General features: G+C 41.9%; 2 protein-coding genes and 1 long non-coding RNA gene across 7 annotated transcripts; all 3 read right to left on the bottom strand.

The window, feature by feature from the left end:
- Positions 1-7,825: 7,825 nt before the first annotated feature.
- LOC140582394 (uncharacterized) lies at positions 7,826-13,374 on the bottom strand. Of its 2 annotated transcripts, none has more exons than XR_011985345.1 (3): positions 12,929-13,374; positions 9,114-10,504; positions 7,826-8,577 (listed from the first exon to the last, which is right to left on the bottom strand). It is a non-coding gene; the product is annotated as an uncharacterized lncRNA (long non-coding RNA). The 2 variants fall into 2 exon arrangements; XR_011985344.1 differs by having other exon boundaries at positions 13,125-13,374.
- Positions 13,375-29,236: 15,862 nt separating this feature from the next.
- nsg2 (neuronal vesicle trafficking associated 2) lies at positions 29,237-49,450 on the bottom strand. The gene is made up of 5 exons (XM_023796910.2): positions 48,966-49,450; positions 48,453-48,613; positions 44,873-44,992; positions 30,816-30,926; positions 29,237-30,509 (listed from the first exon to the last, which is right to left on the bottom strand). The coding sequence occupies exons 2-5, from the start codon at positions 48,579-48,581 to the stop codon at positions 30,321-30,323; spliced, it is 549 nt and encodes a 182-aa protein (XP_023652678.1). The 5' UTR covers positions 48,582-48,613; positions 48,966-49,450; the 3' UTR covers positions 29,237-30,320.
- A 956-nt stretch (positions 49,451-50,406) lies between these two features.
- cpeb4b (cytoplasmic polyadenylation element binding protein 4b) lies at positions 50,407-68,791 on the bottom strand. 4 transcript variants are annotated; one of them, XM_023796911.2, is made up of 11 exons: positions 68,330-68,791; positions 66,483-67,645; positions 63,240-63,333; positions 60,162-60,212; positions 59,243-59,266; positions 56,783-56,953; positions 55,910-55,999; positions 55,681-55,799; positions 55,460-55,574; positions 54,868-55,049; positions 50,407-54,184 (listed from the first exon to the last, which is right to left on the bottom strand). In XM_023796911.2, exons 2-11 carry the CDS (start codon positions 67,587-67,589, stop codon positions 53,957-53,959), a joined length of 2,181 nt encoding a protein of 726 aa, XP_023652679.1. In that variant the 5' UTR covers positions 67,590-67,645; positions 68,330-68,791; the 3' UTR covers positions 50,407-53,956. The 4 variants fall into 4 exon arrangements, with proteins under 4 accessions (XP_023652679.1, XP_023652681.1, XP_023652680.1 ...); XM_023796913.2 differs by having other exon boundaries at positions 68,541-68,791; XM_023796912.2 differs by having other exon boundaries at positions 68,696-68,791.
- Between the last annotated feature and the right edge of the window lie 3,298 nt (positions 68,792-72,089).

The following is a 72,089-nucleotide window of genomic DNA, read 5'->3' as shown; positions in this document are numbered from 1 at the left end:
GGTATGACACAGGTAGATCCATTTCAGTGGTATGAGCCAGGTACTGTAGATCCATTTCAGTGGTATGACACAGGTAGTGCCATTTCAGTGGTGAGCCAGGTAGCGCCCTTTCAGTGGTATGACACAGGTAGTGCCATTTCAGTGGTATGACACAGGTAGTGCCATTTCAGTGGTGAGCCAGGCAGTGCCATTTCAGTGGTATGACACAGGTAGATCCATTTCAGTGGTGAGCCAGGTAGCGCCCTTTCAGTGGTATGACACAGGTAGTGCCATTTCAGTGGTATGACACAGGTAGTGCCATTTCAGTGGTGAGCCAGGCAGTGCCATTTCAGTGGTATGACACAGGTAGATCCATTTCAGTGGTATACTCAGCCAATCAGTCACTCCTTCCAAAGTGCCCTGCAGACGGTTTCCCCTGTTTCCAGCTCGCAGCCTGGCCTAGATGCACTTTTACTGGGGCACAGAAAGCAGCCAGACAGGGAAGAGAGGAGACGTCAGACCCCACAATTACAAAAGCTAAAGGCCTTGTCCTTCATCCAAAGTATTGTCAGGGAAATCTAATATACTGTATTCTTCAAATATAATATGTTCTATAATATATTCTCAATGCGACATGCAGTTGTCTACTCGACAGGTTTTTGCATTGACCGCTACAGAGTTATATTTGAAGAATTATCCCAGGTCAATATTGGAATATGACCTTTTTTTCTGAAAATATACAGCCTGGTCACTGTTAAAGGGGCTGTGGTGCAAAAGTGTCCCCTTTTTTTGTATTTTTAGTGATAACATGAATAAAAATGTGACTTGAGATACATATGAGAATTTGAAGTTGGTGGATGTGGAAGCAGGCAGAGTGTGTTTGGTGCCTGACATACGCTGGGCACTGGGCACAGGGCGCTGGGTACTGGGCACTGGGCGCTGGGCACTGGGCGCTGGGTACTGGGCACTGGGTGGTTAAGCCTGCCGGTGCAGAGGCTGAAGAGCCAGACGCAGGGAGAGGGCTTTTATTTGCCAATAAGCATGCAGACACTTGCTCACCCATTGTATAATTCGTAAAATCATGTGTGCATACAAATCGCGGTATTACCGCCAGCTGTCGCGGCCGCTCAAATCGGGCGTGCTTCCCCCACACCGTCCGGCACGCCGAGGGAATCTTTAGAGATACACTGTCGGGAACCCAAGTTGATTAAGATTCTTTGAATAAACTGGGGCTGTATCCACCCTGTGCCCCAGAGATCGGGCTCCAATTTGGCTCACAAGCCTAACCTGTTGGCAGCCCCTGTTCCTGTAGAAGATTGGGGTCCATGGGTTAGGCCTCTATAGCCATCATCAGGAGGTTGCTGGTTCCAATCCCAGGTGTGGGAAGTCCTACATTTTGAATCATACAGTATATTCTTACCAATATATAATTAAAAACGCCACTGTGACATCACAATGGGCACAATAGTTACATTGTGTATGTGATTTTAATATACTTTTAAAATAATAAAGATTTCATCCTTTAAAATAAGACTAACAATGTTTAGGGGGCAGTTTTACCAAAAAAATAACAAAAATAAATAACTGATCTATTTAATAAAATGAGTTTGTGTGATATAGGACTACAGTCTTCATTAGCTATACGTTTCATCCTCGCACTCTGCATACACAGCGAATTGGCCTTGGTTACTCACAGATTCACTGTAAAGGATAAAGAATGTACTCTTAATTAAAAAAATAATTAGTTCTATCTGTTGCATCTGTATCATGACAGAAACACGTTAAATAGCAAAAGGAGCCGTTGTGAACGGTTATCACCAAAATATTGTAATTCGATTTCTTCCAATATCGCTCAGACCTAAATCGATATCTGTTCTTGTTCATTTTTTGGGAAGAAAGAGGGGGTAAGAATCTGTCAGTACTGGGGGAGGACGTGTTCCACCCATCCCCCCCCCCCCCCCAATCCCCCCATTTCCGAAGTTCCTGGTTGCCACTGTAAGTAACTCCACACTCTTGTGTGTGTTTTTGTGTATTCCAGGTGACTAAAATTCAGTGAAGGTTGAAATTGAATTTCTACGCAGATTTATGGTTTCACAAGCATGACTGACACAAGGGTGAAGAGAGCAAAGCCTAACCGACTCCTGTGACAGATAGCATGGAATCTCATGAATTGAATCTAAACAAAGACCATCACTTTGGCTTAGATAAAACAATCAGTGCTGTTCGGACTAAATTCACAATTAAAAGTGACAAAGATGGTATTTGGCTGTTAAATGACATTAGATGTTCTTGGGCTCTCAGTTGACAAAGTCAAGACCAGTAATCTTCTTGTTGACAGGGCAAAAGGACCCTGGAAGAAGTAGGCAAATAAAGAGCTAAAGCAGGTTAGAGAGAGTGGATCTGCTCAGGAGGACAAACCCGGAGCAAATGAATCTGAAGCAGGCAGTGACTGTCAGCACTGTCACCAGTGACATCACCAGTGACATCACCAGTGACATCACCAAGACCGTGCCTATGTGGTCTCTGTACCCTGTGAGAGAGTTAGGCGACCTGAAGCGGTGACATTGAAATAACGCCACGTGAGAAACGCCAGGCTACCAAGACGAAGACAAACACACAGACACCGATGATTCAGATCATGAAACTCCGGTAAAGCTTCTTAACATTCATACAAAACATAATACAGTTCCTGATAAAAAGATAAAAAAAAAAAAAAACACAACATAAACTTGGTAGACAGTTCGACCATGAATTATTTCATAGTTTGACCATGAGTTTTTATAGTAAATTGGCACACTTTTCATAGTTCTACTGTGAAATGTACAGTCGAACTGTAAACTTTCTGACTCTTAAGTTCACCAGTTTACAGTTAAGCTATGAACAGGGTTCTACTGTGAACTACAAACTGTTAACTTCACAGTATCATGATTCATTTTTATCATCAGATTCACTATCAACTTTTCCTGTAACAGTGAAGTGTTGATTAGACCCTTCTGTACCATAACTTAAAACTGACTGTACAATATTACCATAAATCGGCAGTATTTGCAGGGTGGCTGGGATACATTACTTCACTCTGTCATTCCAAATCTAACTGGTCTCCAATTACATCATGTTTGCAGAAGCAAGGAATTGGCTGTTATGGATTTTTATGACGACTTTCAAGATATTTGAGTTCGACATGCTGGGCTTCCAGGTCTAAAAACAGTAGAACAAGTTCGTAGAAGCAACTACAGACCTCTAAAGACTGTCTCCGTTAATAATGTTGACCCTAAATCGAGACGGCTCTATAAAGCCACACATGTAGATTAGGAAGGAGAAGGTGCAACATGCACCAGAATAGCAGTTTATCTTGTCAGACTTGAGCTTGATATGGAATTGAAGCTGTGCAGGATACCATGATTCCATGGTAACCAGAAACAGCACCAACAATATAAGACTGTGCAGAAGAGTGAGTGTCACATTTGTGGCGTCATGGGACATTAGGCTGAAGACTGCAAAGCTTCTATCGCTAGCAAACATACTAACCCGACAGCTACAGTTGACAGTTGTTTCCCACACAATGATACCGACAGTCAGTTCTTTCAGCAGAGTGCTGAGCAAAGGAGAATGCGCCTTTCCTCTGTGAATGCACAGTCAGCAAAGTAGAACTCCCTCCCCCCTGACCCTGCAAGCGTCTATGGAACAATGATCAGACACCCTATATGTAAATGTGCTAATGAACCATGTTCATGAATTTGACATTCTGTTGGACGCAGGAGCCAAATTCATGATCACGCAAAAAAATAATGGCCAAAGGCTTATCCCTAGAATTTGATCATAACAAAAGAAGAGCCCGAGGACCTGCAGGAGAAGCTCTAATTCTGAGATGTACCAAACCACTCACCATGATGACTGGACATGCTGAATTCTGGAAATAAATGTAGGCAGGAGGCCCGATGTGTGTGTTGGGTCTATATGTCCTGCTGTACGCAAAGTCGTCGTCGCTTTTGACAACCGAAAGGTTACGTGGAATCTCGGAGCGATGAGAAAGTGAGACCTCAGCAACCTCCCCATCTGGTCGAGGAACCAAGCATGACGGTGGCTTGCTGGACATGGAACCAGTAACTTTGGGATGATGGCAGCCCCCATGTATTAAACAATGTCCCCTCACTGCCATTGTTGGTATTAAGATAATCATCCAACCGCTAAAAGCAAGAGGAATTCTGAAGTAAACACATCCACCGAACAGGTCAGTGTGGCCAGTGAAGAAAGTCAAGGGTTCATGGTGACTATATTTGAAGACTACACACTGCTTGTGTTTGATCCTTCCACCATCTTCAGTGCCCTGGGAAATGGACATGGGAAATGGATTTTGGTCTGTGCCATTAGCCGAAGATATCCAGAACTAGCTACCTTTTGCTGTGGAGGGACAGCAATACCAATGAATGAGGTTGCCCCAATGCCTTCACAACAGCCTGTCAGTCTATTATCAGGCCTTGTGGACTCAACCGATGTCCTCTGTTGCTCAGCCATTGACATCAATTATCATTCAGTACATTGACAATGTCATCAATGCTGCAGATGACATTCTGGATGATGGAGTGGGATCAGCATGTCAAAGAAATAACGCAGCAGAATCCTGACCTCATTCTGTATGCTGATGGCTCATCAATGGTGGTGGGTGGAGTAAGGAAAACTGGATGGAATGTCACAACAGACTGTGAAATTCTGGCTCAAGGTTCGTTGGCCCTTGACGTTTCCCAACAGGCAGAATTCAGGAAGCCACCACTGAAGCATGCAAGCTAGCAGCTGACAAAATGGCCAGTGCTCTGGGAGACAGCTGGTACCGTTGGGGCATCGCTCATGACTTTGGCCAAATCTGGAAGCAGTGTAACTTCCTGGCAGCTGTTGGAATGCCCATGAAAATAGAGAGTTGGCGAAGGAACCGTTGGCTGCCTTATAGTCGCCAAGGAAGTCGCCATATTGAAAGTCAAACCACACACACAAAAAAATTGTCACTGAAAACGCACAAGGAAATGCTCTTGCAAATGTGGCAGCAAAGGAAGCCGCAATAGGAGGGGAGATTCATCTAGCGGCATGTAAAACAATAGTGAGATTTGTCCCCATGACTTCAAAGAGATGCAATTTGGAGCTGACCAAGAATAAAAACGGTCTTGGATGGAAAACAGTGCTAAACTCCAAATTTCACATACCACAGGTCCTTCTAGTCACAAATGCTGCTGTTATGGTAGAAGGCAAACTTCCATGTTAGTCACTGTGAATTAGCACAAGCTCCAGAAGAGATCAGTTGATGGTGGGATGAAGAGGGGAGCCCTGAACTCAGAACCAGATCTTTAGATTTTGAGGGCCCAGGAATGGGTGAAGAGGCATTTTGGGATATCATGTCCCTGATGTTCCATTACGTCACACCTCTCTTACATCAATAGGGCTTGGAACAAGATTATCATTTGCTAGAAATGTGACTTTATGAACTATTTTCCCTGGCCTGTATGTCAGACCACAGGGAGCGCACGAAACAGGGAAGTAGGAGAATGAAATGGAGAATCGGGGAATGAGGGATTTATTGAGTGAAAAGCAAGGAACACGGGGCAAAAACATGTAATGACGTCAGACGTTAATGACAGAACTGGGGAAAGACTAACAGGGAAGCACTTAAATACACGATCTCAATTAGACAAGACTAGGAACAGCTGGTAACACGGGGATTCCACATGAGGTTAACGAAGGGCTGTGGCACACAGGAGGAACGGCACGATCGGGACGTGACACTGTATTTCTTTGTGTTTCATTTTCTTTTCTTTTCAGGTTCCTGAATGGTTGGAGGAACATTTTGGCAACCCATGACATAATGTAGTTTTGGCGGGAACAGCCTCACACTCCACTATGAACGGCAGATATAGGACTTGCTGTGGTGTTCATCTAGACCTTCAGACGATTTCGGAGGAACTGCTCAAGAATACAATCATGATGACATTTTCCTTTGTTATTAATGATTTTCCAGAATTACTATGAAGCCTATGGATTATCAGTTATCTCACAGTATAACACTTTTCTCAATATGTCTTTTACAGTGGAAGAAATTCACAACAATAGGTGTTACAAGAGCACATATGATCTCATTTCATTTTATTTAAACGCTTGGCACATGGACAAAAATATTAAGCTACAGATTTGGAATCTGTTAGTAGAAACTGTCTGAACTAGCCATTCATATGTTCATTTTGAAACATTTCTGATGGATTGCTTGTTTTGTAGATCATGTAATGTTAATTTTAATTGTATATTTTTAACAATGTGTTGCTGCACTACTTTTACATGTTTTGTACGGTACCTCTCTCCTTCACACGCTAAGAACACCTTATCTTTGTGGCAGGCCTCAGTCGGGTGCGGGACACTTAAACGAACACGTATACTTGTCACAAATCCAAGTGCCCATCTGTTCATTGTCCTTTGTTTCATCCTTCTACTGTTTTATCTATTATACATGAAAGTCAATCCCTACGGAACTCACCCATCTCCAGAGGTGGGCATTTCCGGCGAAATCCAATGATCGGTTATTGCTGAGGCGGAAGGAAGTCCTTGCTGATTCGTCTGCCTCTGATCCATCAATTACGTGTGAAAGTCGGTGAGTCACTATCCTTTATGCCATGAGGACTGATGTTACCAACTCTGCATATTACAAAAAAAACACAGGCTGACGTGACCCCCCCCTAGGCTCACTCTTACCTGTATATGTGTCTGTGTCGCATGGAAAGGAAGATGGGGTAACTGAAAAGACAGTTTCCCCATGGGGCTCAATAAAGTATCACTATTCAATTCTAAGGTGAAACCGATGAGTCTATTACTCTGTTCTCCATTAGTGCTTCATTCAAACAGAGATACATAGTAGCTCAGCTAGCAGTAATTACAGTCAGTGGGTATTGTTTTTAATATGTGAGGAGTGATTTATCATTTATTTCTCTGCTTTGTTCTTTGTCTGACAGCTGCCGTAAAGTCATTCTACACCAGCTGTCAACCTGTTGATCAAAATATTTGTTATACATCCAGTCACTGTTTTGTGTAGCTGTCACAGAAACTTCCTCAGAAAGTCAGTAACAGAACCTTCAAACACCGCAATACAAAAACAGGTAAGGATGCAAATACAAATTCTTGTAATTTCAGATAAAGAACTTTAACTAGAAGAGAATGGGATCTAATATATCTAGCACAAAAGCATATTATTAGGGACATAAAGGAGAAAAAATGCTTTGTTTGTAACTTACAACATATGAAGCTTTTTAAGTAATAAAGTGGTTATTTTCATGATTCATGATCCCAACATAGGCCATGATATGTACATGTAAAGTTCATGACAATCTCTGGAGGTCTTTGGCTATCATCTGAGCTGTGCTTAACTCTTCCACATCACTCAGTTAGAAAATGGAAATGCGTATAACACATTGTTTTCATTGAAAGAATAACATCCAGCCATAACTGATTATACTATTCAGGGTCACAGAAGCCTAAGGGAACAACTCAGGATGGGGCACAATCTAGTGTTGTAGTCAAGACCACCTTATCCGAGACCAAGACCTGACCAAGACCAGAGGGTGTCGAGACCGAGACAAGACCAAGACTCTGAAGGGCCGAGACCGAGTCGAGACCGAGACCAGGGCTGGCCGAGACCGAGTCGAGACCGAGACCAGGGCTGGGCGAGACCGAGTCGAGACCGAGACCAGGGCTGGGCGAGACCGAGTCGAGACCGGACCAATGCATGTTTTACACCACATGACAAATAAGTGGAACATGCAAAGCCTAAGCACCCCTCAAAAAGAGCTGAACGAAGCAAACAACATACACTATGCAACATTAAATATGTTTATACATTACTTCTCTCGACTATTCTCTTACATTTCAATAATCAGAAAACAGAACAAAGAATGTGAAAGTGAAAAAAACTTCTAAAGACCATACAATTTTGTTTTTAAAGCAACAAATGCAGGAGTTTCATTCATAAAATTACAAAATTGCTTCACTGGAAGCAGTTACCTAAAATTATAACATCATTTATTAATCCTCAACAAACCACTGTGGCAGAACACTCTTTAAGACCAAACTGACCCCAAAGATGAGGGGGTAACTGCTAAACACCACACAACATGGCCTGAAACACCACATAAATGAAAAATCACAGTAGAGTGTGGTTGCATTTCAGAAACATGAGGGATTGTAACATTCTTGGACCTAAACGTGCGCGATGGGGTCTCATTATAATGCCCCCTCTACTAAAAACCCTCTCCACTGGTGCTGAGGAGGCAGGGACTGACAGCACCTTCATTGCCAAATTGTGAAGCTGTGGAAATCTAACATGGTTTTTGGCCCAGAAGTCAAGTGCATCGCCAGCATCCCAGTCATGGACGGCATCAAAGTATTTGTTGATCTCTGTCATAATACTTGTATCATGATCTGAGCTGCACATCTTGTAGGCCTTGTAGCGAGACAGAAGACGAGGCCATTTAACTGGTGGTGAATCACCATGAGGATTCACAATAGACCCTGAATTAGTTGCATTTCCCTCACTCTCCATCATGTTCTCCACCTCTGAGATCAAAGTGTCTGAAAAATACACAAATGCAGAAACTGAGTTAGAATGAAATGGATAGATTGCTTGAATGTGCCAGAAAATTACTTTATTTTTGTTATTTATTATTTTAGGACCTTTATAAGGCAAATTGGAAGAATAATGAACACTGATGTTACTGAATATTTGGTCCAGTACAGTTTTAGGACAGGGTTTATGCAGTTGAATTTACTACCTTTTACTACCGCGCGGAAACCCTGTAGGAAGAAATATAGGTTATGTACATGGAAGCTTTAATAAGATGATGTTCTATGATCTATTATGTTATTTAGGGCTGAGGTGTTATTGTAAAACAACTGTTTGTCTATAATACGTACATTTGCAAGTTAAATATTAAAACAGTCGCAGGTACATTATACCAAGAGCATAACATATTTGTGGCAAAATAAACAGGTGATATAAAAAATCCTATGAATTAAACATTTACCCTGTTATTAACATACACTATTTTTTTTTTAAAAAAAGAAGATTGGTAGTTCACAAATGATCTTTTAAAAGAATTTAAAGATACCTATCAGTGTCTTCTTCAGATCATCTCTGAACTTCTTCACAGATGCTGCATTTCCCCCACTGGTAACATCCAGATCTACCCAACTTAATCCAAACTGTGGATCCAGAATGGTAGCCAAAAAGTACACATTGTGGTTAAACGGTTCCTCTTTTCCACTATCTTTGGTCATGTTTGTTTTTGTGAAGATTCCAGAAAATCTTTTCACCAGGGACTGATGGAGGGCCTTGACTAATGGTCGGCACTGCATTTGGGTCCCCTCCATCTTAAGGAGGTGTGTATTTAAGTCCAGGACAGTCGGAACCACCATGCTTATGGTAACTGATTTCTCTGCTTCTGTAAGGTCTGTTGCCTCTGAGAATGGTGCAAGAATTGAAGTCAGTTCTTTTAGCTGGTTCCACTCACGAGCACTAAAGACTACATTCTCATAGTCCTTGCTGCACATTTCATTTAGGGCTCTGTGATCCAGAGCTGTGAGTGCCTGTACTTGTTTGAAAGTGCTGTTCCAGCGGGTGTTGCTTGCTGCTGGAATAGTCTTAGTAGTGCCAAATGCAGCCTCAAACTTGTCTCTTAATTGTGAACTGCTATGTAACAGAGTTGTAAACCGTGATGTTTTGGCAATGGCGCGTGAGATGACCTTAACCTCCTTCAAGCCATCATTTACAACTAACTGTAGAGAATGAGCAAAGCAGGAAAGACGTTCACCTGATGACCAAGTTAATTCTTTGTCTTCCACTGAATTCATGTCCTCCCACAAGTTCTCATCATCTAGACTCTCTTCCTCACTCGCACTGTCATCAGACTGCTGTTGTGGCATGTGAACTTTAAAAGCACATTTCATATTTGAAGCATTGTCTGTAATGATATAGTTTATCTTGTGACGGATTCCATATTCCTCTGTGATCTCCTCAAAGGCAGAAGCAATTTTCTCACCAGTATGTCTACCTGTAAAATGCCTGCAGTCCAGCAAGTAGGATTCAAGTGCATAGGCAGCCTTTGATTTGCAGCACATATGGGCAGTCACTCCAAGGAAAGAGCGTAGTCTGCGATCAGACCAGATATCAGTCGTTAGTGAGACATATGTCTGTGTCGCCAGCTTCTCTAAAACTTTCTCCTTGACCTTCCTCACTAATGCTGGGATCTGTTTCTCAGAAATTGTTCTTCTGGAGATTGGTGTGTACTTACTGTCTAAAATCTCAAGAAAGTGTTTAAAATGTAAATTTTCCACAATTGACAGAGGCAGACAACACCCAATTACTAAATCTTGGACAATAGCTTCACTGATGGCTTGTTGTCTCTGAGAATGTTCGCTGTAGACCTGCCCTTTCTGGGTAAAGGAAGCTATAGTTGGCTGTGTGTCATCTTTCTTTTGGCCAGCCTTGTACTCCAAGAACCTAAAATTGAGGAAGGATAACACAGATATCTGATGAAATTAATTTTATTTATATAAAAAAAGTATTTAAAATTAATGTTGCAAGTTAAAGAGAAGCAAAGGTACCGAGACTGTATTAGAAAATCTTACATATTACACTATTACGGAAGCGTAATGCGTTCACTTGAGAAAAAATAATTCTGCTGTTTTTCTGAATTAATGACATAATTATCTCGGAATTTCTGAGATAAAGTTTTCATGTAAAATAAAAACTCTGTTTTTCTGAATTAACGAGATACGGTTTTCATGTAAAAAAAAATACGATGTTTTTCTGAATTGAGATACTGTTTTCATGTAATATATATATGCAGTGGTACCTCGGTTCTCGAACTCACTAGAACTCGAATTTCGCCTACTTTGGAGCTCAATTTCACTGCAACAATATCACAGCTTAGATTAATCCAGTTTTATTTTGGTCTGGGTTAGAAACACTGGGAAATACTGGCAGCTTTAAGTAACATAGATGGCATTGTTATTAGTTTGTCGACTTTGCGCAGGTTTTGCGGTTGTTCAGAGGGAAAGTTCATTCTGATCTGCAGAACATTGCAGTGTTTCTCCAGGGTCAGTTGGACCAGTATGGCATGCTTCACGGATACAAGATGATGCATCTGAAATGCATTCAGGCTGGTCATGTGGTGACTCAAGAGACAATCAGACCATGTAATGAAAACTGTATCTGTGTCTGCACCGTCTGACACGCCCCCATTCGCCATTTTGAGTGTGTCGCGAATGTAAACACATTTGGTTAACTTAATGTTTCATTTTCAGTGTTTTTTTTCTCTACAAAAATGTAACGTTTTATGGAACTTTATCAGTAATAAGTTACTGATTTTCATTACCAAAATTTTCATTACCAAAACACACCAGCCATTTAGGTGATTAAGAATGGAAAAAGAGTCAAGAACACCACAGTAATGTCATTGGACATAACTTTATTGGTAATGTTTAAAATAAAATATAAGCGGCAAGCAGGACACAGGCTCGGTATACAACGAGTTTATACAGATCCTTCCAGACATCATGTAAAACGTTAGAAACCGTACTTGCAAATGTTTCTGTACATAAACCATAGTTGAGCATTGGTTTTACAGGGCACAGCACACAGTGACAACCTTATCCAGCATTGCAGCTTATAATCCATGCACGCGAATATACATATACATGCACTGATACACGTGTCATTACAGTTTTCCTGTTTACTTATCTTTAAAAAGCATTCACTCTGTAACACCACTTTAACACAAGCATATTAATCTATTTCTGCTGCCCTCCGTAGTGAGGCTAGCTTGCTTGTGTAGATTAACCAATGTGAAAATACCAACTTTAGAAGACAAAAAAAATGCATATTCAATAATATTACTCAAAAAAAAACATCTTAGTTGCCTTTGTGAAAATACCGAGAGCAAACACGCATGAAGGGAGATATCGTGTTGAAAGTGATCTCCTTCCGTCTCATTGCTGCGACCCAGGCCACCCAACGCCTCTTTGTTACCTCCTCTAACTGGTGTCCATATCCTCTTTTCCAAGTGGGAAACCGAAAAAATCTCATGTTGTAGTCCACCTTTTTGCCATTTCTACCATGTGAATTAGTGTGACAGCCTTTCAGATAGTGTCCCATCTTACAAAAAATAATGCTGAACGCAAATGCTCACTCTTGCGTTGTATACATCCAAAATGGCGATTCGACCCACAATACACTGCGGCTATAGCGAGTGTGACGTCGACTAACGAAGACCAATTTAAAAAAAGGAGCGTTTTTTTACATGAAAACTGTATCTCGTTAATTCAGCAGAATTATTTTTTCTCAAGTGAAGGCATTACGCTTCCGTACATTATAGATATGTCCTAAACTAAAAATTAATGTGGAATATATGTCAAATCTATTTTTATCCACATTCTGATTTGTTTCCATTCCATTTTATAATCTATATATGTAGCTAATCAAATAATTGGCTTTCTAGGCTTAGGAACATATATATTAATATGGTATGTTCTATAATTTTTTCTCACACAAATGTGTGGATCGACACTACATAGTAGACAGCAAGGGCGTAAATGAAATATTTTTAAAATAGTTACACAAAGATGATGGATATGGTATGATATTGTTTTCCACATACTGTTATCACTGACTTATTGTAAGGTGATTAATGACCTTCAACCTATCGCAAATTAACATTGAATTAGCTAAACTACATATTAGCCAATTTAGCTAGTTTGCGCGCCTAATTTAGGTGCTAGTGAAATAGCTGGCAACACCAAATGAAACTAGCGTCAAAACAAGGAGTCATATATATATACTGTATATTTTGATATGATATATTGTAAAGAGATTTCACAAAGAAAGACTAATAACACTAGCTAGCACAACATAAACCTATTTTACCTTTCTTTGTGCTTCCTTTCTAAGTGGCGGTAAAAGTTTGACGTTGTCCCTGTCGTCTCTGTTATTGTCATACTGCAGAATTTACACACTGCGGTGTGTTTTCTTTTCCCCGTTGATATGAATTCTTTGTGGGATTGGTATCCAAATTTTATTACAAATGATTTTGCTGACATCTTGCAAATATCCACGACCTCACCTGTATACCTGGCCAGTGAGTGTGTGAAGGGGGCGGGTCGGGTAACCGCTGTCGGCACTAACATCATTGGTTGCACTTGAAGTAAGAAGTTATCCAATCCGTGGTCTCGGCTGGTCTCGAAATAAAATCCCGAGTCCTCTTTGTCCGAGTCCATGACGAGACCGAGTACAAATGCGGCCGAGTCTGAGACGAGACCGAGATCTTCAAAAACCGGTCTCGAGACCGGTCTCGAGAACGAGACCGATCTCGAGTACTACAACACTAGCACAATCACAGATGCACACCTACAGGCAATATGGCAGCGCCAATTAAGCTTAACATGTTTTTGCATGGGGGTGGACTAAGGATACCCCATGAGAATATGGGGAGAACATGCAAACTCCATGCATGTTGCCATGGCAGGGGGGGGGGGGGTATGAGACAGCAGTGCTAATCACTGTGCCACCATGACCACAAAAACATAACAGAAGCATATTCTGAAAAGAACGAGCAGGGGATGCAAACTTTGGACCACGAGGACAATATATATGCTGATTTTCAGAACGCATGGTCTGCAGTGTTGGCAGGCTTTCAAAATGGGATAATAATTGCGCCTTGATGAGATCCAGCATCTTCTGACGCACTATTCCTGCTCACGGTGCATCGTAAACAAAGCAGACAAAATAGAGGACCTCAGAAACAGCCCCAGTAAGCTCAGTCTGATTAACAACATAGCTAATGATGACAAATAACAAGGCTGCGATGTATCGTCTTGCCGTTGTCACATCATTCATTTGTCCATCTGGAATAATGTAAATATCATCCACCATTGGCCTTTTATATATGCATAGATTGATTGCACTGATTGAGGTTACGTGAGTTTCTCAAGGGCATAGAGGTTGTGATTTATTTAACGTTCTCTCCTTTTCAATCTGTTTCATTCAGCTCAACGTGGGATTGCAGATGTTGCAAACGTACATCCATAAATCGTCATATTGAACGCGTTTGCGCCGCTACTTTTGCCAGTCTTCTCATAATAAAATATATCGAAAGGTAGGTTTGAAAGATTATAGGAAGAATGACAAAAACAGGCCACGCTTTGCTTGATATTGTTTAATTAACTGAACGTCGCAGCGCAGACACGTTTCAGCTTGATGCCTTCCTCAGTCTGTTACTTTTGCCTATTTTATCATAGTAAAACATATTGAAAGGTAGGTTTGAAAGATTAACCATAGTTACAAGGATGGTTACATAAGCAGCCTGTTCACCATACTAAATTTTATTATTATGATTATTATTATTAATTTGTTCATTTTCCATTCCTGCTTGTCTTATGCAGGGTCTCGCAGGTCCAGACCCTGTTCCAGAAGCTATTGGTGCAAGACAGGGAATGACCCAGGATGGGGCGCGAACCCATCACAGGCTGTTATTATTATCTATAAAATGAAATTATTAAATAATATATAAAGATGAATATTTTGATAAGGCTCTGGACCCCCGCGACCCTGAATAGGACAAGTGGTTTCAGAACATGGATGGATGGATGGATGGATAGATTATTTTGATATATGTTCATTTACTGATATACAGAATATGCCAGTATATTTACAGTGGCTTTAGAAAGCATGCAGTATTTACTGATTTGAGCATTTATTGATGATAAAAACGAAATACTCCATTCTGAAGTCTACAACAAAAGAAAGTTTGCAAAGAGTGGAGGGGTCTTAATACTTTGTGACGGTACTATATATAGTGTATAAATTCAATAAATATTTAAAATTTAAAGAGTAAACTTCTATGGAGATGAGCAATTACAGCACATTACATCATATTTACAACAGGGGCTCCATTGTTGTCATGAGTCACATGGTTTCACAAAGTTTCACACTTGCCAATGAAAACGCAAATGAATCTGCGAGATCTCAGCGATGAAGTCTCAGCATGGGTCCGTAGAATAAAAATAAAAAAATCAAAATGGTAATACAGTCCAACACAAAAAAAATTACTAACACAAATTTCTGTATTTTCCCTGAACCCACAAATCCCCAGGAAAGTCATTTCATGGACATGAGAATCCCTGAAGCATTGAAATATGCGAGTCTCACAGGGGGAGGGAAAAAAAAAAAACGAGACTCAGCAGATATGAAGTTTCATGCATTGTAGGTTTTCACCTAATTATCTAGTCAATTTCAGATTCTGGGAAGCAGAATTTGCCCTTCTTTGGTATATGGTTCATCTCTGAAATGCAGCACAATCAAGTGCTATATCTATGTGCCAAGATGGTAACCTAAATGGCCACAACAGTGTATACAGTGTGTGTATATATATATATATATATATATATATATATATAGATTTGTAATTATATCTTTGTGGGGACTCTCCAATCATTTTTATGGGGAAAACTCTAAATCCAACATTAACCTTAAGTAACCAAATGTCACGTCAGATGCACGAACGGACATGAAGGCAGGCGTGGGGAGACCCAATAGGGGCATTTTCCAAAAAAAATGCCTACACACAGGGCAAAAAGAAATGGACCACAAGGGGTCAAAATGGGGTAGGGAGACCACAGGGGAGGCACATGCAGGCAACAACATCAATGACTGGACTGGGGAGCTCAACACAGGGAGGCACTATATACATCACTGACGGGGGAGAAGATGAGAGGCACCTGGGGTGATCCACACGAGGGCTGTAACGAGAGGCAGGATTAACAGGTGTGGCTCATTAGAGCCACACAACGGAGAGAATGAGGGGAAAGGAATTCAGGGTGTGACACCAAATGAAATAAAAGACTTTTGACATTTTTACTTTTTTGATTGCATTTATAAATCTTTGTGGGGACTAGAGAAATGAACATTTTTATCAGCTAGCAGCATTTCAAACTTTATCTTAAAAGTAAAATCTTAAAATTTTCTTCCTCTGCCATTACACAAAGATAAGGAATATTCAGTTAATTTAATTTCCAAGAGTAATCTTTAGCAATATTCAGTTCAGTGTAGCAAGTATTAAGCTCCATAAGCTGGTGCTTAGTTGATACAAGTAATTATTATTTCAGATGTATATTTTCAGCAGTTTTAGTTTAGATCAACATTTTCCAACCCGATCCTCGGGGACCTACAGACGGTCCACGTTTTTGCTTCACGAGATGGGAGGGAGCAAAAATGTGGACTGTCTGTGGGTCCCGAGGACTGGATTGGGAAACATTGCTCTAGATGGCAAACAGGAAAATGGAATGAATAGGTATTTTGGGAATAAGCCAAAATGGAATTAGCAGCAGGGCTGTGCAGAGACAATCCAAGGGGTGGGTGCCAAGTGGGGAGGGGGCGGGCGGGTGTGGGGAACCAAATTTGACAGGGTTGCAAACCAGTGATCGTCGATTATCAAAAAGGGGCGCACAGGACCTCATAGGAGAGGCGCTTTTCTCATTCGGGCCCTCAGCCCCCCCTGTTCCTTGTGGATATCGAGGAACAGGCCCAGAATAAAGGATCAGGGTGGTAATGGCGGCCTGAGCAAGATTACTGCCAAGGAGAAACCAAAAAAACCACCATTAATAACAGACATATATAGGGAAGTAAATGAAATGTGCAGTTGCCCCTCCCAGCTCAAAGAGAAGATGAGAGGAAAAACCTTAAATCAAGCAAACTAGTTACAGTCCAGACTGCAGTGTTGGAGACTAACTTTCCAGATAATATCAGAAGCCTAAGTAGAGAATCGGGTGGAAGTTTTCTCGAATCTGACTGGGTCATTTTTCACAGCACACAATTTTGTTAGCCAGGAATGAGCTGGGAGGTGATACGAGATTGCCGGCAACTTCTGTGAGCAATGGCTGGGGCTTTATTGCCCTTCCGCAAATGGCAGTCTGGCGCTCGGCTCATAAACAACCGAGAGCCGCCACGTGCGGCCGCCGTGACTAAGACGACAGAATGAACGGGAGGCGTTGGTGAAGCGTACACAAGGGCGGGGAGTTGGAGGGCACGTCCGTGGCTCTGTGGAAGTGCTCTCCTCGGGGAACAGTGTCCCGGGAAAAGGGGACTCACCTGGGATTTTCCTGAATGGAACAGATGACAACACATGAAAGTCAAATGAGGATTTGGAGAGAGGGAGAGGGCAACACACTGGTTTCAGGTCATTACCAGCATGCAGGACAGAGTGAGGCAGAGAAAACAGCAGTTTAGGTGCCAGTGTTTTACATTTATTTATCTAGCAGATGCGTTTATCCAAAGCAATGTATACAAGTGCAGGGTCAGACGATCCCTGGAGCAATTGGGGTTAAGGGCCTTTCTCAGGGGCCCATGGTGATATCAGGGGGTCAGAAATGGGATTTGAACCTTCTGTTTACAGGCACAGGGTGACACGCTGAGCCACACAATGCACCTTTTCTGCAATGGGTGCATGAGGCCGGAAATGGAACAGAGCAACATCCACTGCACTACATCTGCCATCACATGGCAAAAATAAGTGTCAGGAAGCGAACAAAAAAAAAATGCTTTTTTGCTTTCATTTATAATCAGGAAACAGATAAACATATTTTCAAGCTTATCAATTTGTTGCATGGATACGGTACAAGCAGGGGAACATTATGTACTACCAAAGACTGAGATCTAATTTAACATCAGGCAATCGTTTCACTAACCTCTACATCTAATTTGATTCATGGTAGAGTATTTCAACATGATTTTTCCCCTTGATAGAGTATTTGCTAGCCTGTCGTCTCTATTAGGTTTCCCATTTGTGCCTCTTTAAAGGATGTTTGCAATCTACAAGGTTTTTTTTTCCATGTCCGAAATGTAAACAAAAAACAAGCGAGCATCTCTGGAACCAAGTTATGCTGGGTGTCAGCAAAGGTCACAGAGTAAGAAAAGTCAGCCAACACTAGGGGGCCAACAGAACAGACCCAAACCAAGATACCGACCGAAGAGATTCAAAACATGAACGTCAGACCAGGAAAACCAGACACCAAGAATGAATGGCAACCAAATGAGAACCTAAGTCAGATACCAGAGTAAACCAGACAGACAGACAGATACATAGATAGATAGATGACTGATTGATTACCAGATGAAAGTTCGGACACACCAACCTGTCTACAAAAGAGTGATAGTGTCACATCACATGACCTGGTCACCTGACCTAAACACAGTGGAAATGGTTTTGGAGGGGTTTGACCAAAGAAAAAGGAAAAGCAGCCAATGAGTGCTCAGCATATGTGGGAGCTCCTTCAGGACGGCTGGAACAGCATCCCAGGAGGCCACCTCATGGAACTGGTGTAGAGGAGACAGCAGGGTCAGCCAATCCAATGATGGGATCACTCTGCCGATCAGAGGATTCGAACCAGCGACCCTCTGAGTCCCAACCCACAGACCTGCCCCCCCAACAAATTATTATTTATTGTTTAATATTTTTTTGTTCAGTGCATAATTCCACATGCGTTATTTTATAGTTTTTATATCTATATAATTATTCTAAAATAGAGAATATTAGGAATGTACCTTTCTATGGGTATGTGTGTCCAAACTTTTGACTGGTACTGTAGATAGATGAGTGGGATTGGGACCCGCATCTCACATCATGTTATGCTTGTTGGCAATAGTGTTCATTTAATTAAAATAAACAGGTCAGAGTGTAAATTAGTTCAAGATGTGTATCGATTGTCCCAGCACAACCACTCAGAAGTTTCTTACAATAATATCACTCGACAACTTGACACTTACATTCTCCATCCTACACCAGAAATGTTAACACGCTTATAACACTTGCCTCTCCCCCCGCTGGTTTCTGTGAGATTGCTCCATGCTCAGACAAAAGATAAGCAATAATATTTACTATAATTACATATTTTCTTTCTATCAGCACTGACTCTGGGGTTATACCATTCACAGAGTATATCTTTTTGAATTTTGCCAAAAAGATTCAATCGTCAAAATAATTGTTTTTTTTTTTTCTTATTCAAAAACACTGTATTGCCAACAAGAAAGCTTTGTAGAGCTCATTAAGTTCCCCGTAAACTCTTTGTTAAATGGACAGAATCCATTATGAGGATACCAGCACAATTAGGGTTTTATTGGTCTACCGTGTCATAATGGAGCATTCTGGGTAAATAAGGCGCTCTGGGTAATGTCAGGTTCTCAGCAGATGACATCAGTCCTGTTCTATCAGGCTGTATCTCAGCACAGCTTCCGTCAGCATCAGCACCCAAGTAAGTCCCAAGCAGCAATAACCTACTGGAAGCAAGTGCGGTCAAGTATGCAGATTCAGGAACACCCGAAATCTAGAAGTATCCTCTCCTCTTTAGTGCAGCCTCGAGGTGAAGGACGACCACGAGAAGAGTCAGTAACTACTGAAGGAACCAATAAGGAACCACTGAAGGAACCAGTAAGGAACTACTGAAGGAACCAGTAAGGAACTACTGAAGGAACAAGTCATGAACAACACAGGCAATATAATGATCTCATATTTGTTCACCATTAAGGAATCATAATGCATCATTTATCCCAAGTAGTTACTATATTTGTTACTATATGTTAATTCTAACACTAACAATAAATCTTAGTGAACTACTGAAGAAACTACTGAAGGAACCAAGAAGGGACAAGTAATGAATAACACAAGTGAAATACTTACCTCATGTTTGTGGTAAGTATTTATAATGAATCATGACACATCTGTCATCTTAAGTAGTGACTATATTTGTTCATGATTTGTACTGAGTTTCTACTAGGTATTTGTGTCCCCTCAAAGTGTTCCCCAAAAAGGTACACAAAGATTACTGGTTATTGTTATTTTTAATTTAATCTAATGTACATTTGCCATAATGTAAATTCACTGACATGTTTTTGTGAATCGGAACATTAATTTGCGTACTGTGAGAATCTGCAGCACAGGTAATCACAGTCACAACGTGACCGCAAATATCAAAACATGCGACAAACAGCCATTATCTCTGTGATAATCAGGTCGGCGTTTCTGCGCCGTTTTTGCTGGGGATGATAACAGGGATGGCGCAGGGGAAGGTGTCGGTGGGACATGTGGGTAGTCCGGAATGTTCTGCTGATGGGCTGCTATGGAAACAGCGCCAAGGTCACTGGGAGAGGTGATTGCTGTATGCACAAGAAAATCGTAACGCCAAAAGCTGACACGCCGTGTGGCATGAAGGGACGTATATCAGCAATGCAAAATCGCAAAGACTAACGACCATTTTTAAAGTGACAGGGCAATTTATATTTTACATTGGGCGCCAGTTTGTCAAAGAAATATTGCAGAATAGAAACTGCATGGCAATTGAACATTTTAATGAATATAATATACTGATGTAGCAGGATATGTTCCAATGAAAAACAAGCACATGGTGGGTATTTTACGCACACTCAACAACAAAGCGATTCTGGTTTAGGGTTACTGCTTTTATTAAAATACTATGTTTGTTTCCTCACTGGCTCAGAGCTCAACGTTTACCACTGGCAAACACACAGGATACTTGTCAAACTCGGTGGTGTACTGTGGTTCTGATTAGGAGCGCTATGCTGTTCGGGGTCGAGGGAAGACACTTCTGTCAAGGGTAAGCCAACTGAAATGACCAAAGTTACCTTTAAGGAGAAACGGTATTTGTTTAGGATGATACTGTATGTGACCCTTACATCAGGGGTTGGGAACCTGATCCGCAGAGGGCCGGTGTGGGTCCAGGTTTTCGGGATGGCCTCTCTTAAAGCAGTGGTTCTCAACACCAGTCCTGGAGACCCACTGTGATTGGCTGATGGAGAGGCCATCCCAAAAACCCGCACCGGCCCTCCATGGATCAGGTTCCCCAACCCCTGCCTTACATCAATGTAAATATTTAAAAAGAAAACTGGAAAATGTATGGAAGCCCATCTGGAGTAAAAATAAAAAACAAACAAAAAAAACTAACATTCATCTCAGAATTCTGACAATGGGCTTCCATAACAAAGTGAGGGTATGACACAGAATGGCATGATGGAATTTAAAGATGGTATCCACTTTCGATTGTTTTCTCTTTTTGCACTCAAACTGGATTTCTCTCCCTCCAGTGTCCCCGTCATCTGGCTGTTTTAACGTTAATATGTGGTGAAGATCACAGGCACATTACAGGGTGTTTTGTCTATAAAATGCAATGTCTACATTTTAATAATCAGTTTTTATGTATGTATTTTATGTATTTGGGAAAATATAAAAAGTAAATGACCAAAAACATACACCTGTGGGAACTTGAAAGATGTATATTTAATGGGTTTAAATGGAACGGGTTAGACGCTGAGAGGTTTTAGTCAGAACTGTGACATAAACCTGTCTTCCTATTTCGATGAAATGATTTCAGGCCAAAAAATATTTCCATTTCCATTCCCTGATTTGGGGTATTAAATGACTACGATGAAAGACATGATGTTAATAATCCCATCTCTGTTTCAGTACTTTAGGGCAAAGTTGAATGCCCCCCCCTTTCAAGTTACGTCAGTTTATTTGTGTGGCACATTTTAAAACAAAAGGAGTTTCACCCAATGCTTTCCAGTCGAGCAAATAAAGGATTAACAAGTGCTGCATACATAAAAAAAATATATAAATAAAATTGACATAAAAACCTGCATTCCCCCCCCCCCATTCATTCACGATTCTGCACAAAAAAAGCTGTAATAATTTTTGCGTATGCAAGGGGAAGACCGTATACAATGGAACCTGTCTTTGTGAGAAAAGCTGATTTCACTTCAAAACAAAATTCTGCATGAAGGACAGAAGGCATATTCCTATAGGCATTACTGGGGCTGGCACCCACCTTAAACTATAATAAGAATAAGCATTTTCTGCCGTCAGTGATTGTGAGAGTAAAGAAAAAAAAATGATGCTTAAGGTTAAAAACTAGAACTTATATATGCTTTAAGAATAATGGCAATAAAGGGTTAGGATTGTGCATTGAATGAATTAATGAATGAATGAATGACCTTCACACATGAGGAATGTCAGAATGGTTAGTAACTAACCAATAAAAATTAAGCAAAACAAACTGGGAGGATAAAGGAGACTGAAACTACCTTGCAAAAGCAGAAAAAGTCTTTTTTGGAGATTCTAGATGAAGGTGCATTTTCTGAAGGTGCTTCCTGATGACCTCGATTAATAAAGAAGTAGAACCTATCTCCAATTTAAGATGCGTGTCTTTTATCTCCCACACAATAGAAAAAGCTAATATTTCTAGTGTGGAAACAGCCTGACATCCATAACCCCTTTTAAATTATGTTAAGCTGAAACACACACATGAAATACTGCCAGTGATCTACATGATATCGATGTGGTTGTGGTTCTTTTTCTGTAGCCCATAGAACATCAATATTTGTAGATCATGGGAGTGGGCATTCATGATCATGGGCATTACTTACACAAAAATGTTCTGAGGGCAGAAGGAAAAATGATTGGTTCAGAGAGATAACCAATCACTCACATTGTAGAGGAGGGTGGTCTAAGCACCTACAGGAGACGGGACCAACCAATCAGATGTCTTGGTCCTGCCTCCTCTAGTTGCTTGGACCCACCTCCTCTGCGATCTGATTGTAACCAATCATTTATCCTTCTGCCCTCAGAACATTTTTGTGTAAATAAAACTCCCACAAGCACATTTATATGTATTATATAGCAGGTATAGACCAGAGACAAAAAGCTGAATAAGAAATGCATCTAATACAGAAAATCTACCTTCTGCATTGGCAGGGGAACCTTTCTCATAACTGGGCCTCTCATGCACATAACAAAAAAGACTTAAATTTAACAATAAACACCCATCATGGACTGTACAGATATTATCTACTTCCATTTGGACTCTTCAGCACGCCATTCATTTTCCACCCAATAATGCATCAAATTCTATGTTTCCAGATGACATTTCGATAACCACGGATCCTGCTGAGGAGCCTTCAAAGAGGATCGATAAAGTGTTCCCTCATCTGGAGAAATAATGAATTAAAAACTTAGAAGGTTCTCCATTTTGGGGAGGTGCATCTCCATATGGCTTAGAAGCTAAGAGGAAGTTTCACTAATGACCAAGTGGACTGAAATTTTCACTTGACAGGAAATCATCAGACCTCTTAAAGAAATTCTAGACCCCGAACAAGAAAGCTCTGCTATAGGAACATTAAGGAACTACTTCTGTGTGCTGTTCTTGATGGGTTATGACACTATATACAGGAAGACAAAAAAAAGCCAACATAGGTATTCTTCCAGAAGAAAAAGAAGGAGGCAATGCAGAAAAAGGCTTCTTTTTCACTCTTCTTGTGTGAATCAGCTACGAGTGCAACAGAAAGACATTAAACAAGGTGCAAGGAAGAATCAAGTACTATACACACTGCATTATAGAGGAAATTTAGACTTTTTTTTCAGCAGATAAAAATGACTTTCTGTTGAACAAAGATGTGTTTTGTGTGGGAAATCTGAGTCCAGTTATGTGTGTATGAAAGCATCACTTAGACATTGATGAGATGAGCTGCATCACTGGGAGGCCTGTCAGCCTGTGAGATGCTCTCTGTGATCTTGCTGCATTTCTGGAGTTGATCTGAGCTCACAGAATCATATGCTGCCAACCAATCAGAGTGCTCACAGTTAACCACACCAGTCAGCATGAGAAATTATTTAGCGTTAATGTTCATATTGACGTACGTCACCTTTATGCACGTATTGACCCATAGACATATGAATTCAGCAGAGAGCGCACAGTTATCACAGTTATGAATATGATTTTAAAAGAAAGAAATAGAGCATATAATGAAACGGTTGTTATTACTGAATAAAAAGGGATTCCTGAATAAAGCTATTATATAGCTAACTATTATATAAACCAATAAATGACATAAAAGCACAATACCATATAGAGGCCCTGTTCACGAACAAAAGAACCTCAGGAAAAAAAGAGCAGATACTTTATTGGACTATCTCTACAGTGCAATTTGAAAATTCCAAACAATCACAAAGGTCATATCATGTAAGAGTGGTTTATTTATAGAATGGCTTTAGGGTGCTTCTCCGTCCCGTAACAACAGTGTGCTCAGAAAGCTGAGCTGCACAGACAGCTCCCATTTAGCCAGGAACACGGAGATACTATTTCAGCGCATAGAACTGAGGGGTGAAAACAGCATCGTATCAAATATATAATGAGCCCTGACGAAATGACATAAAGGCATCCTCTCTTCCATTGAGGACAAAAGGAAAATATCATCTAACAGGGCAATTATTCCAAAAGAGAAACAAAAATGCTAGATAGGAAATTCTGCGGCTTTCCCTCTATTGTCTAAAGTAGCCATTTTCTCCCTGCAAAGCTGCCAGTGCTACCAGTATATCAATGTTTACCAACTTCAGCACCTGACAAGGGACAAACATGCAGTAATTGTGTGACTAGCATGGGATGCTGGATGAATTTGGGAAAAGCTCACGCATCAAACAGAGGACAGCATTAAAGGCTCAGAAACAGAGCTCAGGCCGTGACTGCGGGTCTCCGCTTCTCTCCCCGTCTCAGCGAAGACCAGCTCGTTAAAGTGCACCGCAGTCTCTCTTAACGAGCGCGGGACGTTCGCCGGTCTGCGCCAAGCAGCTGTGAAACACGGAGCCCAGAAATGTTGACGGCTTTTGGAGTCCTGGTTTATCTCCACATGCGAACGTGGCCTTAAGGATTTGTCACCGTCTTTTAAATTTTGAATTGAATTTCCGCATCGTTCAGAGTTCAGGGATGTATTTGTGGGGAGATGAATCCTGAAGTGTTAATCCTGGAAGTGAAGTCTATACCGCAAGTCAGCTCTGGATCATCGAGATGAATGTCATTTTCAGTTTCGCCGCGATTCTGAGTTACAGAGGTTACAAGGATTACAAGCCACTGAAAAGCTGGTCTGTTCTGATTTAATCCACATATTAATGGAGAATTTACAAGTATTACTAGCAAATAATTAATGCATAATAGTGCATATTTTGCTGATGAGTACTTTTGCACCTTCTTAATGCTTTTTAGTCTGTCCTCTAACAACTTCAAAATGTTTTTGCTGTTTCGTATTTATATTAAACTGGCAATATGCAGTTTATGCAGTTAATGATTAGTTACGGTCGACTTGCATATGGTCTGCTGAGCTATATGAGTGGTCTGAGGGTGAGACTGTTTACCAATAGGGACTATCCTCCAAGGAAGTATGCAAGGGCGGGGGCCAATAGGCACTGGTCTCAGCTGAAAGCTGATTGGCCGCCGGAGTGCTCCCTCCCCTGTCACTCACCGATTCAAAGCATATCATTGGCTAATAATAAGAGTGGCCTCTCTGTATGAATTTTGTGGCCCCTATTGTGGCCCCCCCCCCCACACCCCCCACCTTAAAAACTCCTAGAATCATCCCTGTTGTCCTCCCTCCATCATGAGTTGAGTCTCAGGGTTATGGATGGCTACCAGGATTTAGCTGCACAGTACTGCAAAACTGGATCCAAGACAGGCAATCTGGAAGAGAATCACTGGTTAAGGAGCCAGGGGTCGGGAACCGAGAAACACCGGAGGCTCAGTCACAGCATAAGAGGTGTAAACCATCTATTCCTGTACCTGCTTGTCCTATTCAGGGTTAGGCGGGCTCCAGAGCCTAAGGACACAAGGCAGAGAACAACCAAGGATGGAGCACCAACCCATCGCAGGGCACAGTCACACACCATTCACTCACACCCACACCTATGGGCAATCTGATGACTCCAGTTAACCTCAGCATGCTTTTGGACAGTGGGGGAAAACTGGAGGAAACCCCATGACGACACGGGGAGAACATGCAAACTCCACACACAGAGCCATGGCGGAGACTCGAACGCTGGTCCCAAAGGTACAAGGCAAGAGTGCTAACCAGTGTACCACTGTGCAAACTGGGAGACTGGAAGGAAGATAAAGCATCAGTTAAGAAACCAGGGATCAGGAACCAGGAAACAATCGACAGGAGCAAAGGTCAAAGAGAAGAATCCAGGTCTAGGAGACAAAAACCAGAAAAGGTCGAGCAGCCTGAGGACGTATATAAATAATCAGCTGAGCTTGTTACATCTCAGGACTTCCCGGTCGGGTCTCGGGTCGGAGAGCTCTTCTGTTTCTGTCACCAAGCCGATAAGCTTCTCCTGCAGTACAGATGGGCTCTTAACATTATCTATATAACAACCCAATGTTCCCCCTACTGCTTCTGATGGCTGTTGCTCTATTAACTAATCGGCAGGTGAAAATTGAAATACAGAAAGTGCACAATGGAAAACCAGTGCATTAGGTGGCCAGCGAGTTTAGGAAAGTAATGGCAGACTGCTTGACATTTTAATCACTCCTATCTAGACCATTTATCCTTAGATTAGTAATCACCGGACATTATTCTCAGTATTTAGATTTAAATTTATGTGCCTATTCACAATTATAATGTGCGTTGTCGGCAATACAGGCACAGCTACTGAAATTAGCATTGAAATAACCAGGAGATATAGGTGGATTCACCAAAAAAACAAAACGTTCCACAAAAGAGGAAGAGGGTGGGTGTCTGGTATTTTTAGATGGCCGTCTGCATTAACTCGATTGTACTTAGTGGGACTCAGCCTGGGGAGAATTCAGATGCAATTTTCCTAAATTATTAAACCTTTATTCATTAAATATTTCACAGGACAAATCATAGGCACTGACCAAAAATGGCCTAGAAAATGTAGGTCATGTCTAACTTAGTCCTGCACTGTAAATATCTCCAGAATCATATCAATAAGCAGATATGTGTCTGTTATAGTTTTTTTTTTTTTTAATAAAAATAAAGTCAGTTGTCAGTTGTCAATCAAAGATGTATGCGATGCTACTTTGAACCAAGAACTGTTGTATTTCCAGTACAAGTAATTGCTAAATGTGTCAAAGTTTATCATGGATAATCTCATTTTCCCTGCCTGAAATGGGCGACTGGCTCTAATGCATTTAGAGTCTAAATCTCCAGGTCTACATTCTTTGTTTTCACATTTGATTTAAACTGCAAGGATTCCACAAGTTCGGAGTACACAGGAGAGGACTTGTTGCTTTGTTTACTCATTGCAAATCCTAAGAACCTAAAGATACTTTTCCTGCAACTGCTGTAGCATTCACATGATTGAAGGTGCGGTTATGTTTCTTGGTTATTTCTCCGAGGAAGACAGAACTGACGCACGCAACATGACGGTTAAGTCGGAGCTAGTTTGTTTGGCACCTGAGAATAGACTAGCGATGAGTGTAAGGCAGCGCATAATAGAGGCTTTGGAGCAAACTTAATCTTCTGCTGTGGAGTCGTATTCTTTGAGTTGCCAATCACAGGCACTGGATACCCGAAGTTTTTTTTTTTTTTGTCAGTGGAAACGTGCTTCCGTTGACCCAGTTTCAGAAAAGTCTAGAGTTTTCCTCTGGGTGTATTGACAAAATACATATGTAAACAAAACAGAAGGCAGCGCTTAAGGAATCACTAGGAATGTGAATTAGAAGCCCACATTTGTATCCATATTTGGGTTACTAGAAATTAGACCAGCTGTATAATGAGGGAAACATGTTCTGTATTCCCTCGGAACGTGAATTAAAGATTCTAACCTATTAAACACACTCAAAATAGATTTTGTTCTCGCCTGAAAATAGCATCCGGCAGGATGCTGCAATGCATTTGTCTGCTATACTAACTGCATCATTAACTGCTGCCTCATAGAGGCAGAGCTGCGTTTGGCCTCTGCCCTCAGTGAAAGACGCATGCAACAGCTTCCTCGTGCTTGTTATTCCCATGACACTCTGAAGTCCCTCAGGATGGACGGCGTCCAACCAGGCGAGGTACGGAATAGAGTTCACCATGTCTCCCAGACCCTGTGAAATCGTCATGCTGGATGGGGTGTGTAATATTCAGAAGAGGCTGGTCCACAGAGGTAGAGGAGGTAATACCTCGACTATTTTTCAGATGAAATTTTTTAGATGAATTTTATGTAGCACAGTCAGAGAACCTGCTAGAATAAGGATTTCAGTGTATTCTGTACAAGAACAACTGCATGTGACAAATAACAAAAAAAACTGAAATATTGTAACATTGAAATAACTCATTACTATTTTTTTGCCATTTAAAATATGCATTATTATTATCTCTCTTCTTTGGAAAAAACATCACTGTTGTAATATTATAAAATGTATTACCTTCTGACCTCTGTTTTTTTTAAGCCACCAACAGTCACTAGTAACACTGCAAGCTGAATGCACTTCAGACATTCAAACATTACTACAAAAAACATACTGTATTCTTCTCTTTTTGCACTTAGAGCTCTGCCATATTCTTTAACAAAAAAATGTTGCTCACATCAATGTGCATTTGGCAACTAGAAGATAATTCAGTGTCCAAAACTATTTATCCTGACAACGGAAAGATCAAAACAACACCCATTTCGCCTCATGAATTAGTTAAACTCATAGAAATCAGAGGGCTAGAGAAAATGGAAACATGAATACATTGTCATTGTCTAAGTCCCCAGCTGTATAATAGCACTGTTTTAATTACTATTTTATTATTCAGACTAACTCCTTATGGAAATTTATGCATAAATGTAACAGCTGTCATGTGACTCTTGTGAACACTTTCCTTTTTTATGGCATGTGACATTTATAGCTTACAGTAGGTATGTTGGTGTTGGTACACAGTGTCTAATAGAATTGCGTAAGTGTTTTTTTGTATAAATGCGTAAAATTTTAGCTGTCAATCACAACTTGTAGTCGCCCATGACTATTAATATTCTCTGTTGTCAGATTCAGGTTGCCAGTCCATTTTGTCCTATAAGATGTAACAATACTTTAAGGCCAAGAGTACTTAGCAGTGATGGCCAAATGAAACGTCGTGAACCATTTTCTGTATTTTTTACCCCACTAGATAGTGCTCTTGATTTGCTTTGGAACATGAATCGAACCCTGTTTCGAATAGAGCGCCATCTAGTGGTGTCAGAAAATACACCAAATGGTTCATGAAGCTTCATTTGTCCATCACTAGTACTTAGGTCAAACATTTCCCTTTAAAATTGCGAATTTCTTCCTGAAACTAGTAATTATTGAACTGTTGATTTGCTCACTGATTAAACAAAAATGTAGACAAAACTGAAGGGGGACACAGCCGAGACTTATAAGGTACATTGGACACACTATTTTTATTTGTAATAAAGAGACACAAGCTTAAAAACTCTCAAGACTGCTAAATATGGATACATGACACCACGCATATTGAGAAAGTTGTTCGCTTTAAACTCAACTTAAATGATCATTTTTAATTAACTTGGCTAAAGAAACTGAGCCTGCAAAGTGATCGTTTAAAAGGTCCGTTCAGTTAAACTTGATTGTTTGAACCCTTGGCTCTCCTAAACCATCATTACTAGCATTTTGTATCTGGTTTAACATTTCTCCTTTGGCACCTTTAAACAAATCCCACACTTCCAGAGAAACATGTACAGTTCTAACAATATACAATGCAAAGACAGAACATGACAAAACTACCAAGATGTTTTTACATATATTACATACAAATCAAGGTACCATTATTATTAACCATCCTAAACTCAATTACTCATACTGAAAATTACATCTACAACTTAATCCAGCTGGCATATATGGCTAATTGGTCTTAAACCATCCTGAACAGGTGGGCATTGTGGAATGAAAAAGAAATCTCTTTTAGACAAAGACATTTCCAGATGATTTGGTAAAAAGTAGTGATGGATGAAATGATGCTTGATGAACCATTTGCTATATTTTTTGACCCCACTAGATGGTGCTGTCTGTTCAAAAAAGGGCATAAAGCATGCCCCAAGGCAAACCAGGAGCACCATCAAGTGATGTGACAAATACCGCAAATGGTTTATGTGGAGTCATTTTGTCCATCACTAGTAAAAAGAACAGATTATAATTCAATCCACCTTTCACTTTTCTACTACAGTCCTACCAATAACAACCCAGAGATGAAACAGGTACTCAGATATATTCAGCTGTGGATAAAAAAAAAAAAAAACATAATTATTTATACATTTTAACATTAAGTTCATGCTTTTGCAAAAACGGTTGTTCCAACTTTAACAAAAAAAAAACAACTATAAACAACAATAACAATAAATAAATTGAAGACTAAAGAGACATAGGTTACACAGATGGGTAGCTGTCCTCACAGGCGATGTGTCCACAGCGAACGCGTCGCATGAAAGATGTCGTTTTTCGGCTGAGACTCACTGGCCGTCCTTGATTGGCGGTTTGGGATTGTGTTGGGCGGAGGCAGAGAGCCAAGGCGAAGCTGAGTGGGCGGTAGCCTGCCTCGCCATGCTGTAGTGACTAATAACTGTATAGAAGCGCCCCCTGGTGTTCTGATCCTGCGCGGTATAGTAAGCCTCCAGTGAGGCAGGTATACAGCGCTTATGCTGGGAAAGAACAAAATAAAAAATAAATAAGATGACGGATTTCCAGCCACAAACAGCTGCAGAAATCGCCTGGATCTTGGCGTTACTTTAAGCATTACAGATACATCAGCTGTCGAGCCAAAAACTTCAGCAGATACAAACCGTACTTAAAAGCTACAGTATGCATGACACCCATGAAAGTAAAAAATCAAAATATGAAGACATTCCAAACACAGCTCGGTATCTCACGTCGAAATCTCCGCCGTACTTTCGGAAATAGCTAGGGGGAAAAAAAACATCGTAATTTTGATTGTGAACCCTACATACCTTGTACACAAAACCATCGGGGCAGCTGGGGTCGTAGGTGAAGGCCTTATAAACCACGAGGAAAACGATGCAGGCCAGGAACGCCAGGGCCAGCACAATGAGGATGGTGACCTGAAGAACAACGAGTCAACAGCTTAAGTCGATTACATAGAATTACATCTTGAGCACAGTCTATACTTTGCTTCTTGCAAGCAGGCCCTCTCTTTGCTTTTCCTATAATGTTAGCATGTGGGGCTGCCCTTGGACCCCCCAGAGGTTTATTTTTCCCTACTTGTAATTCTTTGATTCTTCTCCTCCGTTGCCATCATGCTTTCTTCCATTCGTCTTACCTTTTCCCTGTTTTTGAATTATTCTTTATAAATGATGTTAGGATGCATTACACCCATGTAAAGTGCTTTGGGGCGACTCTGTTGTGAAAGGCACTATATAAAAACGAATTGCACTGAATTGCATAGCATCAACAGTATTGATAATGACTGTCAGATCCTGATAACAAGTACTTATCAAATGAAGTAGTGTTGAGTAACATCTTGTTAATTGTGGGAACTGTTGGATACTATGTGCACACAGAATCATTTTTAGTATCTTGAAGAGGTAAAGTTGATAATTAAATTTGTTTGATTTTTAAACTGCCAGTTTATCACTGATACATTGTATAAAATGATGCACATGCAGCTGTTTCGCTCTTCTTTGTAATTTTTGATCTTCTGCCACATAGTGTCAGACTCTATGGGATTGTCCGGGCAGAAATGTCCCTGCTAGGTGGTCTACATGCAGTCTGCCACATCCCTCAGTCTATATTGTCCCTTGTGATGCGTGCCCAATCAGAACAGCGGGGATGAGAACAGCAGGTCTTGGACACCTTGGTAACAGCCAATCATGACAGCGGTATGCCCCGCCTCACCAGATGTCATCGTCCAGGGTGGCATGTTATAATTCATACATTCATTGACGATTTATTGTTTAAAAGGGATTTTTCTGTTTAAGGGATGAGATCACTTGCTGAACTTCATTGCACTGACAATAATACCACTGAGCATTAGCAACAACCATAATAATTTTAGTGTTGCTTTCAGTATTATGAAGCACTACTTAGTTTTTTTGCCATTGTTTATATTTTTATAACTGTTGTTGTTGATGGCGTCATGTTAATTCCAGTCCTTTCTATGCATTTTTTGAGAATAAGACAAAGAATTCGAATAAAAGACAAGCGAAAACAGTTTAAACGGAAGGAAATTATCTGCAGCATTCATCTCCGCAAATCCCTTCCTGTCAATTCATCTTTCAAGACTTCGATATATAAAACAAAATTTCTTTGAAGAAGAATAAAAGGATTCTGAAAGTCTGTTAGCTTTCAGATCAGAACCCTAGCTGCAAGCTGTGTGATGAAAATAACAAGCCTTGGATGTCACTTCTAATAATCCCTCATTCATATTTGCTTAAAATTGTACTGGTTAGGAAGAGACGATATGGAAGGGAATAGCAATCAAATCTGACACACAGCGCTCACAGAAAGTCTTAGGATGCTTTCTTAATTTTGTAAAAATGTTGCACATTTATCGGTTTCATAACTAACTCCATTGACGAGCAATGTTTAACATATAGCCTATTCACATATCTTCCGCACAGACATTTTCTTTTCATTAAGTGTCATAATTTTTTGAGTCGTTTAGTTCTGTTAATTGCAACTGTAGTCAATGGCTTCCAAGGGGATACTACAGTAAACACAAATGTGCGGTATTTTATGTTTTTGCAAATGTGTTACTAATTAAAAAGCACTCAATAATTAAGCAATAACATACAAGAAGGATTGCGGTTGTACTCCAATATATCACAGCCGCGATATATTTTTAGTATAACCGCATGACTTCGAGTATGTTATTGCTTTTATACAACAGTTCATCGGGTAGCATTTATAAGGTAACAGTAATGACTTACAGCATATTTTATTTATTCATTTAAACATTTACGGGCCTCCGCAAAGAAAAATAGTTCCCCTATAACGTCAGCGAAAGTGGGACAGGCTATTGCATTCAAACCCAGAAAATTCAGTCTATAACTCATATAGTTTCGCCTAACATCGCAGGTGCCAGCAGTGAAACAACTAGCTGGCTTATTAGCGGAATAATTTTGCATTGCAAATTAAAACCATGGCGCAGGTCTAATAAATAAAATATTTTGCCGCCCGAGCGGTGAAGAGCTCATCAGGCGGACTGCAAAGTTCAGTTATTTGCATATGCTTTTATTGCGTATTCCTTAAAAAGACAGCGCTAAACAGCGCGCGAGAGAAAACTCACTTACACACAAATGCGGGAGTCTTTAGGAAAAAGCAGATACAGGCATAGCGCAACAAGACATACTTTTAAAACATTTTTTGTTCGTTTCTGCGGCTTATAAAAACTTAAAATCCGAAACAGATCAAAATAAATCCATCAAAACGGAATACAAATAAACCTTTAATTTACTCTCCTTCCGCTATGTTCATTTTTGAAACCGGTGGAAACGCAGGCAGGTTCTCAAAAGCCACCAAGCGAGAACCAGCCCAGCACCGGTTCCCTGTTGGAGGAAACGAGTTATATGTGAAGCGGAGTGATACAGCTGATGTGAAATGTCCGAGTGTGGTTATAACTGCACTCATAGAATGCCTCTTTTCCAATCAGATTTCTTGGTAGGCACTAACTGTTGTATAATACTTGTCAATGAACTTTGTAACGCAGAACAGCTCCTTTAGAACTATAATTTGGGTTTCAATTTATTACTACTTGAAAGAAATGTTTTACTTAAAACTACTGCTTGTTTCTAAAGTGATATATATCTTTTTGTAAACAAATATAGTGCTGATTTTTGTTATAAGACCAATAAATTAGCAATACTTTTACTGAGTTAAACAAGTACCTCAGCTTTCAGGCTGTCCGAGACCACTGTATATATCCATCCTTTCATAAACCTATTTCCATACGTCCATGACTGCTAACCAAGGGTGTTGTGGGAACCTGAAGGCCATCCAAGCAGGTACAGAGCCGAGGTGGAATACCAGCCCATCTCAGGGCCACACCAGGGGCATGCAGACACTATGTCACCTAATGACAGAAGACAGGGCATGCAAACAAAACCCACAGGAAGAGCTACAGGCACAGCCAATCAGGACAGAGAAAGAGCCCATTCAGTCACCATGACAGCCCCATATATAGAAATACAGTATATACTGCATGTTCACAGTACTGTGCAAAAATCTAAGGCAGTCAAAAAAAAAACGTTCAAAATTATTTATCTGGGCATGAAGTGTATATTTGCATAGAAAAAAAACACAGTAACACTTTCCTTGAAGCTGTGATTTATAATGCATTATAAATAAGCCTATAAAACCTTCATAATGCATTATAATGGTCAGTGTAAGAATTAATAAAGCATTACAGCATCTTCTATTGACAGTCATAAAGCATTATAGTGTTGATAATACTACTTATGTAAAGTTATCTAAAATGCACTACAGATACCTTCATAATGCATTATAATGGTTGGTATAAGACTTAAGGATACTTTACTGCTTTATGAAGGTATCCATGATACATTATAAATGAGAGATTCGTAATGCATCATAAACATGGCTATAATGTGTTATGCCTTTTATAAATATTTATAGCTTTATGAATGCGTTATAATGTGTTATGATTGTGTTTGTAGATTCTTATACACATGACATTCATAGAAAGTGTTACCAAAAACAGAAATTAACACCTGAACATATGCAAATTAGAGTAACACAAGAATCTCTTCTGTTCTCCAAAAAGTCACTGATATCTTGCTGGATGGTTAGATGAACTCCGCTTCAGTTCCAAATTTCTCCTAAATGGCACCCCAGTCATTCCACACATTCATGAAATTTCAGCGCCAGCTAAATTAATTTAATTTGTTAAATAACTCAATGAGGTATTGATTAGCCAAACAAGGTACACTAATGGGCAAGTCAGCAAATACAGAACTAGATGGGAGTACTGGATGGTTACTGGGGTGTCATTAGGTAAGGTTTTGAAATAGCTAAGATGACACACTATGAAGGACATAACATCATAGTTTTACATTAACATGAAGATCAAACGACTATGTGTGTGTGTGTGTGTACGTGTGTGTGAGAGAGAGAGAGATTATATATATCATTCACATATAACTACCAAGAAGGATCAGAGAGTACACTAACATATGTATCAAGATATGAAAGCAACCCAAAATATAACTTTAAGATCAGATCTACAATCTGGCCACATGCAGTGAAGGCTGTAAAATAAGTACGTTTAGAATTTAAGCACTTAATTCCAATATCTGAAGGTGAAAGTATTAGACCATCATGCATTCATGTAATATAAATTGTATTTTAACTGAGGGGTAAAAAAGCAGTTTCTAAGTAGGATTCCAGCTCCCTTCGGTCCTCTGCTAAATTAAACAGAGGCCTTGCTCCACAAAACAGCAAGAATATTACCAACTTTTGTGTGTAATTTTAGGATTGCACACCCCAAAGCAAGCATATTGTATTGTTTGTTCAATTGTTTCCATGGCTTATATTTTTATGCATATCTGGTTGCACTCGTCCTTCAATTTACAAACTGTTTCAGAAGTTACAGTAGAAACTGAAAAAACGATACACTGTAGCTAGTCAGGACCCTGTGGACAATGGAGGCTTGATCTGTATCTACAATGCTTAATAACTGGCCAGGACCAGAGACAACAAATAGCCCAAACGTATTCCCACGTTACGGGTTCTCCGTAAGTGGAACATTCGAAGTTTAATTGAAAGAAGGAAAAGTTCTATTACTAATGCGGACGTGGAGCCTTTTGAAGATAAGACGATGAAGAACAGACTGAGAGCAGCTAAACACTAGCTGTCTCAGTAACCAAAGGCACAGAGGATTCCACAGGAAAGATTAAAAAAAAATGCACGGCAACAACTCATATAAAATGAGTTGATATAAAATGATATAAAACAGAACATGGTGGAAATCCACCCAGATGGCCTGACGGAGAAAACTGCAAGTTTGTGTTTTTTCACCCACCCATCTGCCTCCACCCATTTTTCTACCCCCCCCCCCCCCCCCCATATACTGTGGGGGTGGATTGGCATGGCATTCCACATGCCCGTAGCTGTCACTGAGCCACCTTGCAGTCATGCTTGATGGACTGATGCTCAGAAGGACAAGGCCTTCTCAGAAAATCCCGTGCATCATCCCACTAAGAAATATACACTGTCCATGGCAATACAGATCATGCAAGTAGGTAGGATTATGATACAGATGCACTGTATCCCCTCCCCCATAGTAAATAACTCATTGTACATGCTTAATTATTTTGTATAATTCATACAACAATCATTGTACTGACATGCACTTATATACATTGTATATATCAACTGAATTGTATGCACCCCTTGCCTTAATTGTGTATGTACTGTATTGCTGAGAGTCACTGACAACCAGAGACAAATTCCATGCATGCATGAGCATACTTGGCCATAAAACATGATTCTGGGGTCTGTACCTCAAAGCCAGATTTGTTGGTTAGCTGGCTAACATGTCGGATTTAAAGGGACAATCCAGCCAAAACTGGAAAAAAAACTGCCTATAGAAATGTCAGGCTTCTCTCGAATATAATGGGAGTTTGATGACATTCTTTATGTGGTGATTGAAGCGCCAAAAAACTACATTAGAAAAAACCAACAGCAACATCTCTTACGACCTGGTTACTCAAGATTATCCACACAATGAGCCGAACTCCACACCCCAATCATATCAAGATATGAGCAGTAGCACCCTGGCGTTATCTTCTGTGGAGTAATACGACTGGTGTGTGGAGTTCGGCAGAAGAAAATCATTCCTTCATTAAACTGCTTACTACAAAGACTGTGGATTATCTTGAGTAACTGGGTCATGATTTCTGGTAAGAGACGTTGGTGTTGAATTTGTTGAATGTATTTTTCTGGCACTTTAATCACCACAGAAAGAATTCCATTCACTCCCATTACAGTCGAGAGAAGCCTGACATTTCTACAGCCAATATCTCCAAAACTAGGCAACTGCCAGCAGAATAACATTGATGGATAGATAGCCCCAAAGTCCCTATAAAACATATCTTTTTTCAGTTTTAGGGTGAACTGCCCCTTTAAGGTAGCCCAGTTGAAATGGACATGTTCGTTCACTTACATTTACTGCAGACTACCTTAAATCCTACAAGTTATCTGGCTAAGCAAGAAATCCTGCTTTGAGATACAGACCACGGCTCCTCTTATCTTTTGGATATATTTTCTCTGATTTATTTGTCTTATAACACAGATGAGCCACCTTCTCCCCCACCCTCCTTTACGTCTTTCCTTGCTCTGATACAGACAAATGCTTCCTCCGACCAGTTTCATCCTGACCTTTATTCTGAAGACTCCAGCAGCTCCATCGTTTGTACATATGAATGTTGTCATGGTGACAGGTGACAGCATGTGATCCATCCGTCATACCTGAAGGCCGCCAGTCAATTCCGACTCCAGTTTTATCCGCGGGTGTCAGACAGTAATCCCTCGAAAGGATTGTATCCAGTGCTCATGGATCGCTCCGTATAATATATTATTTTCCCCAAAGAGGATTTCTATAAAAATTCATGCAGGACACAATGAGGGATTTACAGAAATTTGTAGTGGGGACAATATTCAATAAAGAAAAAAGAAGCTTGTGTGAGTCTGGCTCTGTAGATTTCCCTGTGGCTGGTTCATATTCGATTTCGTTATAGTGCTTGAAATGCTGGACAGGTCTGCCTTCCTGTTCCTGTGCTTTGCACTTAAGAGGCTGACGCTGTGCTCAGAATGCAGCCCCATTCGGATCCTCATGACTGTTGAAGGACAAACCAAGGCTTTTAAAGATTATTTTTGTTTTATTGCAACAAATCAGATGTGGCAAAGGATCTCATAAAAAAAAAATTGTGATGTCGAGCTGAATACAAACTACTTCCCGCCGAAGGCAAACTAAATCTGACAAATTTGATTAGGCAAATTAGGTCCGGCAAACAGCGCCGTGGGATGATTAGGAGTGCTAACATACATTTGCTTCCTGGGTAAATAAATGATCATTGAACAAATACTGTCATCATTAAGCTAACTCACGGAGGCTAACATAGCAGCTTCATTATAAAAAAAATACAGTTATAGTGCCACAGCAAATATATTTTTATAGACTCTGTAAAAGATATCATGTCAGTATCACATGGTGGCCTGACTATCCTCTTAGGCCCATTTCTTTTGTTTTATGCAGGCGTGTTAGCTAATTAGCATATTGCTAACTCACAGATTAGCTTAGTAGAAATGTTAACCCACACTAAGCAAAGACAGCCTAGCACTGATAATTTAAAGTACTGTGGCAGATGTAAAGAAGCCTTAAAAAATGGAAGAGTCCATATATTTGCGTTTAATTGTACCCAACAAGTACCAAAATACTTTGAAGTCATATACGCAGAATTCTTCATAAATATGGTCGTAAGTTTTATAGATATTCTTGCTAAACTTGAGTTTGTTTTTGATGTATAGGATTAGTTTAAAAACAACTACAATTATATTGTACATCATATTTTCACCCAACACCCATTACTTTTTGGGCTAAACCTGGTCAGTCTTTCGTGGCCTTTATTTAGACCAAATATAGTCACTGAAAATTACCCTGTGTTTAGTCTGTCCGATTTGGTCTAAATTTAGCCCAAGATGGACATCTGTTTTGGACCACATACAGCCCTAATACAGCCATGAAAATAAGATCACATGGGAGCAAATGGGGAATATCTGATGAAAATGTGTTGTATGCATAGTCGTACACATACGTTTTATAGACATCTATTCAAAGACCTAAAAAAAGTGTTCACCATTCACTTTTTTCAACCAAATCTCAACATTGCTGTGATGCCTGCAAAGCCGTCTTTTCAATGTCTTTTTTAGTGATGGCCTAATGAAGGTTCATGAACCATTTGTTGTATTTTTTGACCCTACTAGTCTTCTTAGCTTACTTTGGGGCATGCTTTGAGCTCTTTTTTGAACTGAGAGCACCATCTAGTGGGGCCAGAATATATAGCAAGTGGTTCATGAGGCTGCATTTGGTTGTCACTAGTCTTTTCTGCTATTTTTTTGCTGGGCGTGGTACAAATCCTTAATGTCTTTTGAAAGCATTAACATGTCTCACTCATTTCCTGTTATCATGGAGAACCAGCCTGCCCCACTTATTTCCACCAGTCTGGACTGGAGTAACCTTCTTGGTTCTAGCAAGCAAAGAACCGAACAGCTTAAGGCTTTAAAAAAAATTGTGCTACTCAGAATCTTCTAGAAATCTGCAGCTCTTTGGACCTGCACTTAATGAGTTGCATCTTACTGAACATCCACAATGTCAAGATCCCACTAGCCAACAAAATGATGTGGGTTCATCATGTCCTACTGCACATTCATTCAAAGAAATACAAAGTAATACACTCACATAGCTATATACACTAATACACACAATACTGAATATTACTATGTTGCATATGTAGTATGAAGGTTTGCTACTTTCAGAACATCTATGTGATACAAGGATTATAATGCAGAACATGGGACTTTATAAAAATTCTGAATTTTACAGATTTGGAGAGTGAAACACCTCAAACAGAGCCCTTTGTCTCTAATGAAACACTAACAGACAGGGAAACTAAGTCAAAAGCTAACAAAACAGCTTTACTTACACAAAAATGTTCTGAGAGCACAACGAAAAACAATTTGTTCAGAGAGATAACCAATCAGATTGTAGAGGAGGTGACTCCAGGCAACTAGAGGCAGGGCCAACCAATCAGGTGTCTTGGTAACGCATCCTCTAGTTGCTTGGACCCACCTCCTCCACAATCTGAATGGTTAGCTCTCTGAACCAATCATTTATTTCGTTCTGCCCTCATAACGTTTGTAAGCAAAACTGCCACAAGCCAGACAAACACATGACATATAACTATGTCACCCATTTACAGTATGTGGCACCCCTGGACCATTTCGGGGAGGGGTTAAGGGCCTTGCTCGGGGCCTAACTGACATGTGACTATTCTGCCGAGGATGGGATTCAAACTAACAACCTTCCAATCACAGGCTTAACCCGATGAGCCACACACCACCCTGCAAATGTAGAGCAAGCCCTACGTTATATCATTAATAATTAGTCAGTGATTGCAGGTCAGTGCGAGTCCCTGTCCCTTGACTCCGACTCTCCCCCAATAACATCCGTGCCCTAATTCATATGAAGCTTTTAACACAATTATCTGTAGCACATAATGGAAAGTCACCTATAACCAAAGGGTGGCCCAATCCATCACACCACTACTGTGCTTGAAAGCTGGGCACTTGGCACCAGGCGTATCCCCGGACAAAGAACTTTATACCAAAATGTCTTCTTCCAGTGGTCTCTTCTGAGAGGAAAGGCAGTCAGTTCTCGACTGAAAGGTACCTCAGAAGAGTCAAACGCACAATGAAAGACCCAAGCCAGCTCGAACATTCAGTTTCTCCTTTCCTCCCCTCTAGAAGACCTTAGAGCTTCAGTAGGGACTCCCCCCCCCACATCTGGTAAGCTGTATGGGAAGGCTGGTCATTCCCTAGGAACCTAAATAATGTCTGATAAGTTCTCACCTTGGGGCACTTACTGGGAAACAAATGGGGTATAAAAGAAGACTGAGAAAAGACTGGAAGCTCGGGAATGGAATACTGGTGTCGGGTGTTGTGTTCAAATACCAAACAGCTGTTCTGGTAGGGATGCACATAAGTAGTGTGCAATTACGCATTTGACGCTGTTATGAGAAGAAATTACCATGCGTTTTACTCTTTATACGGCAGCATCATGCCTATTTTGCGGTATAAAGGTTAAAATACACTAACTTCTTGTCATACCAGTGCAAATGCACATAAAATAAATACATAATTATTTCCATTGTTACAGCGAAAAATTGCCGCACACATCTACTGTATATATGGTAAATACATACTTGTGCACCAGTATATTGGAAATATTTTCCTGCATCTGTATTTCAATTTTGCAACGGAAACATACTAAAGAACGCATTAAATAAATGAAAAGATAACGTGCAAATGTACTCATGGGCATATGTCACCTTCCTGCATTAGCGCTTGTGCAAACTCAATGCATCTCAAATTATTTTTTTGCGTGAATCCCGATATACACAAGTCGACTTTACGCAAATGGAGAGCTGTCTCCGTATAGATAAGATGTGAACAAGACAGCCTCACATCTCAGTCGATCCACCCTGTGGTTCATATAGACATTTTTCTGGCTCTAATTACATTCTAAATTTATTCTAATTACACCTCATTCTGGAAAGTCTGTTTTAGACAATGTGTGACAATATTCATAACAGCATTCACATAGTGACAACACTGGTAATAATTTCAGTGAAGTTCACACAACCTAGAGCAACACAGCTTATTGCTCATCTGAATAATATATTTATAATACATTTCTTTATTAAAATCATTATCTAATTGCATTATTTATTGTTCTGTATCCTTGCAGTTATATATTATACAGATTTCAAAGTAACGGCCGCATGCGCTGTAATTTAAAACGTGCCGACGTTCAGAGAGCGCTGAAGGCTACCTTTCCGAAAAAACCTTATGTCACTGGTTAGCATGAATGCAAAAGACTGCGGAGATCAGGACCGACGCACACTGTTGTGCTTTGGGACCCTCGTGTCATCCTACCGAGTTGGACAGAATCACAGGCACTCAACACAATCCTTCAAGGGGACCTTGACCTCCTTAGTAACATGCGGCTATTTAGGAAAATTATGTAAATGACCCCACAAAAAAGACAACCGAACGAGGTCAGAGACTTGCAGAGCCTTAAGTGAACTTTACACAGACTTGAATACCTATTGCTCTGGATGCCCTGCCAGGATTACTTATTGGGTTTCCAGTATCTTATTTTAAAACCAACTGGGGTTGGAGAGGCAGTGCTGGGAGAGCAGCCACCAGCTGCCTAGTCTGAGTCTGATAGAGCACTCGCTATTTCCCACAGTGCACTGCACTGAACAACAAACCCAGTGCAACTGGGGAGCATCATCCTACTAGGCATCTCAGCCAGTTACTCCTCCTAATGATGGGCTGGGAGGAGCAGTGGGAGCACTGGGAAGCCGGCCTCATAACCATTAATTGCTCTCACGGCTCTGCGTCATGGCTGGGGCCACAGTGGTTCGGAAGGGGGGGGGGGGGGGGGTTAAAAGAGAGAATTTCAGAGCACTGCAGGTGATTCCGCCGGCTCGTGCCCGAGAACCCGAGCGCAAAGCGGCTCATTTCCAGGAACGTCGTTTTCGCTCGCGCCCGTTTCCGTGATGAAATAAAGATGCGCTTGATTAGCATCTGGAACATTCAGAGACCTGCAGATGATGATGTCAGATTTGTAGGTGCTCATGCCTGGAAGTAGCCCCAAATTTCGAAGAATTCCTTCACTAGTCATGCCATTCTTCACGTTTGAGCTACTTCCAGATAGAACGTGAGACTAGATACAAAGCAGAAAGGATATTACTGTGCATGAGTTCTGTTCATTTTGAATTTTTTTTCAAAATTTTTTGAAGTTTTTCTTTTTTAAATTGGCCCAACCTAATCACCCCCCCCCCCACACACACACCTCATCATTGTGACTTTGGTAGACTTGTCATTGACACTTTCGAAACAAAGGCTGTGTTATATTAATTTTAGGATTGGTTTTATCTCGTCACTGGGAAAATTGAAGCGCTCTATTAAAGCTGAGATGTTAATTTAATGAAACGTGGACTGAGAAAAAGCCATCAGCTAATGCAAAAATCATCTCTGCTGCTCCGCACACACTCTTAGGTCCTATGACAGCAAAATCATTAAGTTCCTTTGAAGGTGATGAATGGAAAAAAAAATGAATTGCCTTCGCCTCTCGTGTTCCATACTCCTTTTTCTGTCTCACTGAATGCAATCTGAAATACAATTTGCAGCGTACTGTGTGCTCAATTAACGCCACACTGCATGTGTATAAAGCACAAAATACCATCTTCTCCTTTTTAAAAAAGTTAAATTACATCCAGGTTGTCTTACTGGGCAGCTTCTTCGTAGCTATTCCAGTGACCAGACAATAACGCAATTTTTGAAAAACCAAGCGCTTCTAAATAAAAGGAAGGATTAGAAACTTAAAAACGTAAGCGCTACCCATGACTGAATGGAATTTATAAAGAATCTTCTGGTAAGTCTAAACATTTTGTAGCTTCTGTGGGGATGCTGCGGATGAGTGGTCTGATTCCACTGACAAGATACTAGATCATTTAAGACTACAAAATGAAACAGTTGATCTTGTCTGACCTGCCAAAGTGACACACACCCCCAAGCTGTTGCCAAAAAAGATGAGACGAACGAAACATGAGTGAATACAATTAGATCAGCAAAAAGGCTTGTTTCTGTCCCTTTTGACTTCTCTAGAGATCATGTTATCACTGGCAAATGAAAAAGGGCTATGGCAACCATGATGACATCACCACGGTAACGAGCGATGACCTCATAATGCTGCTCATCGCTCAACTTTCATACAGAAGACACTGAAGACTTGAGAGAGAATGTACCTTATAACTGCGTCTAACAAGCCGTCTACCTCAAGTTAATTGTGATGCTTCGCAATGCCCTATGACATCTCCACTGCAGAAATACAACATGCAAGCCAAGTGTTTTCACAACAAACGGCAGTTGAATAGTATTACATGAGGCAGCTGAATCTGCAACCTATGGCATTTAAATTATAACTTAAAATGCATAATAAAGTGGTAATTACAGGGCAATTTTCCTGTAGCGGCGCATCCCGTGTCGAATCGACAGGTTCTCAAAGAGTCTAGCAGTGCGTGTCAAATTCAATTCAACAGCCAAAAAGACATACTTAATGACATCGTGCATTCATCTGCGTGTAAAACGATTCTTCCGTTTTCCTTTGTTGTTTTTTTTTGCTGACATGCTGACCTCTCACATCGGTTGGCGTCAGATGGAACGTTTTATGTATCCATGGAATGAACACACAAGACCATGCAGGGCGCATAAACGAAACGGTGCATGAGTCTAAAGCAAATCATATACTGAAGGGAGAGTATGCAGTCAAGTCTTCACAAAAATCACCTGAATTTACAACTGTCACCAAATAGATACTGAGCTTTCAAAAACAAAAATCATAGTATGGCTACGAATGAGATGCCTAAGATTGACTTAGGTTTTCTGTTCATTATTTCATAGCAATTAACTAGTCACCATCACACTGTTAGGCTTATCAGACAGTAGACATTACAGAAATCCGGCAATACTGTCAGCCTACTCAAATCTCACGTTCCTTGAGTTTGTGCCATATCACAATTGCTGTCAACTCACTCCCAATCATTCCTGTGTTTTCTCAGATGTGTTATATATGTGCAGATAGAGAGAAATTTATACCACTATAGTTTAATATGATCGTAAAAATTGAGCACCATTGATTATTATTGATTACCACTTTGATCCTCCCGCAGAAGTACTATGCTATCAACGTTTTTTTGTAGGTTGTGAAATATTACTCATTATGCAAAACGTAAATGTGGACACACATATTTAAATCAGAATTCACTTTATTGACCAAGTTTACCTGCATGTGTTAGGAATTTGTCTTGGTAGTATTCACAAACAACCTAGAGCATAAATTAAATTTTAAAAATAGAAATAAAATCAAAAAGATTTAAACATGAAAAAAATCTGTACAGATTACAGTCAGTTGGCTCATTGGGGTTTTACATACGCAAAAATGCTCTGAGGGCAGAAGGAAAAATGACTGGGTCAGAGAAATAACCAATCAAATTGTAAAAGAGGTGGGTCCAAGCAACTAGAGAAGGCAGGACCAACCAATCAGATGTCTTGGTCTCACCTCCTCTAGTTGCTGGGACCTACATCCTCTACAATCTGATAGGTTGTATCAAAGATATGCAAGTTTAAATACTGCTTAGAGCCAAGTTCCCAAATAAACGCCAAAGTTCTGGCATAGTCCTACCTTAAGTCTTTCTGACACGCCATCGTTGAAGCTTATGGTCAGTTCCTCCACCTTTGGAAGCTTCAGCTTGCCCTTATTCTTCTGGTCAGTCTGATACTCAGTTCTGGTCTTGACCACGACCTAGAGGGGAGACGAACACAATGGCACACCAAGAGTCTGTTGCAGGTCATGTGTTTGGGATAGTCTTCAAAGTCAACCGCACTCCTAGACCAATGACAAAGTGACAAATAAACCATTACATATGGGTGAATTTCTATACTGGCTGTAATGAATTAATATGCACTCTGACAAAACCCTAACCTTCAGCAATAAGAAGGAAACGTTTTCCACTTTGGTATTTATATAATTATTTGCAGTTTAACGCCAGTGTACTGCTCTCCCCCAGCTTATGGTAAAAATTATTGGGGGGAGAGGGTGTCGTAGCTCGAGTCCCCCCTCAGAAGATGCTGCCCTAGACAATCACTGACACAGTCGTCCCCAGGATCAGCCCTGGTTACCGCTGGCACAGAACTTACTCAGAAGTGAAATTAGGAAAAAATATATTTCACACCTTAGAATACATCACACTTTTGTTTTTTGTTGTTATATTTCTTACACATGTCTATTAAGTAGTGTAACCAAACAAGTATGCAGTTAACAAAACTACTACTTTGAGACAGACAGAAACGTTCTTAACCATTTCACATACCACTTGTCAGATTCATTTGTCTGTTACTTCCCAATTTCTCCATTATACAGGGCAAATAAATGGTTCATAGTAAAGGATAATGTTTCTTCTCTGACTTGGACTTGAGTATGTTTTGTCTATATATCATAAATCCTTTCACCAGTGAATTACCATTAAATCTTTTGCTTATTTGTCTGAGTACAGCTCATGGCAGTTTGCGAAATGCAAACAAAGCCTGGTTGTGTTTCTATAACCGTAGCCAAGCAGATTCACCCATTTACAGGCCACTCAAATAGGCTCATACTGTTTTGGTTATATTTTGCTAGTTGAGCAGCTGCATTCGTCCTGAATAACATACAACTGAGAGAGCAGTGTCAGCCAGTCCTGGGAGCGACTGGAGATTAAGAACTTTGCTTAGGGATCCAATGGTGAAATCCGCCAATGCTGGCATTCGAACCCGCGACTCCTGGGACAGAGGCACGGTGTTCTAACCCAGTGAAGCACACACCACCCAATGGTAACACACTGGGATTCCATGAATCCATTCTACTTAACATAAGTTGAGGTCTGAACACCAAGTATAATCTTTTTCAGTAAATAACCTAATAAATCAAAAGCTAATTATGCAAATTACCATGCAAATGCAATATGGGAGGAAAATGACACATGACTGACCTGAAACTGTAAAAGCCACTAAATTAAACAAATTATGATTCAGTAACTACCCACCTTGGCCTATTTCCTACCCTAAATGTTGCCTTGGTTACTCGTTGATAAACACGCCTGCCCGTGTAAAGGTTTACTACGGAAACTGGCGGAAAATACTCATATATAATGTAGTTTTCATTGAAAGCAATTTAGACCCGCAAAATGGGATTGATAATCTTTTTTTTTTTTTTTTTAATAATCCTTTTTTGTCCCTGTGGAAGGCTGTCTAGTATTACATTATTAGGCAGTACTGACCAAAATGTCTGAAGACGTAAAGCCAACTTCATTGATCTCTGATTGCATCATTTTTAGGTCTCTTTTAATGCAACCAGTACTTAGGCCTAGAGGCTGCCTTGATGTTTAAAATTCATTAATTCCCCCAACTTCAATCCAAATATTACAATGACCCAACACACCCTAGCTAGCACACTTTACGCCTTTGCCAACCGTAAAGTGGGTCTTGCTTTCTCTACCCTTGTTGTTAATACTAAAGAAAAGGTACAACTTGTACTACAATTCGCTCGTCAGTTTGTCAGGCAATCTTAAGGATAACAGCTTTTTTTTTTTTTTTCGTGACAACTGTTGTGTTGAAGCGGGGAAGCGTGGCGTCACCAGACTCTCTGCAGTCTTTAATGGAAACTCCTTTTGTCTGGGGAATGTATCCCACTTCCAGAAATTTAATCTCTGCTTCTTAATCTGCAATCCAATATCACAGAATATGACACTAATGGTGATCTCCAAAGGTGCCGATAATCATTATTTTTCCAAAATTTGAAGCATGCCCCAAATTATTTTTCTGCTCGGTCCACATTACCCTGTTTACATGTCAAAACACTACACTTTTTCCAGCCCCGTAATAATGGCTGTGGTAAATTAGTTATAGAATAAAATCATTTTAGTGCATTGTCGGTTCTTTCGTGTATTGTATGAAATTCCATTCCAGAGCCCTGTTCCATTCTATGGTTTTGCAAGTATTTAAAAATACTTCTACAGGGACAGTAGTCACCAAATGCAGTTTATTTACAACAGCAGCATTATTTCCAAGATCGATTTAACGTTTGCCTTTGTTGTTCTGTTCTTGAAAAGAAAAAATCGATTGTCATTTATTTATTACTTTATTAACCCGGCGCAAATTTTAAACAATGCATTGCATTATCCTTTGGGGTTTAAACATCCCCTGTGAGACAATGATGATTCTTCCGTTACAGCCTCATTACCCTCTAACCTGCGCCTGCCGCAGGTCCCATCAGATAAAATGCAGGAAACGGACCCCTAGTCTAGGAAACAAGCCGCTGGCGTCCAAGCTAAGAGCAACTCAGACCGTCTCCATCGGGCTCCGGGAAGGAAGCGTGCGACGCACGAAGCAATAAAAGCGCAGCAGCGCTCATGGTCCGAAGCAGCTTCACGCATCCATACAGGCTACTGCCGCCTAAGTGCGGAGGTTATTACCGGCAAGCAGACAGGCTCCTCTGACACAGCCTGGCATTTCTCAGGAAGTCTGTAAACCCAGAAATTAAATAATGACGCATCCTCAAATAACACCGCTTCCCATGACAATTACCGTAATGATCTTCTCCTATCGATGCTGTGCTTGACAAGAGGTTAAAAAAAAACATTTTTTCACGTATTCTAATACAATTTTATTTAAGCTAGTACATGTAATACACAGTGAATATTATGTAGGCCTAATATTATATACAATACATATAATTTAATGCTAAATGTAATACTAAAATTTGTTTAAATGTAGCCCTAATAACAGTTAACATTGGAGAATAACAGTGAGGTACACGTATAATTCTTTGCTCTCTTGCCTTGTTTACCAAGAGCAGACGCTGTAGTAATCAAAATGAACTGTCTTTACATATGCAGATTGTCCAACGGCATATGTCAATAGCTGTGGGTAATCCTGCATATATTTACGGATTCTAGAAAAAAAAATGTAATTAAGGCCGATCTGTTGTCTATTGTTTGGTGATTCGTGGAGCAGGGTGCGCGCACATAAGGCGCGTCGCCGTTTAAACATGTGTAACTTAAATTATACATATATTGGGGTGAGTCCGCTCCGCTTCGTTCACTTTCAACAATGACCGGCAGTATTAGAGACAGACGTATTGTAGGACTGATGCAGATGTGCAGTTCATAGCTTTGTCATTAAGATAATGACACGGCTGTTGGTTTAACGGCCAGACAGCCGGCGCGTACCTTATCTGGCGCCGGGTATTGTAGATGGTTCACGTCCAGGGGCGTGATGAGCGGCACAGTCTGAAATCCATCCTCCGCGCTGGCCGGTTTGCTGCCTTTGTCTTGTAAATTAATTCCCAGTTTAACCATCTTCTAAAAATCCCGGTATTTCACTATTTACTCTAGAAAAAAAACAAATAATCAAATATTAATATGAATCCACATATTAATAAACAGCAGATAAAGTAGAAAAGGTGTTAAGTGACCTTTTTTTTACTCAGATTATCGTAGTCGTCTTGGAAAAATCGTGAAAGTTAAGGTAACTTAAGGTATCAACTGATATTAGAGAGCAATTAGAAAATTGTACTTTCCCCACAATATGCTGAAATGCTATAACCGACTAATTAACTAGTTTACGGATTACTATAAAAAATTAAATATTGAAATGCAAATAGATGATACACAGTCCAAAGCCACAATTGCATCGCTGCGTCCCTTCAAATCACACAGCAGAACATTATCATGAATACTTACTGACACTGACTCTATTGTTCTTAGTGATTCCTTCAGACGGTCTATTATTGCAGCTGGGCTGCGTTTTACTGATGAAACCGAGGAACTGCGTTACGAGCTGCGTTGCAGTGATTAGCAATTGCGATTATATTTCAAAGACCAGCGAAGAGTAGCTCGGCGATCTCGAGTGGCGACCAAGCCTGCAGATGCTGGGGGCTCTCGCAGAACAAGCCCATGCGAAGACTGCCCGTGGTTACACTTCGCTTCCAAAGCCGCTAGGAGGAGCTCAGCGGGGGTCCGCAATATGCAGCCCCCGCCGGTCGTTAGCATGTCTCGATCGCCACCTGCCGGCCACGAGCGTGACGCCCTTCGCTTGAGACGTGCCTGGCGCAATTCGCGCACTAAGCAAATAGCATGGAATAGGCTGTAACTGTGCTTGTCATGTATTACCAAACGTCCACATTTGCTGTGTTGCACGCAAAGGCATTAGGCCGACTGGTTTTTTTCCTACGGTTTATGACTGATTATTACCGCCACAAAAGATCTCGCCGCACCTGATACCCGGATTTCTTGTAATTGTACCTATAGTCCTATACACACAAACACTGGATTTTGCAAAGCTACAATTATGTCAGTTCAGTTTACAAAAGGCTGCATCCATTTGACACCACTTCTAAACTTTGAATTTTTTTTGATGAGTATTGTTTCTGGTAAGTTATATCCTAAAAATTCTAAAATGTATGCTCTTAAGTCACAAATTCAGCTGTTACCACTCAATCATTTAATAACATGAAACACCTTTTTAATCATTATCTAATTGCACGAGAGCATTTTCGCACTTTTAGAAATCAGAAATTGACTTTAACGGTAAATATATAATGCCAGTTAAACGTAGACCCGTGTATATTTTTGATAACGATTTCAATTAAATAATTTCAGTGGTCCTTCACCTTGATCCTGGTGGGCAAAAGTACACCCAGGTTATCTAGCTGTGTAAGAACTAACCATCTCAATACAAGGAGAGGGCAAATTGGATGAAGTACCGTAACTAATTAATTTAGTCAAATGCCTAAGTGCTTCAGTATAGTAAAACCCTGCAGACTGTTAGCTGTCAAGACCAAGGTTGAGAACCATTATTAAAACATAGACAGATGCGAATTAACCTCCTAGACCGATACGTTAACTACGATCCTGCCAGACGAGGGCGCTAAAATTTGTTTTATTGCAAGTAACTGCAGTATTCATATCGAAAGATGCTTAAAGTGTTTCAGTAAGGATAAAAAAAAAAACGATTTTATACAATAGAGAACGCTGGGTTTCTTAAGCTTTCTGGATGGGACATGATTTTGTGTTTTGGTCTCTAACAATCATTTTCGGAATTCTGGTGACAGTTACCAGTATATGTTGAGATGTTGGAAATCGGCAGGGACACTCACTACAGGAAGTGAGTCCAGCTGCGCCATGTTGTCACAGTTAACTTTTATTCATTCAACATTTCACATTACAAATATTTAAAAATGATGCATACTGTTATAAATAGTTGGCTGCAAACAATTAAATAACATTAGATTTCGTCTCATTTCACTAGCACTTCTACAGACCAACCCCTAAAAATATGGACATTTGTATGACATAACTTAATTAGAAACAAAATACAAAAATACAAACTTATAAATGTAAAATGACAAAATTAAGGTGATATCTTAAGTAAAAATGCTATTAATAAATAACCTTCCCATACACAGTTAAAAACTAATGAAATTTAGCTATTAAGTAACATCATTAACAAATATTTAATCTTTTTTTTTCCTTCTGAAAATGTGAACCATATGTTGTGGTAGCACAATATAGAAATTAGTAAAAACTAGACACTTTAACATATTAAAAGCTTCACCTCAAAAATATAACACAAATCTGATCAAAATTATAAAAAATAATTACATTCCAATTAAAAATATACCAATAAACTGCTAAATACATTGATATAATTACAATGCAATCAATCACAGTAGCTTGAAATAAAATAAGCAAATGAGCACAAAAACCTAAACTTTTAAAAATAACTTCAATTATTTATATTAGTACAAATAGTTTTGATTTTTTTTTTCCATTTTTACAAACACTAGCATGAAAAGGATTACAACAGTAGAAAATGACTGTGAAAAACATTAACATCTTCTTTAAATGTCTGCAATTAAAAATGGCATTAAAGAATTACATTGCAAAGGACTCTTTATCTAGAGGAGGAAAAAAAACTTCAAATAAAAAGTATTGCACATAACAACTTGAAGTTAACTTGCAACATTTACCACATTCAAGTCTTAAAGTGCCCTTTCTCTAAAGGCTCAGTACCCAGAAAGGAAGGTGTATGAGTGATCAAGTCTTTTTTAACAGTGTCCTATAAGATTCTAAAGTCCTGCACTGTAAAATTGATTTAGAGTTCTCTACAAGTCCTGCAGAGGGGGCTGTGTATGGTGAAGGCAAAGAGATTAACACATTGGGAGGGGTATGGGGGCGGATTCCTTAATAAATTAAACATTTAGAAACATGTCTGGTACACAATCACAACAATTAATTTCAGCTTATTAAGCTTATTTCTGTAATTATTTCATTTTAATCATGCATGCTAAGGATTACAATAGGACCTAGTTGGCAGTTCAAGAATATATATTTTAAAATGCTGAAATATCTAAACACCTAACATCCATTCCTCTGATACGCGACAGCCTAACACGAACCAAATTTGCATTCTTATAGTAACTCCAGCTATTTTGAGGGAGGAAAAAAAAATAAAATAAACACACTTGCGTCCATCTAAAACTGACAGGTGCTGAAGATAGTTTGACATTAAATTTTGTGTAGTAACTTGTTGTTGTCATGCTCTAAGATGCACTTTTTTTTTTTTTAATTCCCCGCTTGTTCAGAAACGTCTTGTGTAAAAGATCGGAATACACTTTTGCTCTTTCCTCTGCAGAACCGAAGTCATACTGACACCAGAACACTCTCCGAGATGGAGAGACTCCTCAGCACTGAAATGTATAAAAAGCATAATAGAAAATAAAATATATTAAAACCACTCTTTCTTTTAAATGAAATTTACCATAAATGTAGATCTTTCAGTAACAAAAGTACAAAAGCTACCTTTCACAATGTGAAAAATTGAGGTATTGCAAAAAGGAGTTTTCCCCATTAGTGAAAAATGTGCCTAAAATGACTGTTGGAAAAAAAGATTTAGAAAAGTAGTGCATAATAAATGTTTACATGTGCATGACAAAATAATTTTGCTAGAAAACACTGTACCAAAAAATCAGCAGGACATGTATAAAATAATCACTTTTTCATCTCATAAACAGCAAATTCTTCAAAAAGTGTTAAACTACTAAAGTGTTCAGCCACCGTGTCCACGTGACGATGTCACGGGAGACCCGGTGTGGCTGAACGCCATCAAGTCAACACGAGGGTAAGTTCTCACTAGTATATTAATAAGTTTTATTTCAGCGCTAAAATCCCTGACAAGTTACATGTTAGCAGATCCAGATACAGTACATCTGTAAATAATCTACAACTACTGTAAGCGTTTGTTTTCGGATTATCTCCAAACAAAACGTCTCCATTTTGACCTTTGGAAATGAGTGGACCGACCTACAGAAAGACGTCTGTCTGCGGTGCTTCTGGACATTAACTGTGCTCAATTGATTTCGAGGCCAATCTTTGGTTTGCTGGAGCCTGTCTCATCTTAGGATAAACCATAAAAATTCAACAAAATATATTTTGACGATAATAGGAATACGTTACAGTATTAATCACGGCGCAACAACCATCTTTGGCTGGAGTTCCTTAAAGCGTCTAGATATTACCTGTTTCAGTCTTGGTCTGAATGAGCAACTTGCAGGCTGCAGCACACAACGCAGCAGACGGCATGCTATACACTAGCTAGACTATAAACATGCATTAGCTGCATTGACACAGGTGATACAAAAACGTGGTCAGGCTTTCAGAGTCGCCTCTGACGAGAAAGATACTCTCGTCTCGCTCAGCGTGCCCCGCTGTGTCGTGCGCTTGCTCGTGGTACCGATTGCTCCTCCGACGACATGAGCACAGGCCGGAGGACCTTTCTCCTATAGCATTTGGCCTCTGACCCAGTTACTCTACGTTCCAGTCATTTTGTAATATCGGAAACCTCTAACGGAAATCAGGGGAAAAGCACTGGCGAGAACCTAACTGTTGCGAATCTGTTTCCCATCGATTGCCATGTTTAGGGGAGTGGGGGAGAGATTTACTCTGAATATACCTTTCGATATTAGCAGCTAAGCTTGAGGTATTAAGTTTTGCATGTCAAAATGGAGAACACAAACAGCTGTGATGAAAGCAGTTGTCAAATAATAAAGTTGTATAACAGAATTTATCTAAATGCACAGGAAGTCTGTGGGTATTATTTGAAAAACAATTAAGGTGATTAAGGTGAGGACTGGGTTTTTGATGTGAAAACTGCACCCTTACAGAAATTGCACTCTCTTCTCCTTAACACAAGCTACACGTCCTTCCGGAAGCAAACTATTCCAGTCGAGCTGGAGAAGACGTACTCCGTACTGAAAGGTCAAGGTGTTGCCAATTATGCACAAGGTGGGGGTGGGGGTGGGGGGCCGGGATCAATATGCAGCCCTATCAGACCATGAAACGTTTACGTTCATACTGGAAGTTCTCAACTTTGACGTTCACTAAGACATTAAAAAAAAAATAAAAAATTAAAAATCATACACAGTCAGAGGGAAAGTGGGATTTCGTCTTTTTTTCTTAACACGTTTGTTTGTCTTAATATTTCTTTTTAAATATATTAAATTAAAAATTAAAGATTAGATTCTAAACTTAAAAAGGAACCAGCAACAGAAAAGTGCATTTATATAGATATATATGTATATGTATATATATATAATCTATCTATGTGTGGTTGGGGGCGGGGTTGGGTGCGGGGTTGGGTTTGGGGGCGTGACAGCCGGCCACACCGTCCCCGCTTAGTTCCAGCGGAAGGAGATGTGCCGGGGCCTGTCGCCGCCCTCCTTCACCAGCGGCTTGTGGAACTCCCGGCCGGCGCGCGAGTGGATGGCCGCCCAGCAATATTCACAGTAATACTGGAGGCAGGTGACGTTGGCGCAGAAGAAGGGCGCGAACTTGCCCCCGCAGCGCGTGCCCTGGCACTCGTCACACAGCTGGTCGTCCAAGACGTATGGCTTCACTTCCACCTGCAGGGGGCGGCGTGGGACAGGACAGCGGTTAACAAGTGCACAGAGGAGACGTCCATCCATTTTCTCGTCCTATGCAGAGTCACAGGGGTCCAAAGCCGGTCCCGGGGGCTACGGCTGCCAAGGCTGCCGACCCGTCGCAGAAAGGACGCATTCATAATGTTATTTTTAAATATCCTGTGGTGCCCCGTAAGAAACAGCAACATGCACGGTGCGATGGTGTTGAAACCCGCTGGTTAAAATAAGTTTAGTGTAGTTTAAAGAAAGGGTCAGAATATTTATGTCAAAGACATACAGGATTGACATCATTTAGCACGAGAAGCTGAACAGCACCGTAAGCCTGCTTTTCTGAGGATACCACCCATGAGCCCATGATCGGTTCTGCCGGTTCTGGCCTCCGCAAAACAGTCACATGTCCTCGGGCCCTTGAGCAAGGCCCTTAACCCGCAGCTCCAGGGGCACCGCATGCTGGCTGACCCTGTACCGTGACCCACAAGCTACGGAGAGCAAGATGGGGTAGGCCAAGGGAAGAATCCCAATGCACTCGTACTTGTGCAAACGGTAAATAAAGGATTTATCAATTCACCATAAGCTGTTCGCATCTTGGTAAACGGCACTCACTATTAGTGACATGGCACTGGGCATTTGGCTGGGGGCCACACACACGAGCCCCCTAAACTCACTCGTTTATCGATCTCGCCGTGCTGCAGCTGCACAAAGCGTGCGCTGATGGCCGCGATGTAGCTCTGCTGATTGGAGAAGGCCACCCGGCCGGCTCCTTTCGGGTACTTCAGCTCCGGGTCGGTGTCGATGCCGGCGTAGCACACGCCTCCGTACAGCCGATCCATTATCATGGCCAGCTCCACTGCAGACGGAGAGACACGCATGGGGAGGGTCAGGGGCCGCTTGGTAGTTTTTTGGCGCCCCTCACTATGGGTCTCAAAATCTAAATTAAATCGCAAGCGAATGGAGTCGGAAGATCATAGCTGGCTAGAAGAACGTCGATTCAGCATCTCCTAAATAAAGAACATGTTTATTCAATATTTGGTGTAGTGACTGTTTGCAGCCAACAGGGGGCCCTACGAAAATGAGTGGTGGTAAACACGGCCGCTAGAGACAGTGCTGAAGCCCAATGAGATGAAGCCCTTGAAATGTCTCTGTAGCACAGAGAACAGATCCTCCCTAGCAGGGCTCTGATACATTATTGAACTACAGTGGCATCATAATTAACGATAGCTATGATAAACAAAATAGGGCCCACCCCCTTAGGATTACCTGCACGCAGTGGGCGAGGGACACCACCCACAAAAATAGTCTTCCTGGGGTCAAGGGGCTGTGATCCGTCCATCACGAAGTCACTGTCGTTGAGGTTCCAGGGCCGGATCTGGACCTGCGTGCGGACACAGCAAAGTCTGCGTCGGTTCTGTTCGGGGGGGGCCAGATTCGGCCTAAGCGGAGTGCAGAGTCCCGGCAGCTGAGAGGGGGGGGGTGTTTACCGGCTTGTCCTTGATGGTGGGGCTGGACACACACAGGTAGAGCTTGCCGTCCTCCTCGATGCAGGCATCGATCAGGGCCTGGACCGAGCTCTCGTCTTGGAACAGCAGGAAGGCGTAACCTGGGGAGGGGGGGGGGGGGGGGGGGTGCGGCACGAGGAAGTAGTCAACATACGTACATGGCGCTGCGGTCAGCAAGATGGCCGCCGTCACCAGGCACGCACTCGCTCACCTTTAGGGGGGAAGTACGACTTGCTCTCCGCCTTGTGAGGCCAGTCGACGAACAGGTGACCGAAACGTCGGAAGCTGGCGGTAATCTCATCTGAAAGAGGCAGCGCCGTCAGCCGTCAGGGGGATAAAACCTCACCGCATGCAGGCCGTGCAGCATCTTCATATAATCATCCTTCGATTTTTCTAGGGTGATTACCACAACTGCGGATTGCACCGGAATGCGTGCGGAAAAGGGCTAATAATGCAGGTCAGACGGAGCCCACGCCGCCGCGCCTGCCGGCTACGCGGGACTGCGGCCCAAAATGGTGTCCTGCGCCGGGTGCCTGTGTGTTCACGGCACCAAGCACTTTCAAGATCATCTATTCACGTTCTGACTGACCTACTTTTCCCTCCATTTTGTCCGTCTGCTGCTCTCTGAGGTGATATGCTCTTTTCACTCCCTTAGAGGTGTGACGACACTCCCACCCCAGCAGGGACAGCAGAAGAAGTGGATCGATAAACTAAATTTTTTACACATTCCATGTTTCTATGAGGCGCCGGTCAGGACATCTGGAATGCTCGCCGGCTATTAAAATCTTACAAATGCAATGAGCAAAAATGGAGTAAAATGACTTTTGGGAAAAGGAAAGAGTTTTCACATCTTGGTGGAGGAAGGTGAATGAAGGGAGGGTTTGGGGGAGTCAAAGCAGGCAGCACGACACCCAGAACGGAATGCCAGTCGTCTTAGTGGACACAGAAACACTAAAGGCAATGCAGAGATGGCATTTCAATTAAGTGTAAGGTGGCATAGGGATTCGAACCCCCAATCTTAGAGGTGGGAGGCAAGTATTTAATGTAACAGTTTTTAATCCTGTGCATAGTTTTTTTTTTTTACCTTCATCTATATCAGGAGGGAGGCCACCAACAAACACCTTGCGGGAATAGCGCTCGACACGCTCGCCATTCTGGTGGGGGAAACAGTGGGGAGAACCCAGTCCAGGCAGGCCCTGATCTCCACGCTCGTCATCGCCGAAGCTGTCCTCCATGGGGAAAAGGGACGAGTGACCTGCAGAGAGCCGGCCACATGATGCTCAGCCAGCATTCTTATTGGCTGGACATTGCACTCATTCTTAATACAATATGAAATGATTGGGAATGGCATCGCATCTGTGTCAGGGCGATAAAACACAAGATGGAAAACAAAGTTTTAACACTTCGTGTGCATAAATATCCAACCACAAAAATGACACTCGTGAGCACAGAAAGAAGAATTACGTGCACGTGTCATAATATCGTGGTTCAATATGTCTTTTGTTCGTTGCCTTTGTTTCCTTCTTGATTTGATTGACATCCTCACATGCCAAGCAGATTACCTTCAGCTGCTCTCTGGTGAGTTTTGACAGTTTGGGGGCTGGGCTCATGGCCATTCGGTGAGTGAATACTATTGGCTGATGGCTCCTGGTTTTGTGATTGACTGCATGCTCATAGAGTTAAGCTTCAATATTAAATTATTAGTTTAAGATAGATAAACCATGGTTTAAACCTAGCTACCAGTAGCTACCATTTCTCTCAACTCGCTAGTGCTCAAGAACGAGTCGTCTGTTTTACATGAACAATGGGATTCAGCTCCCATTAAGCACCTTTTTTTTCCTTTTTGTTAATTAATAAGAGCAATCAGCTATGAACACTCCATGCACTGACTGATGCTGCTGTTCTTCACATTGAAATTAATTTATTTGTTATGCGGCAAACCAGGTTCAGGTTTGATTATGAATTGTTTGGAATGGTTTGTGCTTTGGACAGTTAATTATTTTATTTGATATGGACATGACAGTAGCATTAGAATTTAGTGATGGACAAAATGACGGTTCATGAACCATTTGCTATATTTTCTGAGTCCACAAGATGGTGCTCTCTGTTCCAAAAAAAAAAAAAAAAGCACAAAGCATGCCCCAAAGCAATCCAAGAGCACCACTTAAGGGGTTAAAAAACACAGCAAATGGTTCATGAGATGCTATTTTTTCCATCACTAAATTCTAATGCTGCTGCCATTTATACATAAGGAGCATTAAAGTACTGCGTTTAGGGTTTGTAGCAAAATGGTAATTTACAACGTTTAATACACAATAGTGTGATATTTTTACATGAATGTTCTTATAACAAACAATTTAAAATAATGGTATTCTGGAAATAATAATGTTTAGCATAATAACATTGCTATATTTGGCTGAATTATAAAAGCCAGAAGACTAAATGAAGAGCCATTTGGGAGCTGAAAGAGCTGGCAATTTTTTGCTGAGCCGAGCCAAATGAATGATCCGACTTACTAAAATGAGCCGGAATTCCCATCACTATCGTCCGCAATCTTTGTCTTCTGAAGAAGCTTTTCATACCGCAGTCAACCACAAATCCAGGAGCCGTCAACCAATGGCATTCACCAACAGATGTCCATGACCCGCCCCCAAACTGTCAAAACCACCTCCACGTCAAAACAAAAATTTCTCTCCAGCAGAGAGCAGCCGAAGATAATCTACTTGACACACAAGGATATGTATCAAATCGAAAAAGCAAATAAACATTCGAGAAAGAAAAAAAAGGAGTTTGAGCACTATATTACGACAAGCGCAAACAATTCTTTCTGTACTTGCGAGTTTCATGTTTGTGCTCGCAAGTGGAATATTTACCCATGTGAAATGTTACAACTTGCAGGTTTATATTTTCCACTTTGTGTTTTATTGCCCCTCGAGTTTCAACATGGATGTGACGCCATAATCAGGTTTCATTTCTGACATTCCTAGAGAATTAGTATGACTTAGCGCTTACAGTGTACAGAATGTACAGCTGGCTGTTTATACTCTCGTGTTCAGTGAGCCATGACGACACACCTTCTGCACTCTCAGTGGCTGCCAAGTCACACCTGAATGCGCTCGGGGCGGTGCCTGAGGATGTCGCAGACCCCCCCCCCCCTCCGTGCAGGGTGGGATACAAGTCGTCCAGCTTTAACCCTTAGTTAATGACATTGAGGGGGACCCCAAGCGCACCATGTGAAGTCAGGCTAATTTAAATGCCTGCACAAAAATATCCACCCACAAACATTCCCGTGCAAATTAAAGTACGCAATTTTCACTTAAATTTCACTTGCACAGGCATAAGCACAATCAAAAAGAACAACTAAACCAAGAGCTAAGGAGACAGAGAAATGGGGATTTATCATTACAATCTGGTCATTCAAACACACGTGTGTACACACACACACACACACACACACACACAATCAAATTTCCTATAACATGTCACTCGTACACCTTTAAAAAAAACATGCTCCCCTTTCCTGGCAACCACATTATTTCATTACCTCGCCGCCGTCCGTAATTTCTCGCTGCGTGTAAGATAAGAGAAACAACCCCGTGAGTGAGAGCAGCACAGAGGATAGAGCAGAGAGCTTTCATTACGCATTGGAAACATCAGCCCAGGGGCAACACCTGAGACCTTCAGGTGACAGACGTCAGAGCGGGTGGGGGACACATCAGAGCTCCCGCCTCTCGATGTTCTGGTCCTGCTGGCCCATGTTCAGTTACTGCACACACCTAAGATGGGCTCCCTGGTCATAAGGCTGGGGGTGGCCCCACCTTGAGTACGTCACAGCTGCAGTGTGTCTACACGCCTCATCGGTTGCTGGGACGAGTGCCACCTGCTCTTTAAGACCACAAACCTCCCCCCGCCCAAATCCTCAGAGTCAGTTGTGGGGGTGGGGGGCGCCATCCATGGGCTCGCGGGCGATTCCAGTCCGCACGCCGCCACGCACCGATACCAGCAGATTCCGGGACACGGTGAGCGACAGCCAGCGCGTCGGGTTCAACGCCGTTAGCGAGCTACACTGGGAGCTGCCCCCTGCTTCTGCTCACATGCCGAGTGCTTTTCAGGGCGTTAGCGAGCTACACTGGGAGCTGCCCCCTGCTTCTGCTCACATGCCGAGTGCTTTTCAGGGCGTTAGCGAGCCTCTAATGTACACCAGAGGCAAGGGAGCTCACTTACATGCTAAACACAGACAGTGCATGCTGGGAAATGTATATACACACACAGCTTTTACCAAGCAGGCCAGAATGGAAGCTTCTAATAACACTAAAGCAGGAAAGTGCCTAACATTTCGCAGAACACGCACCAACTAGGAGAGCTGACATTGTAGGACTGTATAAAGATTTTGTTTGTTCCTGCTGTTCTGAATGGGCTGGGTCACCATCACGTGATTAGTGACACCTTTAATTCCCACTCACCGTTTATGGGCAACGGACTGTCTCCCCCTGGGTGAGTGAATCCAAGCCGACCTGAAACGAGAGAGAGGAAGCAAATTTTAAAAACGGGTCGTTCTGTAATTAGAGCGAACCCTTCAGCACTGTTGGCTCAGCGGGTTAGGATGCTGCGTCTGTGATCAGAAGGTCACCGGTTCAAATCCCGCAGTCAGCAGAGCAATACAAGCACTGTGTCCTTGAGCGAGGCCCTTAACCCGCATTCGCCCCAGGGACTATATGACCCTTCTTTCGCAAAATATACACTCTGCCTTCAATAGAAGCGTCTGCTGAATAAAAATGTAAAAAATACATTTAGGAAGCGAGCAGATGAAGGATTGTCCAGTATCTCCTGTAGCAAAAGGTTTTTTTTTTTTTGTTTTGAATTTTCATAGAAAATAATTCTTTGAAAATGCAAATCCAGAACACTTGCCTGTATTGCTGTGGTCCCATAGACAGGCTGCATTTACAGATTGGGGGGCCTCCTCTTTCAGACGCGGCCTATGAGGGGAAGGGTCTGCCATGTTGGGGGGGGGGGGGGATTATGGGGGAAGGGGACGGGGGGCGTCTATCTTTGTCCTTGGGTCTTCACTGCCCTTCAGGGTATTTATCTGTGCATAGGGAGCTACAAACTATGGTTGACTTCTCGCCAAACATTAAAAAGGTCACAGCGACAACGCCAAGTGCCCCATAGGACATTGTCATCGAAGCCAGACATCCTCAGCGAAGGACCTCTGTTGGAAGTGATTAGGAATTGCCATAACGAGCAAATGTTTGTTTACACCATAGGTTACTAGTCTGAGGAAACACAACTTATTACGTTGGTCCTAGGTATAGCCTAGGTGTAGCCTGTTAATATTTTATAAGGCTGAACAATTGTTTGTGACATTTCACAACAAAAATGGGTTAATGAAAAACAACTCACTGCAAAAACACAGGCCCATATAGTATTAGTATACAATAGTTTACAGTACAACTCAAACAGTAGCTATACAGTTAAAAATAAATAAGTAAAGCAAAAATAATATCACACGACATTTTAAAATAGCTAACGACCTTAATTGTTGGAAGAGACTATTAAGCATTGAAAAATATTTTAAAATAATAATCGTGGGTAGAAAATAGAGCAAAACGTTGAGTTCTATTCAGAACCAGAGCACGGGGGAACACAGACAGACAGGCAATCATCCATAACACAGAAGAACCGCGCCGTCCACCAAAAAGGCCCAAGCAGCCAAATATAGGCTGAGAGAATCATTACCCTTTCTCCGCAGGCAACTGACCTAAAGCACAGGACGGTGGCGGAGTCGTCACCCTAGCCAGTGCGGGCAAAACCGGGTCTCATTCCCAAAACATGCGCAGATCTGCATAAAGGTTTATTGCTATCCAGCCGGACATCAGGATCCTGTCATGCCTCATGCCACGGAGAATTCCATGTGCATGAACCGGGACTGTCACTACCCAAGCGTCAAGGGATCGGTGACACAACTGGCCCGAGAATGACTTCTCTCTCTGCCGGGATGCCGTCCAGCACCATCTGGCTGTGGAGGCGCTACCAGGGTAAGGCTATTAGAGAGGGGAGCACCCGTTTTAAGGGTCTTCACTCTAAACACAAAGTTTAGTGAGGAGAACGTTTGTTTCCATGCGTCTTTCAAATGGAATTGAGATGGACGTTCCGGAAATTAAATGCCAAAATCCGTAATTACACATGAGATACGGTGCAATTGCTACAACAGCACAGTGCTCAGCAGCCGCCATGCAAGCGGTGAAGGGGAAGCATCGTTTACAGCGACTACTGTAACACGTCCGTCCGACGTGAAGCAGAACCGAGAGGAGACGCAAAAACAGCGGCTTAAGGTCACCCATATCAGTTAAAGTTAAAATAGGTTAAAGCTGCTCAGCTATCCATTAACACGCCTTGTCAGAAATTGATGGCCACGCCGCTCGCCGGCAACCCAGTTCCAGCCAGCTGCCTCGACCTAGCGGAGCGGCGCTGCAGAGGAAAGGCAAGGGTTCAGCGGGATTTTAGGTCACTGCAGATGGGTTTCACGTTGCGTCATGCCCTGTGCCGTCGCACACCAAAAGGGCGGCCGCAAGCAGCTGCTCATGAAATTAACCTTGAGCAATTCTCCAACAGCCCCTCAGAGCACATAACAGCCATTTAAAACAGAGTGAACTTCACAGGCAGATTATGTGATACTACCACATAACCTGCTATAATTACGGCTTCAGTTTACTGGTCACATTATACTGAAAATAAAGATGCACTAAATGAATGTATTGCAAGACCAGTTTAATGGGCTGAAAACCATTTAGTCATTTTAAAAGGTTTCCAATTCAATTCCCTGTTTTGGACATTTGGCAGTTATTTTTTGATTTTGCATCATAGACAATTCCCCAGTTCTGTACAGAGGCTTGACAAGATGAATTTCGTAGAAAAACAGAACCAAGTTTTTGTTTCCCCATATCTACACACACACACACACAAACTAAACTGTATTTTAAGGGCTCTGTGATTGGTTAATTTAACAAGTTTGGGGTAGCTGTCATAACCCACACTGTTTGCGTTCATGTGGGGCTTAAGTAGGGGTTCTGTGGACACCCCACCAGAATCCTCTGCGAACCCACACTCCACGGAAGGCCTTATCTGAGTTTACAGCAGCCACACACAGAAGTTAATGCTGCAGGGCTCGAAAAGCCATTTGCACATTGCTGCCACGAATAAGCTGGTCACTGTACTGCTGTTACTGACCTGCCGGATCATTCCGCCAAAAAAATAAAAATAAAAAAAATAATTTTCCAATATATGGACCTATTCAGCTATCACATTAATGGAGAAAAAGCTGACAATTTACTGTATGTCTAAATTATAGAAACGTTGAATGGAATTCTGTATTAAAAAAAAAAAAAATCCAGTGTAGCTATACACATTAACAAGTAGAACAATGGGTCACTTTGAACATGCACAGCAATCTCCATGAAAAACAAAGAAAATAAGCCTGAAATTGGTGACACGCCAATGTTTTGTCAAAGAGGAGGAGGCGTCGCTAATGGCGAGAATCATACCTTTGAGGGAATCCTGCTCTGCCCTCATGATGTCGATCAGCGAGTTCTCCAGGGAGTGCATATTGAAGCCGTCGAATGACCTGCCGCGATCCGGCTGAAATACAAAATTTGAATTATTTATTTTTTTTTAAACGATGATGCTCCTTCTCTCAGAGATGTCCAAACACAGACGGCAAGCCTTCACCCAAAAACGACATGGGCAGGGATACGAACGTAAAAGCAGCTTCAAAAACGAGAGTAGATCAGTCCAGTAACCTGCACCAAGTTTACAGTCTTTACTATTCTTAAGAAACAGCTGATTCAGCAATCTGGGCGTTTCACCTGCAATCAGATGTTAGTTATCCTTTGGCAAACTAAATGCTACAAATCATCTGCTGAAACATTTTTCTTCCCAGATTCTTCCTAGTATAACACAGAACTACACAATATTGTTGTTAAAACGATCATTAAGTTACACAGGATGTAAACTATGCAAGATTCCGTCAACTGTCTCATTAATTCTGTTCCACGTTTTTCTACATAAAATGCTGAGCTGTGACACTAAACAAAACCATAACCTAACATTGACTGTACAGCGTCTGCAGTTTTTATTTTTTAAACGTACGATTTAATGCGAGTAACTCGGCTGACCAAAAAAGGTGTGAACACGCTTTTTTTGTTATGGTTTCTCACTTTCCTGAGCTGACACAGCATCCTGGACTCAAAGTTCTGTGTTATAAATAGTTGAGATCTTACGTGCTAAACCCAATACAACAAGCACAGTAAACCTTGTCCCATACATCATCTTTAAGGGATAGGAATTAAAAAATACTTCCAGGACAAATTTTTCTAAAGCCAAATCTAAATCAATCCCAAGAGACAGACGCAACACAAAAGTACTGCACTGATCCATTTGAGTGACTATACACATATAAACTGGAGAACTTTAGAGAGGAGAGAAATTAAATTTAACATGAAGCAAGGCTGATGTTTTATAACAAAGCACCTGGACTTGCCTCAATATGAGAAGCACAACACCCATGCCAAAATGGCATACAAGACACCTGTATTATGGATGTCATAAAATATAAATGAACACTCCACTGTTACATGGGCCCAATTTGCCTTTTCATTGTACATCATTACAGAGCTCTGCCTTTTCTTAGATGACGCCAAGGAGACGCGATATAAGGATGGCGCGTTTGAATTAACACACAGACAATGTCATGGCTAAACTAATAAGAAATACAGGCAGGAGGTCTAAAGTCTGTCATGGCTGATGTGGTGTTTCCAGGTCGGAAGTATTTTGAAGTCTTCCGAAGCCCATTAATTTGGTCTTTCCAAGGATTTATCCAGCAGTAGTTACAGGACCGTGTGGGTAAACAGGCAACTCTTCAGCCATGTTCTTCCACTTCGTCACAACGTTCTGGCTGCGTGCCGTCTCAAATGACGCATGGTGGTATAAGGGGGGGGGGGGTCTCATGGTATTAAGCGATCTCCTTTCAAAACGTCGTGCGGCATGAGCTGCGGATACGCTTGTCACTCTGATGACACTGCTTGCAATTTGCCCTTTGCTGAGCACTATTGCACACACAGTGAAGTGAGCTTGCCAGAAAAGCCAAAAAAATGCAACATTAGAGCTGTGAATGCCAAGATAAGGACCTGTAGGCAAACTTAGCTGAAATTACAATTTCAATTTAATTAAATTCTTTCTTTAGGTCTAACCTGTTTTAAAGGAACCACAGCAGAATCATGGAACATACAGCCAGTGAACTAAACGATTAATAACACGGAAAGGCAAAGATATTAAGTCATTTTCTTCTTGACAATAGATCCATACTTAAGTAAGTATCCATTTGCCCTTCAAAATTAAACAACCACAGCGTTTTGTTACTGTTTCATCGTTCATTTTATCAGAATTCATGACCTTTCGTCACTTTTTCCACTTCAATAATTTCAAGTTGTTAGGACTGGGGAAAAAGGCAGACATATATTATTATTCAAAACAAATATACTCTGATTGTATACTAGCCAACCAATTGCTTTTGAATGGTCAGACGAAAAACACTGGTTTGGCTTTGATGACAGACACCGACTTGAAATTAGAAGAGCGACAAAATTAAACAAAAAGAAACAAAGAAAACGAAACGCTTCAGGCATTACGCTTTACACAGCGAAATCCAACTTTTGCACAGTCTTCATGCCGAGAATAACCTAGTAACTCAGACCAACACGTGGCTTTAGCAACAGCCACGGAGCATGTGATTCACAGATATGTCGGCAATTTTCCTGCCCTTGCAGATTCAGTTCCACGCTGAAAGACGTCAACTGACCGACCAGAAACAAAGCCAACCAGGGCAAAAAATGTATAAATAAAAGCAGGCAATCAGGGTAGCTCCTGCGTAACAGGAACAACTGCTTCCATCTTTTAAACCAGTGGACTGCATCTGCCTAAATGGCAAATACTAAAGCCCTAAAGGGACGTGAAAAACCGTTAACAGGATCAACAGGAGAAGCAACACCACACAAAAATATGCTGCAGCAGTTAATTTTAGTATTCCCTAATTACCTAGCTGCAATCATTCAGCATTCATTCCTTGTCTAAGTCATTATATGTCCAAGGCACACATTTCAGTCTAACGCTAAGAAAAAAAAAAATGATGGCTTCATATGCCACAACACACAGTCAAAATCCAACCCCTTCCATATGCAAACCAAACCGGCGATTACTGTTGTCATAGCATCACAGTTGTAGAACGGCAACGTCACACTGCAAGCAGCAGATGAAGAAAGCTCACCTATAAAAGAGGCCTTCTTCATTGCGGCATTTCTCATTAAATGTGTTTTTAAAAAGGTGATACAATCTGAAATGCACATATTGTTTCGTCCGAGCCAAGCCTACTAATTAGCCACAAAGTAACTTGCCATACAATATTTCGAATTAAAATACAAAATGTAGATTTTTTTTTTTAATAAATTGGCAAAAGTTCTACTTTTAGCTCACTTGTCATAATTACTTAACTCAGCAAGGCATAGAAAATAGAATCATAGTGGCAGAAGCACATTACTCATGGAGCCCTGTGGCATTTAGAGCAAACAGCTTTGATCCATCATCACGAAGCATCAGTCAAATGAGGCCACAAGTCAGCATTAATAATCTGATTATATCTGGCCAAATACTTAGGAGCCCAACACAAAAAAATGTATATATTTACACGTATATTTGTCATTTGCTTGTTTTTATGTCAGGTTGTGGGTCCTCACCTGAAATGGGAATATATTGTCGCTCCTGTTCATGTTCTCCTCCATCCAAGACTTGGGGTTGAAACCAGGGCTGCTGCGCGAGTACTTCTGCGACTGCGTGTGGTTGTTGGGGAAGGTCTTCTTCAGTGGGGAGATTGAGTTGAGGGGCGTCATACCACCATTGAGGGCCCTGCGATAATCCCTGCCTTGAGAGCCCCCCCAGCTCCCATATCCGCCCCCGGGGCTCCAGGAAGTGGTAGAGGGTGATGGTGAGGGGCTTTGGTAACTTCCCCAAGGTGATGGGGGCTTATTCAGATTATTCGAGAGGTGGGGTAATTGGCTAAAAGTGGCATTCCGGTGGGAGAACGCCGGAAGGTGGGGGCTGGCCGGGGATCTTCGGTGCTGTTGGTGTTGGTTGTGGGGGTGCTGGAAATGTGGGTGTGGGGGGTGATGCTGTGGGAGGGGTCCGATCTGGGGAGAAAAGTTGCCCCCGAAACCCGGGCTGACGTGGTGCGAGAAATTCTGGAACAACAGGGGCCCGTTGCTGGCGGAGGCAGCCGGGTTGAAGAAGCTCACGTCTTCGTTTATGATCGTCGAGGGGTTCTGGGGGATCGCGGCCGACCAGTTGTTGAAGCCGGTCAAGGAGGAAGATGTGGTGGACTGGGCGACCCCCCCCAGGACTGAGGTTTCCTGGTAATCGAAGCCCGTGAGTACAGGTGATTCCATGCGCAGCTTCTCCTTCCCATTGCTGCCCTCTGTCGTGCCGTTCTCTCCCTTGCTCTCCTCCGACGCAGTCTTTTCCAACTCTGGTATGATACCGGTCTCCTGGTGGCCTGGAGACAGTTGCTTTTCTTGCGTTTCCGGCATTTCCTGTTGCTGCTGTTGGACTTTGGGTTTCTCTGACACAAGCATCTCGTCTTGCATGTTGCCATGGGCAGCCGCTGCAGTAAAGAGCCACGGCGACGCACCGTTACTGCCATTCCCAGCCGAATTATTTATAAAAGCTGGACCCGGAGAGGCATTCTGGTGGTGGTGTGGAGGCTGCAGATGCGGGTGACTTCTTACAGGAAAAGCCGACTTGTTACCGGAGTTGTTCTGCACCAGGACTCCAAAGCCGTAATCCCCCATTTATGTTGCCCAATAAAAATTCGCCGACAAATATTATACTCGGTTCGCTTTATTTCCTTTAAGAATAAAAGAGACAAACCACAAAAACGTCAGAGGGTTATTCACAATGAACTGACAAAACGAGTAGTCATGATTTATTTCTGTGGCTCATTAATAATAACAATGCATGGGTTTGGAACTTAACACCACGTAAATGTATAACCCTGGACGTCACGACACTACGACCGACTACCTAGATAACATCGGGAAAAATGAAAGGTGATACCCACATATCACCTGCTAGGCTGGAAAATGGTTATCCTTACACTCTAAACGCTAACATACAAGTCTTTATGTCTAAACCAAATAGCTACTAACAATGTTACAGGGGGAAAAAATGCTACGTCGACCTCAAATATATTTCCGACAGCTGGCTACTTTGCATGCTAACTGCTAACCCCACCATTAGCTACCAGTCTAACGCCTGTTTAATTATGCCTCTGCATACCCGATATCATACATGTAACTAATCACGGACGTATGTATAACAGAAACGTATTAAAGGTTTTAATTTCCTTCCTTTTCCCTGCTACTGCAAACACTTCCAGACTGCCGGTGACGTCTTCTGTTTGCTCTGGATTATGGCCAGTTCGTCCTTTTTTCGGACGGAATTACATCAAACCATAAATGAGGCCGCTTCCAAAGGGTTATTTTTAAAACTGGCCCGTCGTGCTCTTTATGAACGAAATGACTCCTGTCACCTTTTATTTTTTAATCCCCCGACTCCGAAGCGACGGCTCCGCAGAGACGCGTCCCTGTTTCCACCGCAGCAGATCGCGTTGCGCCCGGCCAGAGCCCGAAGCCGATCGGCGCACGGTTCGCGTTACAGGCTGGCGAGCTGCGTTTTTCCTCCCCGAACGTGCCCTGCCTGCTCAATGACACGGCGTATTTTCGACGAGCAAGCCCGCTAACCTTATTTATTTATCAAACCGAATTTACGTCATCGGCAGCTAGGCTGGTCCCTCGGATCCCTTAAATAAAGCCAGTCAACTTGCGCGTCGCTTTCAGTCGGCGTTTGCTGGTATATGCTCAGCTCTAAATGTCATTGTCAATGGTGTCTAAATTACTCGAATTTCCTTCGTTTTCTGGTTGTTGCCGTTTCCTCCTTTTTTTTTGTCCTTTACTGCGCTTCTCCGCCGCCGTCCTCTTCCCCTCAGAGCCGGTCGAAGTTAAATGACAGCTAGACCAGTCGCGAGATACTTCCGGTTAGACTCCCCGCCCCTCAACCGAAGCCCTCCCACGAGTGGCTGAGGCTTCCATGGTCCCGCCGACACCAAGGCACTCGGCGGTCGTTCATTGGTCAAAACACGGAAGGCCGCACCCATTTTACCCCCCATCTAGCGTCAATGCACAATGATGTCTCCACCCCTAAATGTTAGTTTTCTGAGGCATTTCGCCTTTCCTCTGAATTTCTCTCTGGCACAGGAGGTAAGAATGAGGGAATCCCAGGGATAAGCTGGATGAGATAGGCTTTCCCCGGACAATGGTTGCGGCCCTTTCACAAATGTTATGCACTAAAGTCCTCTATAATAAGAAATGATTCATCTGCTTGATATATACATTTGTAACCACATATTTAGCTATTTATATGCAATGGAATCTATTACTGTAGTCATAATGCTTGCATTTATTGAAGCTGCTGTTTTAGATTATGTTTGTCCTCTGTCTGGATATACATATTCAGATACATCATACTATATCAGTTATTCTAAATGTAACACACTTAGCTAGCCTTCAGACAAGTATATTGAATTATTTGACCATTTTCTGTTTTGGCAACACAAAGAGACACCCATGACTTAAATCTGTTACTGTGCACTGTTATATGCTGCCAAAATGGCTGTTCCAAGCAAGGAACTTGAGATGCAAATGCCCTCATCGGCTTCCTGAAATCCTTCCTGCTTATAAAACGCCCGTGTGTTCCTCCGTTCGCCATGTGTGTCGCAGTCCAGCGCAGGTTTCACTTCAGGGCCTCCGATGGTTTAAACAAGCTCTTCTTCTACCTGTTTTTGTTTTTGGGAAGTCGTATCAATGTTGCTATTAATAAGGGTGCAGACTTGTTCGGAAAGTGCAGAGACCATCATAATCAGCAGGGGCCATTGATCGGGATTGTGTGGAAATACGGTAACATGTGCTATTTCCGGACAGTAATCAAATATATCTCAATAACAGTACGACACGGAATCTGTGAGGTGAACATTATATAATTACCCGCCATGACAATCACCATTAACCATATGCATCAGCATTTAGGCAAACTGGTGTCTCTAAATTGGCCTTAATGTGGAAGTATGTGTGTGTGCCCTGTGACGGACTGGCATCCCCTCCAGGCTGTACCCCTGCCTTCTGCCCTGTGACGGACTGGCATCCCCTCCAGGCTGTACCCCTGCCTAGTGCCCTGTGACGGACTGGCATCCCCTCCAGGCTGTACCCCTGCCTAGTGCCCTGTGACGGACTGGCATCCCCTCCAGGCTGTACCCCTGCCTAGTGCCCTGTGACGGACTGGCATCCCCTCCAGGCTGTACCCCTGCCTAGTGCCCTGTGACGGACTGGCATCCCCTCCAGGCTGTACCCCTGCCTAGTGCCCTGTGACGGACTGGCATCCCCTCCAGGCTGTACCCCTGCCTAGTGCCCTGTGACGGACTGGCATCCCCTCCAGGCTGCACCCCTGCCTAGTGCCCTGTGACGGACTGGCATCCCCTCCAGGCTGTACCCCTGCCTAGTGCCCTGTGACGGACTGGCATCCCCTCCAGGCTGTACCCCTGCCTAGTGCCCTGTGACGGACTGGCATCCCCTCCAGGCTGTACCCCTGCCTAGTGCCCTGTGACGGACTGGCATCCCCTCCAGGCTGTACCCCTGCCTAGTGCCCTGTGACGGACTGGCATCCCCTCCAGGCTGTACCCCTGCCTAGTGCCCTGTGACGGACTGGCATCCCCTCCAGGCTGCACCCCTGCCTAGTGCCCTGTGACGGACTGGCATCCCCTCCAGGCTGTACCCCTGCCTAGTGCCCTGTGACGGACTGGCATCCCCTCCAGGCTGTACCCCTGCCTAGTGCCCTGTGACGGACTGGCATCCCCTCCAGGCTGCACCCCTGCCTAGTGCCCTGTGACGGACTGGCATCCCCTCCAGGCTGTACCCCTGCCTAGTGCCCTGTGACGGACTGGCATCCCCTCCAGGCTGTACCCCTGCCTAGTGCCCTGTGACGGACTGGCATCCCCTCCAGGCTGTACCCCTGCCTAGTGCCCTGTGACGGACTGGCATCCCCTCCAGGCTGTACCCCTGCCTTCTGCCCTGTGACGGACTGGCATCCCATCCAGGCTGTACCCCTGCCTAGTGCCCTGTGATGGACTGGCATCCCCTCCAGGCTGTACCCCTGCCTATTGCCCTGTGGTGGACTGGCATCCCCTCCAGGCTGTTCCCCTGCCTAGTGCCCTGTGATGACTGGGATAGACTCCAGGCCCCCGTGACCCTGTACTGGTTGGAAGATGGCTAGATGAGCAATATTTATACAATGTGTCTTTACTGATTTTCTCCTCTAAAAAATAAGTTCCTCTCCACTTCCCCAAATCATTAACCTCCATACATACCAACGTATATGAGTAAAATATTATGTACAATGATGAGAGCAGCCTGGTTAAGTTGCTATTTCCTCATGGTAGCGTTACATTACCTACGAGAATACACATTTCATAATGTAGAATGTGAGCAACTTCTCATTCAGTCTTCCAATTTAATATCACAACAGTGCAGACAAGCACATGAATAAACCATGAAATCCATTTAAAAATTAACAGCTATACCTAAGGCATAATTATGGTTCAATATCTCCTGGAGAGAAGAGGATGAATTGCAACTCAACCACTTTGTGTTGTATAATACCACGGTATGGACTGGCATAAAATATTTAAGTTGTGTAAATTCATCAAAGTGATTCAGGACACGCAACCAGAGGGCCAGCGTCTCATCTAAATTAGCGTATACGGCTTCTGTAAGGCACATGCTCCGAATTTGGGTCTCCATGTGCTTTTAGTGGAAAAAATAGGACTATGAACTCTCCTGATATGCTGTAGATCTCCGTTTTTTACTGTCACCTTCTTCAGAGCTGTTGATATAAATACACACAACAATAAATCTCCAAGTAATCCTCATAACCCTGCCAGATACTGGCCCTGAATTTAAGGCGGCCATTTTCAAATAAGAGCTCCTTTTTAAGCATTAACTCCCTACAATGCTTCTCCTTGGAAATGCAATGGAACATTTGCCTCTGCAGTCTTCCCAAAGCCTATCCAGAGGTTGCTGTGAATTCTTATTTCCCTATTTGTCCCGTTCATCCCTCCAGGGCTGGAACAGTAATTAACCCATGAAGCCTTTATGGACGTATTTCACTCCGTTTATAAGCCGGCACATGGCCTGAGAACGCTAGGTGAATTCTGAGTACCCGGCAGGCCTGCTAGCAAGGCC

This window comes from Paramormyrops kingsleyae, chromosome 24, assembly GCF_048594095.1.
Source record: "Paramormyrops kingsleyae isolate MSU_618 chromosome 24, PKINGS_0.4, whole genome shotgun sequence".
Taxonomy (NCBI): domain Eukaryota; kingdom Metazoa; phylum Chordata; class Actinopteri; order Osteoglossiformes; family Mormyridae; genus Paramormyrops; species Paramormyrops kingsleyae.
The sequence above is the reverse complement of the archived record's forward strand: the minus strand, read 5'-3'. Positions and strand labels throughout refer to the sequence as shown.

What these genes read in the sequence shown, in the direction of transcription:
- nsg2 (XM_023796910.2), bottom strand. Translation starts at nt 48,581, where the DNA reads ATGGTTAAACTGGGAATTAATTTACAAGACAAAGGCAGCAAACCGGCC. An exon ending in AATACCCGGCGCCAGATAAG is followed by an intron (nt 44,993 to 48,452) that starts GTACGCGCCGGC and finishes TCTCCCCTCTAG; the next exon opens with GTCGTGGTCAAGACCAGAAC. An exon ending in CCGATGGTTTTGTGTACAAG is followed by an intron (nt 30,510 to 30,815) that starts GTATGTAGGGTT and finishes GTTCTTTCCCAG; the next exon opens with CATAAGCGCTGTATACCTGC.
- cpeb4b (XM_023796911.2), bottom strand. Translation starts at nt 67,589, where the DNA reads ATGGGGGATTACGGCTTTGGAGTCCTGGTGCAGAACAACTCCGGTAAC. An exon ending in AGAGCAGGATTCCCTCAAAG is followed by an intron (nt 60,213 to 63,239) that starts GTATGATTCTCG and finishes CTCTCGTTTCAG; the next exon opens with GTCGGCTTGGATTCACTCAC. An exon ending in CAGTCCGTTGCCCATAAACG is followed by an intron (nt 59,267 to 60,161) that starts GTGAGTGGGAAT and finishes TCTTACACGCAG; the next exon opens with CGAGAAATTACGGACGGCGG.